Source organism: Vicia villosa, linkage group LG1 (assembly GCF_029867415.1).
Source record: "Vicia villosa cultivar HV-30 ecotype Madison, WI linkage group LG1, Vvil1.0, whole genome shotgun sequence".
In the NCBI taxonomy this organism is placed as follows: domain Eukaryota; kingdom Viridiplantae; phylum Streptophyta; class Magnoliopsida; order Fabales; family Fabaceae; genus Vicia; species Vicia villosa.
Genome location: NC_081180.1, coordinates 174,673,609 through 174,745,697, shown reverse-complemented (window position 1 = coordinate 174,745,697; position 72,089 = coordinate 174,673,609). Strand labels below are relative to the sequence as shown.

Below are 72,089 nucleotides of genomic sequence, written 5' to 3'. Positions count from 1 at the left end.
TCAAAACCAATACTTTTCCCTAACTCATTATAATTCGACTATAGAACGGCAGCAATATTACTCAGTCTCTGTGGATACGATATATTAGAAAATATTTACCCAAAATACTTTCAACACTTAAAAATTTCATTTTGCGATCCGTTCCAATTCACATTTGTCTCAACGCTTGTAACTGCTTGCATAATGACTTGACACATTTTATCCGGCACGTTAATTTCTTCTAATGTATGCCGAAAAAATCCCAGCTTAACTTGTCGTATGCTTTCGACAAGTCAACTTTGATGGCAAAGAATCCTGTTTTGCTTTTAGATCATTCCATCATGTGCATTTCCTCCCTTGTAATGATGATATTATCGTGTATGAGTCTTCCTGGTACAAAGCCTGTTTGATAAGGGGAAATGATTTTGTTCATGCAACACTTAAGTCTTCCCACAATTAGTTTACTCACAACCTTATATATTGTGTTACATAGGGATATTAGTCTGAATTGAGTGACTGCAACTGGTTTTTCTACTTGGGGATTAAGCAAATATTAGTTTTATTAACTTGCTCAATCGTTGCTGGATGCTCCCATAGTCTTTTGACAAAGGCACAAACCGTGTCTCCAACAGTCTCCCACGATCTCTGATAGAAGCCAGCCAGGAAGTCGTCAGGTCCCGGCACCTTCCAAGGCTTCATATCAAACAACGCAATACGGATTTCTGCATTACTTACGTCCGCATCTAACCTTCGCATATCTTCCTCACTCAGCTTAGGAAATGTATTTTTTTATACCAACTGTAACCATTCGTGCCTAACTTGAAAAGATCTTTATAGAACTGAGTTACCAGCCTTTTTAGACACTCTTCATTCTCAATCCAGCTGCCTGTGTCATCTTTTAACATAACAATGCGATTCTTTTGTCTACGGATAACGGTTTTGAGATGGTAATATTTAGTATTACGATCTCCATCACTAAGCCACTGGGCACGGGATCTCTGAAACCACATCATTTCTTCTTGCTTCAGAATTAGATTCAAGTCATCATGTAGCTTATTCTCAAGACGTATCAACCTTCTAACGTCGTGCTTGACATGATTACTAGCTTGGATACCTCTTAATCTGGCCAGCAGTCTCTTCTTTACTTTCAGCACATGATTGAGATTACACATTCTCCACTCCTTTGCATCTTTTTCGATTCTTTTGAGATTCACGACAATCTCATCATCTCTTTTCCAAAATCCCCGCACGCGATCCACGTAATTATTTTCCACCATCCACGCACTCTCGAAACGGATGGGTCTTGGAACATTATCATGTCTACAACTTGTTAAGGATACCATTATAGATTGATTTATGTTTCCATAGTCCTCTTTGTTAGTTGTATATAATCTTCAAGAAAATTAATTCACATTTATATTTTAAGAACAAAATATTTAATTTATTGCTTTTTGAAAATAATGAAAATTGATGGAAAATAATTTTAAAGATGATATATTTTATTTAATAATTAACCTCTATACTAATTATATTAATTGTTTAATTTGTATAATAATTAATGTTAAATATTCTAATTGTTTTTAACTGTAAATATTCTCAATGTTTAAAAAAATTAAATAGTTAATATGATTAAATATTAACGTTAGCGAATAGTATATAATGATATTAATTGTTTTTTATATAAAAACTAAATATATTCTATTTTAATTATCATATCATTATATTAGTAATTTTTAGATAAAAATCATAATTAAATATTTTTGAGAAATTAAAAATATAATTTTTGATTTCTCATTCTAATGTCTTTTATATTTGTAATTTAATATAAGTTTTATTTTAAGAAATGAAATATTTGAATTGTTTCATTTTAAAAATAATGATATTCGATTGAAAATATTTAGTTTTTCTATAAAAACAATTCATATAAATATTCCAAGGATTATAATAAATATATAACAATATTAATACTTTGCAGATTAATATATGATAATATTTTATTTTTATTCATTCATAATTATAATAATTGTTATCTTTAAAATACAAATAAATTATATCATAATATCCAAAATTTAAAAAATATAATAATAAAGAAAGAGAATATTTAATGTTAATTATTTTACAAATTAAACAGTTAATATAATTAATACAGAGGTTAATTATTAAATAAAATATATCTTCTTTAAAATTATTTTTCATCAATTTTCATTATTTCCAAAAAAAAATTAAATTAAATATTTTATTCCTTAAAATATAAATGTGAATTAATTATCTTCTGAATTAATATGGAAACATAAATCAATCTTGTGCATTAATTTCAATGAATTAAAATGTAATGGCTAAAATAAATTGTTCTCATTTCTCACACTAATCAAGTGTACTCACTTGAGTCTTCCCATATATATATATATATATATATATATATATATATATATATATATATATATATATATAGAGAGAGAGAGAGAGAGAGAGGGCATATCATATGAGAATGTCATATTTATATGAGAATGTAAGAATGAATCTGAACCATTGAATTTTAAAATAAATGGTAGGGATTATGGGTGAATCTTTTTTTTCTCTCTCCTACATCATTTATTTCAAAATGTAAGAGAGAGAAAAAAAGATTCACCCATAATCTCCACCATTTATTTTAAAATCCAATGGTTTAGATTCATTCTCACATTCTCATATAAATATGTCATTCTCATATGATACGCCATATATATATATATATATATATATATATATATATATTAATGTTGTTGTTTTTACCTTATCATAATTTAAATTATGTTTTAATTATAGGAGCTTAGCAACCAAACACCATACTCAAAAGAAAAAATTGATGACATCCGATCACGTTGGACCAGTGTCTTCTTATCTAATTATGAATTTCGACAACAACAATAATTTTTCTTGGTTGCTATAATCATATTTTGTATATGAACATAGATTTTGTCATTTTGATGTACAAATATGACCATGTCAAATAAGTGTATTTTGTCTTGATGATAACAATATAAATTTGCACATTTGATTTAAAATGATATGAGATATTCCAATGTTGTTACATGTTTTGTAGTTTATGTATAAAAAATGATACAGGTAGGTTAATAAATTTATAATGATATGATAGAGACCAGTAAAAATGATACAGGCCAGTGAAATTGATGTTAGACGCTGGCCTTAGGATCTAGTGGGGGGGTGAATAGATCGTTCACAGTTTTACGGATTTAAACGACTTTACAGCGGAAGTGATTCTGAATCGACTCGCGTCTATTCCGAACCACTATCGAAACGATTATATATGTGTTTAAAAAACCAGTCAAAGACTTGAGGTAAATGATAAGAGTATATGTTGCAGAATCAAAGCGTTTCTCTTATTGAAAATCAGATTAACTTTTTGTATGATGGACAATGTTTGCAATGCAGTAAGAGTGATAGAAACAAATATACAAACACTTGGTGATAATGATCAAATTGAAGGTAATTCAATGTGTGGTGGATTGTGATGTTTATGTAAGTTCTTAATTCACAATCTTAACACTCGAATCGTTGATCAATTTGCTATTATAACCAAATATGAACAGAATGTAAATGAAAAAGTAAAAGCGACAAGAACACGATATTTGTTTAGGCAGTTCGTCGATCGTCCTCGCTACGACTACGTCTGCCCCCAATTCCAAATTGAAATTGGGTAATCTTTCATTAATGTTGAAAGTAGTATATACAAAGAAGATAACAAAGCGATAAACGATAAACCAATAATGTCGATCCTTTGAATCTTCTTCCCCCTTAATCTTGAGCAAGATCAAGGTTATCCAAGAGCTTCACTTTGATTCCCTTCTGCAGTGTCTTGATTCCTTGAACTCCTCGTTCCTCAATCGTTACACTCAGCCGAATCCTCAATGAACGCCTCTTGATAAAAACCCCCAAGAACCACCCGTCGTGGAGGACAAAACCCGCAGATTTTATTCACCAACAAACCCCACAAACCTTCACCCACTAGGAATCTTCAATTCCGTTCCATGGACGTTATCGAACTCATCACTAACCCGCAACGCAAGAATGATTATGTGTAATTGTGTTGGAGATGATGAAGAACGAAGATGAGAAGCGTTTGTGTATCTTTCAGTCGTTGGTGTTGCATTGAATAATGAACCTTTGATAATATATAAGATAACTTAGCAGTTGGAGATGAGAGAAACAAAATTTTTGGCATTCTTGATCAGTTAGGTCGACCTCTTGTAGAGCTTAGGTCGACCTAGCAGTGCTTGCAGAATTTTGCTCCCAGTTAGGTCGACCTGTTTAAGGAGTAGGTCGACCAGAATCCTCTTCAAATGCATTCTGGGGACATTTTCTCAGATTAGGTCGACCTAGTTGTTGTGTAGGTCGACCTAGCAGACTGGTATGTAAAATTCATCAATTTAGGTCGACCTAGATGATGTGTGAGTCGACCTAGCAGAGGTATATGGATTTTTCTCCATTTTAGGTCGACCTAGGTTGACAGTAGGTCGACCTAACTGCTGCTTTTCTGCATTCTTCTTGTTTTGCTTGTGTTGAGTCAACCTATAAGCATAATAGGTCGACCTGTTCTGACATGAGTGATCAATGCTTGCTTTTCTTTGAGTTTTCTGCTTTCACCTTGTTGCTTGTGTGCTTATTGAGTTTGCCATTAATCAAAAACATCTTTGTGATTGTAATCTTGTATTCACAATTGATACAATACAACCAAGACCCGTCGGTTATTACATTAAATTGAGGTAAATGAATACCTTATTACCTCATATTTTAAATAAAATCGAAAGGTATATGACGTGCGCAACAAAATTTAGAAAATAAAAATATACAGTTCCTAGGGATCGAACTCATGACCTTTTAAATTATAACTTGGGTTTTTAAAACACCAAGGTGTTAAGTGCTAGCTTTTCATGGTGCCCTTCGTTTTCTCGCCTGGGTAGCCGAGCACTACTACAGAAAACCTATTTAACAACAGTTGGAAAATACATATAATCATGCGGGTTCAAGCATTGTTATGTAGAGTGTTGTCATAGATGCATTACTTACAATTATGGATCCTGGGACCGTTGTAGTATACTGGAAAGCGCGCTATCACAACGGTTAGTTAACTCAACCGTTGTGATAGACCTAAAGGTCCTAGGTTCAATTCTCAGCAGCAATATTTTGAAACATAAATTACAATTCGTCACACTTACATTAGATAATCGTTGTGGTAAGTACCCATAGTTTATTATATACTACGTAGATTGTTTGTTTTTCCATACACCTCATTAAAGAAATACAACCATTCAAATTGATGAAGAAGTATATAATCTGAAAATTAAATCTTTAACACATAAATTGTGATTCAATGGTATGATTCCTTCATTGCATCGATTCTAGTTTAATTTGAACAACATTAATTTATTGGTTGGGTCTATCTCATTGTCGTCGCTTATCATCATGATTGTTATGATAACTTATCATCATAACATTCACGATGATAAGTGACAACAATGAGGTTGACCCAGCCAATAATTAGATTTTATTCTAATTAAACTTTAAGAGAAGATATCGATGTATTGAAGGAATCAGGTCATTGCATCTCATTTCAAATGCTAAAGAACGTGAAATAAATGATGAGATGCAAGCAATCCAGAAAACGTTGATTTTTATAAGTTAGTTTTCAATTACAATTTAATTTTCAGATTATAAGTTTCTATGTCAATTTAAATGAATGTATTTTCAGTCAAATGTTAATGAAACAAACGATCTACATAGCATATAATAAACTATACTTCATCTACTGTCAATATAATAAACTATACTTCATCTACAAATACATGCAACAACATTAAAAAACATACATTTTAGTACACACCTTTTATAGAAAATTATCGTGAAAATGAAACAATTATGAAGTTCACCTAGTTTGTCAAGCTATGAAAAAAATACAAAGGTGGATGAAGTTTCCACAACAACTTCATACTTCATATTTTTTTCATAGCTACGCAAACTATATGTACGATAGCCCCTCATGCACTTTATTAAGGTGGTGAAGACGAATCTAAAAAAATCATGACAACAAAGATTTATCAATAACAACATACAACAACAACAAAGTTATGACGATGAAGAAGAGAAAAAATTTATGAAAATCATGTAAAATACATCTTGTTTGTGAAGCTATGAAGAATAAGTACAAGGTGGATGAAGTTTCCATCATAGCTTCATGCTTCTTGTACTTTTTTCCATAACTACACAAACAATATGTACCATAGCCAAAGTATGGTCTTTGTTAAGGTAGTGAAAACGAATCTGAAAAAATGATAACAATTAATCAACAAAAACAACATGCAACAAACGAGATAATGCGAAATTATCTAACAATAAGATGTAAGAATAATATCTTAACGTATGAAGCACAAGATTCACGGCTAATGGCGAAGAAGAAGAAAAAAATTGGGTGATAGGGTTTCACTGTGAAGGAAACGACATTACTGTCAATAAGTGATTGCACTGAAGTTTGAACCCATAAAAGCTTGATGGTTTTACCACGGTTGGCTGCTCAACCGTTGTTATATACAATTAATTTTAATCAAAAAACAAAATTAATATGATAGCGCCTTATTTTAGAGATGTCACGAGACGGCGCGATAATTCGAGTGTTTTCCATAATTTTAGACAACGTCGCAATAAAACGTCTTAAAAAGAACGACATAATCTACAATTCGATCCGATAATTTCTTCGGTGCCTAAATTTTTAAAAATGTGAAACAACACGTTTTTTAAAAGGCTCTTTAATCCAGTAATATGTGGAAAAACTTCTAATTGGACACTTCCAATACCAATCATATCACTGACATAGACAAAAAAAAAATGATATTAGCATTTAGATACATTATGTATATTCATCAATACCAGGGGTGTACAAAATAATCGGTAACCAAAAACTAAATTACTATCCAAATAAAACCACATTTAAAAATCCAACCCAAATTTATGTTTACAAACTGGTGGCCCATTAAGAAAAAACCGGTACCCATTATTACAAACCGGTTCAAGTATGAGTATACTCCAAAACCCATTGTTAAGTAGGAGCAACTTTAATCTACATAAACTAAGATAACCCCACTTGCATTACTTATTTCAATGTGAATTCTAATTAGTTAATTCAATGTGTAATGTTTATCTCTAATTGTGAAGTAGAAACAACTTTTAGTTTATTAAACTAAGACAACTATGTTAACAAATTATAATCTTTATTGTTTGACAACAACTTTAATGTTCTTGAAATAGAACCTGTATGTTCAATTCTATTTATGCTACCAAATTTCATAATTCATACATTACATGTATCAAATTTCATAATTCATACATTACATGTATTAATGATAGACTTGTGGTCTAGATATGTAGTTTTGGATGCAATTGGTAGTTGTTTTAATTTATTAAGACAAAAGTTGTTTCTACTTCACAACTAGAGATAAACATTACAGATTGAATTAACCAATTAGAATTCACATTGAAATAAGTTAGTATATGTAAATTAAAAGTTCACTTTTTTTTTTAATTTATTTGTGATATTTTGTATTTAAAAAAATGATTTTAAAATTGATTTTTTTTATAAAACTAATTTTTTTATAAAATTGATTTTAAAACTGGTTTTTTATAAAACTGGATTTTTTATAAAATTGGTTTTTTTTATAAAACTGGTTTTAAAACTGTTTTTTTTTAAGTAAAAAACCGGTTTTGAGAAAACCTAGTTTAAAACCGATTTTTTAAAAACTGATTTTTATTTTAAAAACCGGTTTAAAACTGGATTGAACCGTATGTAAATCGATTTTAAAAAACCAAACCGATTTTATAGAAACAGTTTTATGATCCAAACCAAACCATATATATAATTTGGTTTGGTTTATGATCCATGTACAATCCTAATCCATACATGTACAGTGTTACTAATGTAACACCACCTCATAAAAATATACATTTGTTTCTTTCTAGATTGGTGGATCATACACGTTGAATTCACATATGCCTGGTACTAACCAGTTCAATATCAAATATAAGTGTCCCTAGAGTAGACCCTTCACCATTTGCAAGTCGAGTTGGATTAAAAATTGTAGTAAACAGCCTCTGCCTGTCAAAGAACTTTATGTTGAAAATCAACAAAAATTAGTAATGTAATAATAACTGATTATTCAACAAACCTAATACTGTCTACATAATTCTTACATTAGGTGGAATAGGTTCCTGTGATGTGTTTTGGTACCCAAGTGATGGAGGTATGATGACTCTACGAATTCCACCTACTTTCATTGATCTCACTGCCACATCAATCCCACCAATTACCTGAACATACAAACCATTTCATTCTCACATACTGCAACACAAGGACTTCACTCATCCTAACTTTCTAAGAGTTTTGATGAAATCTGGTAGATTAGTGCTGATATAATCGCACCGAATAGTAAACTAGTAATAGTAAGTTTTCTTATGTGACATGATACTAGTAAGTTCTTCTGTTACATGATAAAAGCATAGGACAAAGACAAATGATCCAAAATCAAGCTTACCTTACCAGAACCAAGGACAAAGACAAAAGGACTAGGATCACCATTCTCATCTTTATGCTCATACGTTGAATCAAAACGCCATCCTTGTTTTGCTGCTAGTCTTCCATAGTAATGAATCTCAACCTTCAAGATGGTTTATATTATAAAACAAAATGTTTATACAAATTCATATCAACTAAGTGGTTGAGCTAATTTGAAGGAGAGAATCATACATACCTGGTCTCCATCTGAGGGAACTTCACCAGAACCAACAAGGAGTTCCAAAGCCTTAACACCGCCGGAATCCGGGAGTTCAGAGAAATCAGCTATTGGATGTTTTGAAGAAGGTAAGGGTAAGGGAGAGGAAGATGAAGGGGGAGGAGGAAGTGAGAAGATTAAAGCAGAGAAAGTGGTGGAGATGAGGGATAGAGATAAGGGTCTTCTTGTAATAATGCATGGATATTTTGTGTGAGGAAGAGTGGCACATACACGTGGTGTACTTCTAGAGACACAACTTTCTCTTATCATCATCTTCATTTTCTATCATGTCCCAAAAACATGGATCCTTATAGCTCTTTAGCCTCTTTCATAGGAAATTAGTTGGACAAAAATTTGATGCAATTATTTCAACATTAATACTACTAAAATTTAAAGTACTATAGTTTTATATCCAATTTTAATCGACAAAAGTTCACAACTTTTATTTATCTTTTTGTTGAAATTCAAATTACTAAAATCTCTCTTAACAAAAGAATTAGAAATATAATTACGTTTTTTTTTTTGTCACTAGTGAAACTTCTCGTTTTAATAGAAATGTTTTTCAGATTTTAGAATCTAAAATTTGTTTTTAGACTCTTAAATTCTAAAATCTAAACTATATTTCTTTACCCACCTCCCAATGGGGTCACCCCAGCGAAAAACCCATTTTACCCCGCTTCGAAAATGCATTTTCAAAAGTTTTTTTTTTTCAAAATTTTTCCAGACTTCGGAAGTGCATTTCCGAAAAAATCCCAAAAATTTGGATTTTGACTAATTCGGAGATGCATCTCCGAAACAACAAAAAAAAATCTTAAAAAATCTCAAAAATTAATTTTAGGATATTAATTAATTTACATATCATAAATTTGATATAATTTATGAGTAATAAATAATAATAATTATATATTTTGATATAATTTATGAGTTATGAATAATAGTTATTATATATTTCTATCCTAATTCAAATTTTAAAATTTAAAATAATTTTAAGTAAAAAAATTAAAATAATTTCACTTACAAAATAAGTTATAATTTTTTATTTATATATTTATAATAATTGTTAATCTTTATAAAAAAATAACATATTCTTATTTTAAAACAAAACTCACGTTTTTATTTTCTTTAAAAAAATCATATTCAATTAATTAAAGTAAATAATAAAATTGTTTTAATTTTAAATAGAATAAAAAATAATGCTCAAAATGTGCATAAATAATGAATAATAAGCACACAAATATGTAAACGTAAAAAATATATATAATATTTTTTAAAATGTTTAAAAATAATTACAAAATATTATCAATTTCATTATTCACTTTATATAATATTTTTGAATTAATCATTAATCCTTGTTTGTTTTTATATTTACTGTTTATATAGTTTTTATATTTTAATGCACTATTTAAAAATATAACAATTTTTATAGTGTATATAAAGTATATATAATATAAATTTATTTAAATAAAAATAACAAAATTTGATTGAAGGTCATAATTTTTTTTATTTCAATATAACGTTTATTATTTATTAATATTAAAAAAAATTTAAGTAAGAATCTTGATTTATATAAGTTAATAAAATTATTTTTAAGTTTCAAATTGTTTAGAAAATTTTGATTCACCTTAATTTTATTGATTTACCTTCATTTTATTGATTCACTTTCATTTTATACCTATTAATTTATTTTAATTTTTGAATAATTATTGAATTATTTCGGAAGTGTATATCCGAAACATTCCAAGACCAATTTGGTCTTGGAATATTTCGGATATGCATCTCCGAAAACACCTCCCTCTCCCAAAAGGGGTGTTTTCGGAAATGCATCTCCGAAAACTCAAAAAAGGGGGTGTTTTCGGAAATGCATCTCCGAAAACTCAAAAAAGGGGGTGTTTTCGGAAATGCATCTCCGAAAACACCTTTTTTTCGTGTTTTCGGAAGTGCATTTCCGAAAACACCTTTTTTTTTCAATAAAAGTACGTTTTCGGAAATGTATTTCCGAAATAAGGGGTATTTTGGTAATTTTGTCAGAGGTGGGTAAGAAGGTTAGGAGGTGGGTAAAGAAATTTTCTTTTAATATTTCTCCCTTTTCTTATACTAAAAGTCTTTAAAAACAAAATCTGTGTTTCAAATGAAAATCAAACTGTTGATGAACTATCATATACATCATATTTGTATGAATGCAAAGATATTAGGACTCTTAAACTTTCATCATTGTATTTTATAGTGTTCTTGTTCATTTCAAGTATGTTTGGATTGATTTTCGAAAGACCTAGAATCAATATTAGAAGTGTAGAATTGATTCTAGATAATTTTGAGATATTTGTTTTATCAAAAGAAGAATTGATTCTATTTGAAGCTAAAATTTGTAGCTTCTAACTCCAGAATTGATTATGGGTGATTTTTACACTAAAATTTATTGTTCAACTCATTCTTATATAAATGTAATCAAACATAAATCTATTCTACTATACTCAACTCTATTAAAATCAATTCTACCAAATTTAATTCTATTAGAATCAATTATGTTTACCGTCAATCCAAACACACTTTTAGTCTATGTTGATTTATTTCATATGGTTGAATCCGGACAGATATATGATGCAAATTACAAGTTGCAAATCCCATAATATAGTTTGAGATCCTATAAACTAAATTATTTGTTTTATGAAGAAGTTATGTTTAAAAATTGGTTAGAATTGTTTTAGATATGGACACTTCATTAATTTCTCGTTGATGTGCATATTGTCCATGTGAAAGTTGGCATTGTATTTGAAGTTATCAATTTGAAAGTTAACATTGTACCTCTAGATGTGTATTGCATTGATTTCCTCCTATAGTTCACTACTATTAGTGTTTACACATTGTATTGGACCGGCCTATCTAGGTCATTGGGCTTTTGCTTGTAATCTTCTATTGCTTATTATTCATACTATAGAATAGGATAGTATATAAGTGGACAAGCTCGATCATTTTAGTTTATGCAGTGTAACTGAATTGTAACAGAAATCTTGAATATTCATCTTCTTTGTGAAATGAGAAAGCAAAGCTTTTCATGCTCTATTATGGTATCAATCGCCACCGATCCAACCTACCTTCCGATGCTAACCTCATTCTTTGTGTAATCTCTCCAAAGCTTCATCGAGCGATTTTTTTCTGTTACAAGTGTCTGTTGCAAGCTTCTAAGATACGTCAACCATGGTTGCATCCCCTTAAAACTCCGATTCGCGATCACCACATACAATAACAGAGTTATCACCGTTCGCCAATGCTTCCAATCACACAATGTTTGGACCAAAACTCTCCATCAAACTTCAAGAAAAGAACTTCCTTCTTTGGAATAAGCAGGTTGAAGGCATCATCCTTGCACACAAGCTTCATCATTTTGAGGTTAATCCACAAATTCCTCCGATGTTCAAGAATGAAGAAGATGGGCGTGCTAACGTTCAATCGGAGGAGTACGAATCTTGGATTGTACAAGATCAAGCCCTATTCATATGGGTGTTATCAACAATTTCTGAGTCAGTTCTTCCTCGTATGCTATCTTGCAAGCACTCATATCAAATTTGGGACCAGATTCACAATTACTTCACTACAGTCATGAAAGCTAGGGTTCATCAACTTCGTGCTAAGCTAAAGGTCACGAAAAAGGCAAGTTGTTATATATCTGAGTTTGTGCTTCACATTCGTGCTATCTCCTGTGCTCTTCTTGCTGTAGGAGAACCTATTTCTGAGCGTGATCAAATTGATGCTATCTTGCAAGGGCTTCCGGAAGAATATAACTTTTTCATTATGATGGTGCATGGGAAACTTGAGCCACCCACACTATATGAGATTGAAGCCTTGCTTTACGTGCAAGAAGCGCAGCTTTACAAATATCGTCAAGAGCTCTCAATAGATAATGCCACTGCAAACATTGCACACACTAAAGAGAATTTCAGTCACAAAGCCACCAGAGGTGGTCCTCGGCATCATAGAGGCAGAGGAAATTTCAGGGGAAGAGGTTGTGGCAGAGTCAGACCAAACTATTCAACAGGAAACAAGCCAACTTGTCAGCTTTGTGGCAAGTATGGTCATACTGTTATGGATTGCTGGCACAGCTATGATGAGAATTTTGAGCCAGCAACATCAAAGAATCAACAATCTAATTCATCCAATGAGCATTCCAAAGGTGAGAAGAAGGATCGGGAATCTAACACCATACAAGCCTCAGCCTTTTTAGCTCATCAAGAAGATTTTAAAGTTCCCTTCAACTTAGAATCTCAAGCATGGTTTGTTGATTCAGGTGCATCTCACTATTTAACTCCTTATAGTTGTTATCTAAAAAATTCACATAAGTACAATGGTTCTAATCATGTCTTAGTTGGTAGGTCAAGGTCTTATAATTAGTTATGTGGACTTAGCTGAAATTCAATCCCCCAGGACATCTCACACAACTTTAGCCTTGAAACATTTACTCCATGTACCTAGCATCACTAGGAATCTCATGCATGTGTCCAAATTTTCTAAAGATAACAATGTCTTTTTTGAATTTCCTTCTAACAATTGTTTTGTCAAATCTCAGGTATCTAAGGAGGTTCTTTTAGAAGGATTCCTGGATACTAGTGGCCTATATTGTTTCTCTTCTCAGCTAGTGAATTCCCCTGCAGCCAACATTGTTAGCATTTCATCAAAAGATCAGGTCTCGAACTCTCTAAGCACATGTTTCAATAAGCTTTCTCTTTGGCATAATAGACTAGGTCATATCAATTTTGTAGCTCTCAATTGTATATTGAAACTTTGTAACATTTCTTTACCTAATAAAGATTGTATTGAGTTTTGTAGTTCTTGTAGTGTTGGAAAATCTCATAGGTTACATGCTCCACTGTCTAAAATTGTTTATTATAATGCATTTGAACTGATTCATGTTGACTTATGGGGTCCTTCACCCAATCCCTCCAGTCAAGGGTATTCCTACTATATAGCCATAGTTGATACCTACACAAAATATACCTGGTTGTATTTCTTGAAACAAAAGTCTGAAGCCTTAGACATTTTTAAGCAATTCCTAGCTTATGTGAAAACTCAGTTTAACACTCCAGTCAAAGTTGTCAAGTCTGGCTTTGGAGGTGAATTTAGACCATTCACAAAGTACCTAAGTGAACTTGGTATTGTCCATAGGTTAACATGTCCACACAGTTCACACCAAAATGGCACTGTGGAAAGAAAACATAGAAGTATAGTAGAAATGGGTTTAACTCTCCTTGCTCATGCTAAAATGCCTATGGAATATTAGGATGATCATAGTTTCACTCATGCTGTATACCTCCTAAATAGGGTACCAACATCTAATTTTCCAGATTTTACTTCTCCCTACATGCTCTTTTCAATAATATACCAGATTATAAGTGTCTTAGAACCTTTGGATGTGTTTTTTTCCTCATCTCAGGCCCTTTAATAAAAACAAACTTAAACTCAAAAGTTCTGAGTGTATATATATATAGGTATCTCTCCTCAGCATAAGGGTCATAAGTGTATCAGTAGTGAAGGAAAATATATATATTTCAAAAGATGTTGTGTTTGATGAAGCAAAGTTTTCCTTTCACTCTATCATAGGTAGTACTCTTCAAAGAAATGATACTTTTTCTATTAATCATGTGTATGCACCTAGGCTGCTACTTCATATAGGTAACTTTACAAATAACCTGCTCCCTAACACTACACAGATTGATCAGTCTAGTCTTGTGCACCCTATTGCTTCTTTTCATCAGGCTGATACTAGTTCAGATCAGGTCAATGTCACTCAGGTTGTCACTCCTGACAATACTCAACAGGTATTATATGAAAACAGTCAAAGAAACATCCCTATATATGTTGAGTCTGATCATGTTTTAGACCATCCTAGTGATAATATTACACTTGTACCTTCTGAGTTATCCTTGTCTCCCTCTATTCCTGATAATGTACCATAGACAACACTTGTTACCAACAATCACCCTATGGTTGCCAGAGGCAAAATAAGTAGTTTTAAAACCTAAAGTTTTTTTGGCTCATACTGAGCCTACCACAGTCAAGCAAGCATTAGCTCATCCCAAGTGGCTTGAAGCTATACAGAAAGAGTACAATGCTCTAATGGCTAAACAAACTTGGACTCTAACTTCTCTTCCTGCTCATAGAAAAGCCATAGGCTGGAAATGGGTGTTTAGGATCAAAGGGAATTCTGATAGCTCTCTTAACAAGTACAAATCCAGATTGGTTGCCAAGGCTTCAATCAGCAATATGGCTTTGATTATCATGAAACTTTTTCAATTGTCATCAAACCTGCAACCATCAAGGTTCTTTTTACTCTTGCTTTAACATATAAGTGGGACATAGCACAAATTGACATAAATAATGCTTTTTTGAATGTGTCTCTTGAGGAAGAAGTATATATGGCCCAACTGAAGCATAGAAAAACACATAGAAAGGGGGTTTGAATAAGTGTAACTTTAAAAACTCTTAAGATAAAAACAATGAACACAATATTTTTATCCTGGTTCGTTGTTAACGAAACTACTCCAGTCCACCCCCTTAGAGTGATTTACCTCAACTGAGGATTTAATCCACTAATCAACCTTGATTATAATGGTTAACCACTTAGAAACACTCTAAGTCTTCTAGAGTAAACTGATCACACCTTGATCACTCTAGGAAATCAACACTTAGAAACTTCTAAGTCTTCTAGAGTCTACTGATCTCGCTGATCACTCTAGGAACCTTTTACAAATCAATGTAAAATAAATGTTTACAAGAGTATGAATTTGCTTCTTAGAAAGCTATAATCACAACTATGATATTTCTCTTAAATTCTAAGTTTAACACTCACTAAATATTACAAAGAATGTGAGGTTGAAGATGAAGTTCGTAAGTATTGATTTCAACAGCGTTTTGGTATTCTTGCAAGAGTTGTATGTTACTTCTGATCAGAACTTCACTATATATATATAGGCGTTTGAGAAGATGACCGTTGAAATGCATTTAATGCGTTGCGTGACTGGACAACTTTGCATTTAATGTTTTCACTAATTTGTCAACTACCTCGAGCCATGCTTTTCTCTGCTTTTACTGACTTTGCCTTTTGTAGCTTCTAACGTTCCTTTTGTCAGTAAGAGACTAGACTCCGTAGCCTGTCATCTAGTACTAACTTCTGATCTCAGATTTTGTGAATACAACATTTGAATAATCAGAATCAGAGTTACAGCTTGGTGCAGAGCATCTTCTTGTCTTCTGACTTTGAAGTGCTTTAGCGTGATACCATAAGAACTTCAATGCTTATGCTTCTAATCTCAATTTCTTCTGATGCTTCATAGACCATGTTCTGATTCTGCTTGACCATCTTCTAATGTCTTGCGAGAGCATGTTCTGATGTTGCAATCCAGAATCTTCTGAGTCAGTGCTTCTTAGCGCTGAATTGTGCATACTCCTTATATATTTCCTAAAATGGAAAATGCATAGGATTAGAGTACCACATTGTCTTATACAAAATTCATATACATTGTTATCATCAAAACAAGAATATTGATCAGAACAAATCTTGTTCTAACAATCTCCCCCTTTTTGATGATGACAAAAACATATATAATTGATATGAATTTGCAATCAGAATATCAGATGACAAAAGACAATTTCACAGATATAGCATAAGCATATAATCAGAGTGTGTCAATATGTCTCCCCCTGAGATTAACAATCTCCCCCTGAAATAAATACTAGAAGAATTTATAAATAAAAGACTTCCCTGAGTATTTTTCATTTCAGCAGAGACTTTCACTTTGCCTAGAACTTCAGAATATTCAGAGCTTCTGCTTCTTGCTTCCATATGACAGCTTCAGAGCTTTGAATTTCTTCTTAGTTGTAATAGCATGCTTGATTGAATCAGAACATTCTTGAATGTATCAGAGCATCATCAGAGCATCTTTACATCCTAAAATGTTTCAGAACATACTAGACAAAAATATCAGAACATGAATGTATCAGAGCATAACGTGAATGTATCGGAGCATTCTTGATAACTATCATGTATCAGAGTATTCTTAAAGAATAGCATTTATCAGAGCATATAATATGAAGAAAGTGTATCAGAGTATATTCTCAACCGAGAACATCAGAGCATTCTACGAATGAATATCAGAACATTCTTCTTCTTGTTGCTTCTGATCTTGAAGCTTCACAGCACTAAGCTTGCTTCAATTTTCCAAGAGCATGCTTCTTTATAGAATTGCCTTTCCTCATTTATTTGCTTCTCATGTTGAGCTTTTTCAGAATATCTTCAATCCTGCAAAAAATCTTACAAACATAGAACTTGCAAATAATGTTAGGAATGTTGAGACTTAATCCCAGCAACTGACAATATAAATCAAATCAATTATCATGTTTCTCCCCCTTTTTGTCATAACATCAAAAAGCATTAAAAGGATTCAGATGATAAAACAGCATAAAGTGAAGAAGATAATATTTCATTGATTAACAAAATATATCAGAAGATACAAGATGAATAGAAGCAGATGCAAGAAACAGATGCAAGAAACAAGAAAACATCTAAGACCAAGACACACTACGACTAGCCTAGTTTAGAAACTATCTTGGCCAGAAGGTTTTGAATCTCAGCAGTGCTTTCTATCTGCGTCTTCATAAAAGATCTGAACTCATCGTGAGTTTCCTCATGCTTGTCCAGACGAGAAGCAAGATCAGCTTGATTCTGTTGAAGAGCCTTCATGGTGTTCATCAGAACAGAAGGTCCAGCAGAAGAAGCATCAAAGCTATTGCCCAGAACAGTAGAATTCTCAACAGCAGCATCGACCATGAGAACATCAGCTTGATTTTCCTTAAGAGGAGATTGCATAGCAGGATGATTCTCTATAGCTTGTTTCTCAGCATCAGCTTCTACTTCAGAAGCATCTTCAGCAAACACAGGAGAAGGGAATTCAAAATCTGAATTCTCTAAAGCCAGAAGAATTTCAGCTAAATTCTTTGGAGGTGTAGGAGCAGCAGGTTCTGATGGGTATTCAACTTCTGGATATACCATAGCTGGTGCCTTAGCAGAGGGATTCTCCCTTAACCAGTTGAATAAGAACTTAAAATCTCCAGTCAGAACATGATAGCTAGGCTTCCACACAACCATAGCCAAAGGATGAACTTCTTCAAGCTCATCAACGAATTTATTCTCCTCAAGAGACTTCCAGCTCCTGATGGGATGATAGTACTTACCATCATCTAAATCCAAAAAGTAGCCAGAAGATCCAGTACTTTCAGCCAAGCATCTCTTCTGGATGTTCAGAAAATCAGTCTGAATATCCTTCTTAAAGACTTTCCACAACTTGCGAAGAACACCATGATCCATCTTGGACTCATGAGCAGCTTTCAGAGTCTCCAATCCAGTTCTGACCTTACACATCAACAAGTCATAGAAAGCATTAATAGAGGGTTCAGGAGGATTGAAAGTGAAACAATAGTCAGGATAAAGAAGACTATAGGGTTTTGATTTTCTTGAGGACAAAGCAGGGGTGGTAGAAGATGAAGAATCTTTGGTGGAGGTGGTTGAGAGAATATTTTTAGAAGGAAGATGGAGAGAGATAGCATTTTGTGGTTGAGAGTTTAGAACAGGTGTAGAAGGAAGTGGTTGGTTTCTGTTTGTGGTTATGGAAGAAGATGGAGTGACAGAAGGAGGAGGCTTTTTCTGAGGGGGACGGTCAGAAGAACGGTAAATTTTATTAATGAGCTTCTCAAGTTGTTCATCAGTTCTTTTAGGTTTGAGATTCTCTTTGGGTTTCTTCTGCTTCTTTGCTTGCTTAGAATCAGGGCCTTCTTCTGTGGCCTTTCTCTTCAGTTTCTTTTCTTTCTTCTTCTGTTCCTTCTTTCTTAACTCATCCAGAGATGGAAGAGTTCTTCCTCGAATCCAAGCAGGATCAACAGAAGTTTGTGCTATAACACATGACTTCAGATAGCGTTTGACAGATTTGTCTTGCTCCTCTTTGAACATGTGAGAAAAACCCACAACAGGAGTTCTTCTAGTCAGAATATCTGGAAACATTGTTGAAGGAGTGGTCACTTCTTCAATCAGTTGCATCCTTTTTAGAGTCTGAGAATTCAGAATAACCCCTTGGATAGCAGTCAAGTTTTTAGATGGGCCAACTGTTCTCAGAACATCTATCAAGCCACTCTGAATCAGAATATCTAAAATCATCCTTCCAACAGGAATAGTATTCTTCTTAAGTTTGGGATTCTTCCGACGTTCTTCATCTCTTGATTCTTCAATAGTAGTCTTCAGATGTTAAAAAAGAATGCGTGATAGATTAACTCTCATGACTTTTCCAATGCAGAATAATATATACTTTTGATCCTGATTGACATAGGTAGTAGCGCTTGATGATTTTCTATGATAGAGAGATCCCATAATGATCTCAGCCCATACTCTGTAGGAAGGCTTTAAGGCAGTAGTGAAAGTAGAGGCGATACCAGAAGTAAACAACTCTCGATCAACTTTCTCCCAAACAGTTCTTCCATGAAGAGCACCAGAGATTTCATCCAAACCATCAAGACCATACAGTTTCCTTATCAGTTTCTCAGTCACAACAACTTCATGCCCTAGCACGAAGGAGATGATGGCAGTTGACGTAACCGTTGCATGTGTCCAGAAATCCTTAACCAATATAGGATAAACTGGTCGAATCAACCTTTCAAAGTAGTTTGACCATTCTTGTATCAGCATAGCAGTTTTGGTTTTGAAATCATGTGCCATAAGATTTTCAAAATCCACCATTGTTTCGCAGAGAACCTCCAGTTCATTATAAGGAATCGAACAAGACTTCAAAGGAAGATATGCAGGTTCCCTTTGTTGAACATGATGTTGCGATGATACCTTGCGTTAAACATTCGAAGATGAAGCCATGGATTCACACTGAGATTCAGGTTTAGAACTAGAGTTTATGCAAAACGAGAGAGATGAACAATGATAGACAACGAACAAAGAGAGAGAATGTAAAAAGATGAAATGTTATGGAGATGAGTTTATATAGGCACGAATTTGAAATGAAATGCAATATGTTTCTGAATGAACAGGATTACAGAAAATCAAATGCATTTAATGTTGAGTGACGTTAGGGCAAAACGTGATATTTGAAATGATTTGCACAGTTACCTAGGGCGGCGTCTCATCAACTGCACGCATGCTTGTCCCTTTAGAGTGAACACGTGTTCATCTTCTGGAAAAGCTGGTGACAGCTGTTTTGCTTTAAAAGAGATTCTGAATCAACTTATACATATGAAACGTTAGTAATAACAGAATCAAAATATCTAACTGACTAAAAATCAGAACTTCTTATAAAAGAAAATAAATGATCATTTCAAATCTAGTCCATATATCAGAACTTCTCATCTTCTCATTCTGGGCATAAATCCATACTGAGATTCTTCAGAATGAACTTAAACCTATCTTCAGCAAGGGGTTTTGTAAAGATATCAGCCCATGGATGGTCTGTATCAACAAAGTTTAAAGATAGAACACCCTTCTGAACATAGTCCCTAAAGAAATGATGTTTGATCTCAATATGTTTAGCTTTGGAATGTAAGAATGGATTCTTAGATAAACATATAGCAGAAGTATTATCACAGAAGATAGGAATGTTACTCTCATATATCTGATAATCTTCTAGCTGACTCTTCATCCAGAGCATCTGTGGACTACATCCAGCAGCAGCAACATATTCTGCTTCTGTTGTAGAGAGGGCAATGGTAGTTTGCTTCTTGCTGTACCAGGAGATCAGGTGACTTCCAAGAAATTGACAACTTCCAGAAGTACTTTTCCTTTCAACTATATCTCCAGCATAATTAGCATCACGGAATCCTACTAAGTTATATTCTTCAGATCTTCTGTAGACTAAACCAACATTAGTAGTACCTTTCAGATACCTCAGAATTCTCTTAACAGCTGTTAAGTGAGATTCTCTAGGATCTAATTGGAATCTTGCACACAGACAAACACTGAATAAAATATCAGGTCTAGAAGCAGTAAGATATAGAAGAGATCCAATCATACCTCTGTAGAGCTTCTGATCTACCTTCTTACTTACCTCATCCTTACCTAGGACACACGTTGGATGCATAGGAGTTTTTGCTTCTTTGCTTTCTGAAAGATTAAACTTCTTCAGAAGTTCTTTCACGTATTTGGTTTGATGAACATAGGTTCCATCAGAAGTTTGATTGATTTGAATCCCAAGAAAGTACTTGAGTTCTCCCATCATGCTCATTTCAAACTCAGCCTGCATAGACTTAGCAAACTCCTTTCCAAGTGTAGCATTAGAGGTTCCAAAGATAATATCATCAACATAAATTTGGCAAATTGAAATATCCTTTTTAAAGGTTTTACAAAAGAGAGTAGTATCCACTTGTCCTCTAGTGAAACCATTATCTAGAAGGAAAGAACTTAATCTTTCATACCAAGCTCTAGGAGCTTGCTTCAGGCCATATAATGATTTCTTTAATTTGAAAACATGTTCTGGAGACTTAGAGTCTTCAAAACCAGGAGGTTGGTGGACATATACTTCCTCATCTATATAACCATTTAAGAAGACACTCTTAACATCCATCTGATATAGAGTGACGTTATGTTAAGTGGCAAAAGAAATTAATAAGCGAATAGATTCTAACCTAGCCACTGGTGCAAAGGTTTCCGTATAGTCTATGCCTTCTTGCTGACTATAGCCCTGAGCAACCAGTCTGGCTTTGTTTCTTACAACTTCTCCTTTTTCGCTTAGCTTGTTTCTGAAGACCCACTTGGTTCCAATGATGTTGAATCCTTTTGGTCTAGGAACAAGATCCCATACGTCATTCCTTGTAAACTGATTGAGTTCTTTTTGCATGGAAATTATCCAGTCAGCATCCTCCAGAGCTTGATTAACAGAAGTTGGCTCGATAAGAGATACTAGACCAAATTGACATTCTGCATTGTTCTTAAGGAATGATCTGGTTCTGATAAGATCTTCTTTCTTCCCAAGGATAACATCTTCTAAGTGAGCAGAGGTGAGTCTAGAAGATCTTCGGATGGTTCGCTCTTCAGAAATTCTGAGATTTTCTAATGAAGCAGCAACTTGATCTTCTGACACTTTGCTTCTGGGTTCTTCAGCTTTTGAGTTAGAGACTTCAATATCTGCAAATTCTCAAACTGCTTTGGCTTTTCAAGACCAAGCTTATCATCAAATCTGATATTGATTGATTCTTCAACAATCAATGTTTCAGTATTGTATACTCTGTAGCCTTTTGAGCGTTCAGAATATACAAGAAGGAAACACTTCTGTGCCTTAGAATCAAACTTACTCAGATGATCTTTAGTGTTCAGAATATAACATATACATCCAAAAGGGTGAAAATAAGAAATGTTGGGTTTTCTGTTCTTCCATAATTCATAAGGAGTCTTATTAAGAATAGGTCTTATGGAGATTCTATTCTAAACATAACATGCAGTATTTATTGCTTCTGCCCAGAAATGTTTAGCCATATTGGTCTCGTTGATCATGGTTCTGGCCATTTCTTGTAGAGTCCTATTCTTTTGCTCTACAACTCCATTTTGTTGTGGAGTTCTAGGGCAAGAGAAATCATGGGAAATACCATTTTCTTTGAAATAAATCTCAAAGAATCTGTTCATAAATTTGCCACCATGATCACTTCTGGCCTTTATGATTTTACACTCTTTCTCAGATTGGATCTGAGTGCAGAAGTCAAAGAATATTGTATGAGACTCATCCTTGTGTTTCAAGAACGTTACCCATGTCCATCTGTTATAACCATCTATGATGACTAACCCATATTTCTTCCCTCTGACAGAAACTGTTTTGACTGGGCCAAACAGATCAATGTGCAGAAGTTCTAGCGGCCTAGAGGAGGAAACAACATTCTTAGACTTGAATGCAGGTTTGGAAAACTTCCCTTTCTGACATGCTTCGCAAAGAGCATCTGATTTATATTTCAGATTAGGGAGTCCTCTGACCAGATTTAGTTTGTTAATCTGAGAAATCTTTCTCAAACTAGCATGGCCTAATCTTCTGTGCCAGACCCATTGCTTTTCACTAACAGACATAAGACAAGTTACCTTCTGATTCTTAAGATCTTGAAGATCAATCTTGTAAATGTTGTTCTTTCTCTTGCCTGTAAATAGGATTGAGCCATCCTTCTGACTTACAGCTTTGCAAGACTTTTGATTGAAGATTATGTCATAACCATTGTCACTTAATTGACTTATGGACAATAAGTTATGAGCTAATCCATCTACAAGAAGTACATTAGTTATGGAAGGAGAGTTACCAATACTTATGGTTCCTGAGCCAATAATCTTGCCCTTCTGATCTCCTCCAAAATTGACTTCACCAGCGGACTTAAGCACCAGGTCTTGGAACATAGACCTTTTTCCCGTCATGTGCCGCGAGCACCCAGAGTCCAGGTACCATGACATGTTTTGCTTTGTCTTCTTTGCTACCAAGGATATCTGCAACAGAAATTATCTTCTCCTTAGGTACCCAAATTTTCTTGGGTCCTTTCTTGTTAGTTTTCCTCAAGTTCTGATTAAACGGGTTTAGCATGATAATTAACAGGAGGTACAGCATGATATTCCTTAGGTTGAGCAACATGATACTTTCTATTTTGTGTCACATGCTTCTTTGTGTGTGTAATGTGAAAGCTTTTAGCATGTGAAGTGAGCCTAATATCATGGGAGTGGCCATACTTGAACTGATCATACAATGGCTTGTATGTGATTTTCATATCATCTATGGGTTCAAGTTTGTATGGGGTTTCACCCTCATAACCTATGCCAACTCTCTTGTTTCCACTAACAGCATATATCATAGAGGCAAGTTGACTTCTTCCAATACCTCTAGATAAGAACTTCTTGAAACTCAAGTCATATTCTTTAAGAATATTGTTCAAGCTTGGAATAGACTTTTCTGAACCAGAAGATGACTCAGCATCTTTGGATAGTTTTAAAACTTTTTCTTTGAGTTCAGAATTTTCTAATTCAAGCTTCTTAGTTTTAGATACAAAGAGCTTTCTCAGCTTTTTGTATTTGATATTAAGCTTAGCCTTGATTTCAAGAATTTCAGCTAAACTGGAAGCTAGCTCATCTCTAGACAGTTCAGAAAATACCTCTTCAGAGTCAGAGTCTGATTCTGATGTAGATTCTGATCCATCATCCACAGTAGCCATCAGCGCTATGTTGGCTTGCTCGTCTTTAGAGTCTAATTCTGATTCTGATGAATCTGAATCATCCCAAGTTGCCATAAGACCTTTCTTCTTCTGGAACTTCTTCTTGGGTTTCTCCCTTTGAAGCTTTGGACACTCATTCTTGTAATGTTCTCAAAGCACTGATCAGCTCTTCCAAAGATACTTCATTCAGATTCTTTGCAATCTTGAATGCAGTCACCATTGGGCCCCATCTTCTGGGCAAGCTTCTGATGATCTTTTTGACGTGATCAGCCTTTGTATATCCCTTGTTAAGCACTCTTAATCCAGCAGTTAGAGTTTGAAATCTTGAGAACATTGTTTCAATGTTTTCATCATCCTCCATCTTGAAGGCTTCATACTTCTGGATTAATGCAAGAGCTTTTGTCTCTTTGACTTGGGCATTTCCTTCGTGAGTCATCTTTAATGATTCAAAGATGTCATGGGCAGTTTCCCTGTTGGATATCTTCTCATATTCAGAATGAGAAATAGCATTCAGCAGAAATAGTCCTTGACTTATGATGATTTTTAAATTGTTTCTTTTGATCATCACTCATTTCTTGTCTTGACATCTTTGCTCCACTAGCATTTGCTGGATGTTTGTAACCATCCACAAGCAAGTCCCATAAATCACCATCTAGACCAAGAAAGTAACTTTCCAATCTGTCTTTCCAGTATTCAAAGTTTTCACCATCAAATATTGGTGGTCTAGAATATCCATTTCCATTTCCATTGTTGTGTTGATCATTTGAAGTAGATGTAGAAGTGGATGTAACAATATCAACCATATTGACTTTGTGTTTTTCTCACCCTGAATCTTTTTCTAACACGGTTAAGTGCTTGCACCTAGAACCGGTGCTCTGATGCCAATTGAAGGATAGAAAAACACTTAGAAAGGGGGGGTTTGAATAAGTGTAACTTTAAAAACTCTTAAGATAAAAACAATGAACACAATATTTTTATCATGGTTCATTGTTAACGAAACTACTCCAGTCCACCCCCTTAGAGTGATTTACCTCAACTGAAGATTTAATCCACTAATCAACCTTGATTACAATAGTTATCCACTTAGAAATACTCTAAGTCTTCTAGAGTATACTGATCACACCTTGATCACTCTAGGATATCAACACTTAGAAACTTTTAAGTCTTCTAGAGTCTACTGATCTCACTGATCACTCTAGGAACCTTTTACAAATCAATGTAAATTAAATGTTTACATGAGTATGAATTTGCTTCTTAGAAAGCTATAATCACAACTGTGATATTTCTCTTAAGTTCTAAGCTTAACACTCACTAAATATTACAAAGAATGTGAGGTTGAAGATGAAGTTCGTAACTATTAATTTCAGTAGCGTTTTGGTATTCTTGCAAGAATTATATGTTACTTCTGATCAGAACTTCACTATATATATAGGCGTTTGAAAAGATGACCATTGAAATGCATTTAATGCGTTGTGTGACTGGACAGCTTTCCATTTAATGTTTTCACTGTTTTGTCAACTACCTCGAGCCATGCTTTTCTCTGCTTTTACTGACTTTGCCTTTTGTAGCTTCTAACGTTCCTTTTGTCAGTTAGAGATTAGACTTCGTAGCCTGTCATCTAGTACTAACTTCTGATCTCAGATTTTGTAAATACAACGTTTGAATAATCAGAATCAGAGTTACAGCTTGGTGCAGAGCATCTTCTTGTCTTCTGACTTTGAAGTGCTTTAGCATGATTCCATCAGAACTTCAGTGCTTCTGCTTCTGATCTCAAGTTCTTCTGATGCTTCATAGACCATATTCTGATTCTGCTTGACCATCTTCTGATGTCTTGCGAGAGCATGTTCTGATGTTGCAATCCAGAATCTTCTGAGTCAGTGCTTCTTAGCGCTGAATTGTGCATACTCCTTATATATTTCCTAAAATGGAAAATGCATAGGATTAGAGTACCACATTGTCTTATACAAAATTCATATACATTGTTATCATCAAAACAAGAATATTGATCAGAACAAATCTTGTTCTAACACCAACCACCAGGGTTTGTGAATGAAAATAAAACTCTGGTGTGTAAGCTAAATAGGGCACTCTATGGTCTGAAAAATGCCCCACGAGCCTGGTATGAGAAGTTTCATAAAACTCTTTTTCAGTTTGGATTTATGGCCAGCATGTGTGATCACTCCTTGTTCATCTACAGTCATCAAGGAATCACTCTATATGCATTAGTCTATGTGGATGATATACTTGTCACAGGTTCTTCATCTACCCTTATTCACAAGGTAATTTCAAAACTGCATCATGAATTTGCTCTTAGTCAACTTGGGAGGCCAGAATACTTTTTGAACCTTGAGGTCATATATCAAACCAATGGCTCAATTATTCTCACTCAAACAAAGTACATCAGAGATCTACTTAGTAGAGTTAACATGGAAGAAGCTAATGGTGTGACTGCACCTATATTCATTCATTGCAAGCTCAGCAGGTTTGGTACTGATATCATGGAGGATCCTCTCTTATACAGATATTTTGTAGGTGCCTTACAATACATCACTCTTACTAGGCCTAATATAGCCTATTGTATAAATAAGGCCTGCCAGTTTATTGCTAACCCTTTGGACAGTCATTGGAGTATGGTGAAACGCATTCTCAGGTATCTCATTGGTACTGCTTCTTTTGGCCTCAAATTGTCTCCTGCAAACTTGAATCAAGATCTCTCTATCAGAGCTTACAGTGACTCTGATTGGGCTAATGATCCTGATGACAGGAGGTCAACATCTGGCACTTGTATCTTTTTTGGTCCCAACCTTATTTCGTGGAGCTCCAAGAAACAATCCCTTGTGGATAGGTCGAGTGCAGAAGCAGAATACATAGCTTTGGCACACACCACAACTGAGTTACTCTGGTTGTAGTCTATGCTAGCTGAATTAAAGGTCAAGTGCTTCTCTCCCACTCTACTGTGTGACAACTTAAGTGTTATGATGTTAAGACACAATCATGTTCTTCATGCTCGTACAAAACACATTGAGCTTGATATACATTTTGTTAGGGAAAGGGTAGGTGCAAACAAACTCAAAAAAACAACATGTTCCAGCCTTTGCATAGCTAGATGATATCATGACTAAGCCATTGCCTAGTGCTGCTTTTAAAGATCTTCGAAGCAATCTCAAAGTCATGCCATTACCACCTCCTTGATCTTGAGGGGGAGTATTAGTGTTTACACATTGTATTGGGTCGGCCTATCTAGGTCAATGGGCTTTTTCTTGTAATCTTCTATTGCTTATTATTCATACTATAGAATAGGATAGTATATAAGTGGACAAGCTCAATCATTTTCAGTTTATGCAGTGTAACTGAATTGTAACAGAAATCTTGAATATTCATCTTCTTTGTGAAATGAGAAAGCAGAGCTTCTCATGCTCTATTAACTACCGAAACAAAATTTATTTCACGGGAAGATTGTTGATATGGGTTAAAGGTGAAACAAAGAAGATGGAATTTATTATTTTCATTTCAAGATCAAACTCAGGTGCGAAAAATAGAAATGTATTTCTTCAAGTGAAAGATGGAGTATGCATAAACAATATCTAAAGAAGGTAACTCATAAAGATGCAACATCCATGAAATGTGAGTCTAAGTTTCAACTTAGAGATTTTTTTAGCAATGGTATGTGGAGCGTCATCGTTGTGAATGGGTAGCACAATCATAAAATGACGGAGATTTCTGAAGGTCATAAATATGGAGAACATCTAGAGTCATTAGAGGTTAAAGTTGTTCGTGAGATGACATTATAATATGATCATTTCAAGTAAAATTGTGATGACGTTGAAGAAAAGGAATGGTTGGAGTGAAACTAATATCAAGCATTTTTATAAGACTATGTACAATGGGGGTGTTGAAATTTTTTTTCAATTGTTGAATTCATGCAATGGTATGTTTAATAGCTTGTTTAATATGATGTGGATTACTTTGTGTTGAAAGAATTCAACATGTTGAATGAATGAGAGTGGGGGCCACATACAATATTTTGCAAAATCCTATTGGTTGTTGTGACTATTTGAATTTTTAGTGTGTTGTGAATGGTGGTAAAGTAGGGTGTTGAATTTTATTAAACAAAACTATTGTAGTGAGTAAAAGTTGAATGTGTGTTGAATTATTAGGTGGAAGAGAGAAGATGATGTGGAGTATAAAAAGTGAAAAAGTAGGGTGTTGAATTTGGAAACCATTGTAAATAGTCTGAGGAATATTATTTTTACACTAAACAATACACTTACACCGTATATGTATACAGTTTTAATTTTTTAAAATGATTAATAATTATATTTTCTTTTTGTTTGATTCAAAGAACCACATGCAAATGTTGTATATTAGACGGTGTATATGTAAATTGTTTGGTTCTTGCTGTACAAATAGCAATGCTCTTTTATAATGCGTGACACAAATTCAAAAAGTCTATCAAATGTCCAAGATCATAAATACAGCATTTGGTGAAATGCTTGGTTGAAAATAAATATGTGTATATCTACAAATTTATTGGTGATTCAAAAATATGCAAAGATATATTTTCTGAAATCCATTAAATTATTTCTTACTTTCCTTACTTTTTTGGTGATGATCCCCACGTATAAAACCAATAAATACCATCTATTGTTGCTTGAGTTTATTTTCTCCACTTCTACGAAGATGGCATACTCAGTTGTATTTTCTTATATGACGCGTGAGAATGAAGTAGGTGTCATTTTGGATTTATAAGGATGTCGTGATTTTTTTTTTGAAATCTTCACGAAATTCTCCTAAGATAATTGTGACTAGTCAGAACAATACTTTGATGAATCTTCTTAACAAAATGTTTTCCAAATCTACTGATCAACTGTGTTGGTATCACGTTCTAAAAAATATTAGAGTAAGATGAAAGTTAAAATCTAAGGATGACAAAAAGAATAAACTAACTAAAGTATGGAAAATTATAATGGATACATTGGAAACTATATTGGGCCTGACTCGGAGAAAGCATTTATTTAATCTCTTCACTTGTTGAAAATTGTATGAGAAAAATTTCTCAAATTAATAAAATATGTAGAGGGTAGGATATTGGGACAGGTGAAGGAGAAAGAGGTATGAGTCAGGACTGACTATGTCATGCATATTAGAAATAAAACAACCAATAGGGTCGGTTCTACTTATAATAGATAAAAAAACGTATTTGGAAATAGTATGAGTGGGTATCTTGTAACAGTATGATACATGGAAAATATACTAATATACAAACTTCATTTTAAAAAAGCATCATTTGAAGAGAACACAGATTCAATAGAATTATGTTATGGTTACAATCATATGTAAATATTTTTAGAAATCATTTCACGAGTACTTAACTTCTCTCATAGGCTTTTGTCTTCCATTTAATCACTTCGAGATCAGTGTTAAGAACCACTTGATAATCACCACTTTGCAATTGCATCTGATGAGTTGGGAGTTTTTCTGGATTTTTAACATTGGTGTGAATATAATGGGTTAGTTGGCTGTGAGGATGTTCTTCCATCTATTTAAGATTTAAACACTATTACGGAATACATATATTATCACAGTTGGGAGAAAGATTCTACTATGGACGGTGGTCCGTAGTGTGGTTGTATGTGCCTTCTTTACAACCACGGGCTACTAACCGTGATAAAGACAATAGCGTGTAACATAACACTATAGCTGTTTAAAACAACCGTAACAAAAGGTTGAGGTTATGGGTTTGATATCCAACGCCTATATTTTTTGTAGATTTCAATATATTTCACCAGGATTCTATAATTCAACCGTAGTGAAAGACTTAGCACACAATATTTCACCATGATCCTTGTTTCCAACTTTGGTGATATGTTTAGTTGAGTTTATTATAACTTGTAGATTTCAATATATTTCACCATGATTCTATTAAACAACCGTAGTGAAAGAATTAGCACACAATATTTTACCATGGTCCTTGTTTCTAACTTTGGTGATATGTTTACTTGAGTTTATTATAACTTCTAGATTTCAATATATTTCACCAAGATTCGATAATCCAACCATAGTGAAAGAAATAGCACACAATATTTCACCATGGTCCTTGTTTCCAACTTTGGTGATATGTTTACTTGAGTTTATTATAATTTATGTGGAATGCTTATTTCACCAATTGTTCACTAAACATATAACATTTTAATCTGATTTAGAAAATTATAATATGAGATATTAAGTTATATTAGAAAAACAAGTTACACTAATCAATGTTGTATAAGCTTTATACAATTCATTATCCAATTTTTTAACGATTAGATCTTGTTTTAATATTTTTAGATATTTAACTATCTCTTCTTTCACCTCTAGTTCATTTTGTAAAATATTATTTACTTTACAAATAAAATTAAACGTGATGGAAGATGTAGTTGAAGAACTAGAATGATTGAACAAAGTTTTAATCGTTAAAGAGCGAAATGTAGATAATAAACTACAGAAAGCTTGTATAACATTAAGAAATATTTTTTATAGCATGAAAATGGCTTCAGATTAAATCACTGTAAACTCTTGCACTTTTATAGATTGACTTCAAAAATCTATTATTTGAATTGATCAATATCGAATTAAAGTTATGACTAAGTTAAGAGTGTGGTGCTTTTTTTACTTATTCTCTTGGTAGTCTTTGTTTCAGTCTTGATGATCTAGATGCCTTGAGCTCTATTTTAATTTTTCATTGGAGTGTTCTTCTTAGAAGACGGTTGTTAACCTTGTAGATTTTTCTTTTTCGTTTTATGTTTGTTTGTTTTCTTTGTTGTATCTTTTGGTACATCTTGTGTCAATTGTTCATTTATATTTTGAAATCTTTGACCTATATTATTATTAATATGTACTATTTATCTTTAAAAAAAACTAATAAGCGATCTTATCCTTTTATTAATGTTCATAGTTTTGGCTACAAATCCTTCACAATGTTCAAATCACTATACATAGATAGACTGCCTGATTTCTAATGAATTAATCTGGACACTATAAATCAAAATATTTTGGTATATTGATGATCATGAAAATCACTCATTTCATAGAAGCTACTTTTATTCACACTGAAAAACTTTAAACAATATTCAAATTAAAATGAAAGGTTTAAGGAATATTAAAAATTACCTGTATAAGTAAATAAAGTTAAATTAAAACTAGTATCAAATAGCTGTCAACAATTCAAAAATGGAATATGAGTGCTCTCTCTGAGCATCTACTACATGTATCTCTCGTCCTTTTCCCTCCTACTTAATTATTACTCATCTATTATTAACCAAATATTTTTAACTATTTATTTAAATTTAATTTATTAACCAATTATCTTATAACTAAATCAGAGCAAAACCGAATGAATTTTGACCCACTTCATGACTTTGCAATTAGTTGAGATTAATGGAACAGTCCATGTTATTCAAAATGCTATGTTTTTCTAAATAAAGATAAACTACAAGTGAGGCCAAATTATTTCAAAACATTTAATGAAGGCACTCAGTACTATATCATATAGACATAGGATTTTTCCGTTGACTATGTGAAGAAAAATCAGAAAGTGGGGTACACCTAGTAATCAAACACACCCATCTTTTTAATGTTGACTATGCTCTCACTTTAATTCCTTTTGTTTTCTTGCTCCATTAGGGACCACCATGAAAATGACTATCCCTTTCTCTCGTTTCTTCATAGTGGTTTCTTTACTGTTCATTGAAAATGATGAGATGCTCTCATCACATGAAGAATATAGAAAACTCTAGCTATACATTGAAATAGAGATTGTAAACAGGTAGGTCCCAGTGAAGGTGCTTCTGAGTTGTGGACTTTTGGAGTCTCCACGTGACACAAACTCAAGTTCCTCTTTTAAGCAGCTTTATGCAAAGCTTCATTTATTTATTCTCTTGTTAGTCGCCATCCTTCTAAAGTATCTCCAATGAAGCATCAAATTCTCTTGTTTTTCTTTGTTCTCATTCTTTCTTCTTTCTTTGCTTCTGCTCGTTTTCTTGTACCCCCAAATGGTTCAAAACATGGTAACTATGTTGTTGTATAATACTACTTTTTATGTATTGTTTGCTCACTTCATTTCCATTTGTTAACTAATTTTTGAGGTTGGAATAACTTGATATGTATATAGGTGAAAAGGAATTGAAGGTCATTGGTATAACATCAAGCGAAATGACAGAAGATATGGAAGAAGTAAGTATCTACATGCTACTTTTGTCTGAACTTGCTTACTTTCTGTCTTGTAATTTGGTTGAAATTTGTGTAGTTGATGGGATTAGAGGAGTGTTTTGAAAAGGATGAAGAATGCTCTAGCAGAAGGATGATTGCAGAGGCTCACTTGGATTATATCTACACCCAACACCACAAGCCTTGAATCAGTTCAAATGCGGTGTTTTAATTGCGCATGAGTACTAATTAAAACAATAATAAAGTATTAAATCTGAAATATAAATGAAAAGTGTATCCGAGTTCTGTGTACATTTGAGGTTCAAGATGTGAAGGTTGATGAAAATGTATGTTTCTCAATTATATCAGGTATCTACATATAGATGTTGAATTAGTCACACTTTTCAAGATGTAAACACATTTATGCCTTTACATAGTACCCTACTAAAATGTGTTTTAAAGTTCGCACATAGCACAAACTGCTTAATGGAGAATAGTGCTTCTAGGTTCTACCTCTGCTTAATTGCTTCAATAAAACTGCTTAATGGGGAACATAGTCTATGTTCTACGCAGAAATTCTATTAGTTCTATTTTTTTTAAATGATTACTACTCCCACTACTTCTGGTCACAAATATACATAAAAATTGCTTTAAAATGGTATATTAGCATTATGTATTTGTACTTTATAGGTCAAACTGGTCAAAATACAAGTGTTCAGAGATTTCCATCAGATAGGTTATAATAAAATGACAGTATAAAGATATGAACTGTTGCTTAAGTGTGTATATCATACAATGACAAACTGAAGATGAAAACTGATGCAGAAGTGTACATAAATATAACAAATGTGTACAGTAAGTCAACAGATATGCACCACAAGGATGAACTAACCAGAAATGTTGGTACAGTAAGTCAACACATTTATATTACTGTTATATATAACATCACTACTACAAGACAACTCTTGTGATTCAAAGAACTAGGAGGAAGGTGTCAGTAGCAAAAATAAATGGTAGCAAATTTAAAGACAACTAAAATGCCTTGCAGAAATTTCTTGCAGATATTATGGGAGTACCATTCCTTATGTATGTAATCCTTCAACCAAATAAAACACAAACCTAGTAAAAGGGGAAAGGAAGAGCATCCTTTGCCTAGTAGATCTTTACTATAAGTTTATCAGCTTTCAGCACTAAACATCGGCTCAGAATCCAATCAGGAAACATATTTATTTTGTTCTTTTACATTTATCGACAACAAAACAGAAAATCTTGGTAGTATGAAAAGGAAAATTTTAACAGATCATATTACAAAGAAACTGAATTTCAGGAAATTACAAATGTAATGCCCATGTAGGAAGGGGAACCATCAATACAGTAGAAATTTGAAATTATAATGATACAGACTGCCACCCAACATTTGCGACAATGGCTTAAGTGCCTTGCTTCATATTACAGCCAGATGCTGTATAAAAACCACAAATCTGCTTTATCATACAAAATTAAGTTACAATACAACCACATCAATGAGCAAAGAGTTGAGCTGTAAAAACTATTGCATGTATATATATATACTTTGAACACTGAGGAATTAAAGTGTCCTCCTGATTACAAGTAATAAAAATAGGAACAAGGAAAAGGAAAACAAGAACAAAAAACTGGAGCACAAAATTTGTTTGCCAGCTCTAGAAACCAATTAGAGAAATAAATTCAGCATGAAGAGATATCAAGATTCGCTAAAAGTGAAGTAAACCTGGGTTTACTCAGTTTGTTAATTCTTGTTAACATCAAAGCTCCAGTGTTCTAAGCTTGTTTCAATCTTGTTCCTGAAAAATATAACAGAGCCAGATCATTCCCAGCAATAAAAGCCATTTACTTTTATATCAGCATATTTAGGAGGATATTGAGGTGGAGGAAAATGAAGCCAGGTACTGAAATGGGAAAAAAAAGATATACATTTTTTTACTTGAGAAACAAAGGACCTACTACCTAGGAGGGTCCATCATTTGCATTGTCCTAGTGATAACACAGTAAGTTTGATTTATAATGATCATCTCCGACCCAACAAATATTTGAACACGCCCACTCTTACAAACAGATGAATTTGAACTCTATTATGTCCACTAACATCAAATAATAAGCCTTACCATCTTGAGGACACTCGATAACGAGTTATCTGATAAGCATCTTGTGTGAATGATAGGACCCCTTCCAGAACTCGTATCTTTGATTCCCGTCTCAGTATCGCTATCTGAATTAGTCACGTAAACAGCCCCTTTGAACATCCACTCACTATTTTCCTGACAGTAAACATCTTCAAATAACTCGCCACATAGCACACATAAGCACTGGTTTTCATCTGCCAGAACCATTGCATCCTCTTGACTTTCGTCTGTTTCCTTGTCTTGTGAATCTACAGAGTCAGTAAACTCATTTTCAGATGAACATTCAGCTTGGCCAGCAACCCAGTCAGTTGACTTCAGATACCATCTTGATGCTTTAGTTAAACCACTGTGTTCTCTTTCTCTTGTGGCGTGCCACTCCAAGTGTCTATTAAACTGCTCTTGGAGTTTGAGCTTAAGGCCACAAATGCTGCAATGATGTGGAAAATCATCAAATAATCCACTAATTACAGATGGATGCAATTTTCTGATTACATTAGGCTTAAACTCAAAGCCAATGACATTTCTAATATCTGTGCTGGTTGATTCAGATAAGGACGTAGATGTTTTTGCAGTATCATCTAACTCATCTTTAGTAGAAGGGACAGGGACAACTGCAGAACCAGACAATGAAGCAACAGGCATAGAGCTACTGGTACTAAAGCTGTCGCAGTAATCTTCCGATCGAGACACCACCTCAGCTGGTGTCTCAGTTTCTGTGGATATCAAACCCTTTGCAACTAATGAGCTTAAAAGGTTTGAAAGTGGATTTGAGGTTTTATTTGTAGCATCCAATGTCTGGGCTGAGGCACTGCTAACATTCGAGGAAGCTGGTGGTAGAGTAGATGTCCTTATTGATTGTCCAGCCTTTCTTTGAGGTCTTTTTGGCAAAGCAGATGAAGATGGAGAAGCATTGGCAGACACTGAAGAAATTAATGTGGCAGGGGAAGAACCGCCTGACTGAGAAGGCCGAGACCCTAATAGAGATGGAAGATTACTAGTAATTGGCATGTTGGAGAATAGTCTACTCTTCACACTTGCAATTTCTGTATGACTTGTGGCTGGCTGCTCTGAGGTTTCTCGGGCTAAAGAAACATTGGACAAGGGTAGCTTCTTAGTCTTAACATTTACTTCAGTGGGAGAAGCGCTCAGTTGTTGCTGATACCTTGGCTGAAAACTCGCTGAAGGTAATGGACCCTGCAAGTCTTTTACCTGTGATGATCTTCGCAAGTCTCCAACCTGAATATTAGGAGAAAGGGTGGGTGAAGAATCTTTAATATATTTGCTTTGCAGGCCTCCCAAAAACTGAGATGTTTTACGACTGTGAGGATGGTCTTGCTTATCGAAATTTTCTATTAGATGAGAGTGGTCGATACTTGGTGGCGAAGGAGAGCGTTGTCGCAAAGGTGACTGCCCTGAAATGGATTCAGATCCCACAGAATGAAACTGTTGTCCTCCAATTCTTGCATTGGGCAGGAAAGCACGATTCCCCATCCTGGCAGCAGAAGAATTTGCATTGCCTAGTAAGGAACCAGAGATTGACATACATCCATCCGAGGGACCCAATTCCTGATCCAATTCATCAATTGATTGATGCTCCTGCAATTTCCATGATAACGACGGATGATGCCGAAATTGTTTCTTTTGAGTGGCTTGAGATCTATTGGTCATTTCTCTATCAACATTTGTCCCAAAAACATTTCTGATTTGGTGGTGGTTCTCTTCAGCGTCCTGCACAAAGGAAACAAAATCAACAATCTACATACTAATAATAACAATGCAGAATGAGGAGATGAAATTTAGTTCATTAAATTAACCGGTGTACAGGTAATTTAGGGATGTGTTTGAAATTGTAGATAAGGGGTTTAACTTTCAGTAATTAGGGAAATTGCAGTTAAGTTGTAGGGGTCCCATGATGTGTTATCTCATTTGAGGTATAGAACTTCATTTCTTTTTTATCAAAATATAAAATTGGGTTAGTTGTGTAAGTTATGTTCTCCTAGTAACCTACACTAGGCATATTATTTTATCTCAGGATATTCAATCATATATAGAAGAGATCATCAAAATTCTGGTTTTTAACATCTCCAAATTACCAAATTCTCATCATCAGCAGTCCAAGCATCATTGCCCAAGTTGTTACGGACACCATGACTAGTCAATCCAATGTTCATGTCATCCCACATGTACTCCTCTTCCTCGGAATTTTTCCAGCTATTTGACATTGCATTTCTCTTTATGCCAGTTATGTTTCGTGTTGGCTGATGTTGTGCATCCGAAATAGTAGTAGCTTCAGTATTTGAAAAACTATGCTTCAGGCCAACACCATTTCTTTGCCCAGATATGGTCCCTGAAACACCAGCAGCTTTGTTGTACAAATTGCGGTGTCCTAACTCAGTTATGCTGCCATCAGTTCTGCCAATACCCATGCCCATATTCCTTGAGAGATTGGAACCATGTTCACCGCCTCCATAGGATGCACTGATGCTCTTTTCTGGAACAGGGTCATTGAATGGGTCTCTATGAGTGTGCTGATTACTCTGCAATGTATATCATTAAAATTAAAATAAACAACTGACAGTGAAAAGCATAAAAGAAAAACAAAGACTACTACTAGCCATAAGTAGATGTTAACAGCAACATAGTCATCATTTGAAATTGCAATTACTCCAGTCATATCATCAACAACTCCTTTAGAGCAAATTTAATGCAGGTGAAGTAAAGTATTGGTTTGTTATATAGTATTTATAGTTTACTACCATTGGACCAAATCTATGTCGCAGTAACTATAGCATGCCGTGCTTTCCATAGCCAACTGAAACTAACACTGTTTGCAACAATATTTAGCATTTAAAAATTATTTAACAGTCATTTTGATACTTGCAACACATTAATTGACAAACATTATTTATAAGCAACCACCATTGGAATAAAAATAAGTTAGATCAACTAAAGATTCTTTAAATCTTACGTGGCACTTTGGCCCCACAAAAAGTAACATAATTGACTCAAATTAGTTTCTTATACTTCACCCCATTAAAGATGCTCTTAGTCTTCATTTCAGAAAGTGCATATCAAAAGGCATGATTGGATAGCTAAAGTATGACAGGAAAATATATTGCTATAACACTATTGCTATAATTTCATAGGAAAAGTTCTCATGCTTGTGCCTCCAGACTAGAGTTGCTTAGCTAGTTTGGATAACAAGTTGGAATAGTCTTAGATCCAACAACATAAAATGATTCAGATAAACAAGCAGGACCTTTCATGATTAATCAGGAGAATATGGGAGTAGAGTTCACTGGAAAGGTCCAATTGAAAAATAAGTGATTGCAATAATATTGGGTTGTCCTAATAACGAAGAGATTGAAATACGATATGATGATACATATCCCAGTTTCATCAGGCAAGAAAATGACTTGGACTTCCAATCCATCACAGACATAAACCTTGTAATCATGTAATATTTTGATCTTTTACCATGAAATCAAAATTTTAAAACTTGGAACTATAAATTTAAGGCGCAATCATTTCACTTACCCTGCTGGACTCCTGAACACGCTGTCTCTCAAAATACTTGGGATTCACATGTATACTGTGAGATGGATGATGTGTCTGTGAATCACTCCTGAGTGCAGCAGATGCTGAAGACGAACCATTGACTGCTGGAGTGAAGCCTAGTTCTTTGTCTATAGCCTGAAGGGTCTGAGGAGGAAAGACTCCTTTCCAAGTTCCAAAAAGGTGTTTCATACTTTGACGGACAGGAGGTTCAACCTGTTTGTATGCCTTGCAGAACACCTAAAATGTAATGGAGTAAATTAGAAGGTACCTACTTAAAATAGGTCTGTAAAATGATATACCATGTCTCCAGAAAAACATGCATGTTTAATGATATGAATAATTCATTGTTTACCATTGTGACTGTAAAGACATGTTAAAAGACATGAAGGTCAATAATGTGCAAAGAGAAGAAACTGATATCTAACCTCGGGTAGTTTGGCAGCAAAGAATTTTATGTAATCCCGCCCAATATTCTTAACAATACTGTCTAAGAGATAAAGAGATGGCAGCTTTTGTTCACTAGGAACCTGGAAAGTCATTAACACAATTAATTGAAAATTTACCTTTTATAACTAAAATATTAATGATCAAGCTAGAAATTAATGCACATAAGGAAAGAACCAAAAACCAACAATATATAGCTCACAACTAAGGTATTAGCAGCAAATGACATCAAAATCCAGCAATAGTTTATCAACAGCATTACATAGAAGTTATAAAATGTAAAATGTATATGCACAATGAATTGTTAAACAGTTCCTTATTCTAGCTGCCGGTATCACGTCTAACACTCCACATTTTGTTGATAGCTCGGATAATATCTTACAACATATGTAAAAGCCTTAACAATGTACAAAGATGAATAAAGCAATCTTCAAAAAACGTGACAAACATGAAATGTGTTGGGCACGGTCTTGATTCCTCCGAATGAATACTGTCCAATCTTCAAAATCATGCGAAACACTGACTGATTCCATATGCTCCTTGATCCAAATTGATTGTAGATGGAAGTATTGACGTTATCTTTATTAGCATGCCATGTGTAACTCTAGCAAACGAAGCGAATCCACTAGTACAAGAGTGAAATGGTACAAGGAACAATGTCTCTGTACAACTTTTTCATACAACTTCTCTTACTGAATTCTAAAGTAGCCCCCCGCCAAAAAAAAAGCTGATGAAATGAATCACTCCATACACAAGTCAACCCTATGAAGTAGGATGCATTAACTTATGAACTATAAAACAGAACTACCTTTCCTAAGTGCCAAAGTACTCTACAATTACATTGTGTATTACAACTGAAAAGATGACAAAGAATATAAATGAAACATTAACTTGCACTGGCTATCATGGAGTAACCATTCTATATTGATACATTATAAATAATGTGTTTCCAAAGATTCATAATCCCACGTGCACTCTCTAAATGATTCTTGCTGTGTTTCACTTGCAACAAATGGATTACAAGCCGCAATTACAGAATGAAAACTCCTTTATTTCCTTTATTAATTAACTTAGATTGTAAGGCAACATATTTCCCTTTTGGTTCAATTTTCTTTCTAGGTGGGTGAAAGAGCATAGCTCAAAATCAACACACAGATAAATAAAGCCACGAGTAGGGGACCAATGAAATGAAGCTACACACTATATAACATAAGATAGCTTAGCTTAACTTAACATAATATAACATAAGAAACAATAACATCGATTAAATCAGGAAAACCACAACACCGGTAATAAAGGGTTTTATCATTTTTATTCCATCTTCTAACGGTACAAAAATCCAATTCAATCAGCAATTACCTCCATAACACAACCCCTTAAAAAAAGAATAAGAAAACTAACCAATTGAACATATAAACAGCTACACAGTGTAAAAACTAACTTCACCTCTAGAATGTTAGCACATATAGTAGCAGCAATAGCCTTCTCAGCAGCTCGATTTTCGTCCGCAATTCTAGTCAGGTTGTTAATTATCAGTTTCGAATTGAAAGTCAGCTCCGCAAGCCCACTCTTATACTGCGCCACAAGCTCCTGAAACGGCAGCGGCTGAGGCTGGTAACCATCTTCATTATTTTCCACATCTGTATCATTCTGTCTGAACCGTGAAGCAGAAGTAACTTGCTGTTGTCTCTGTGGAAACATCGGAGCACTCGATTCCGCATGTCGCGGATCTTTTATCAATCTGGGTCGCTTCAAAATCGGTTCTTTGGATCTATCAATCGGTCTTCGCAAATTCTCCATAGCAGATGAAGTAAAATACAAACCCTAATCCAAATCCTAAACCTAATTTACATATAATTGATATAGATATTGATGAAACTAGATTACAAGGTGGGGAATGAATACATCGATCAATAATGATATTGAATTATGAAAAAAATACAAAATTGAAAGAAAAAAATAAACAAAGTATGGTTGTAAATGGTATAATACAAATTATACAATAACCCTAATCAAAAATCGGAAGAGAGTGATAACTGATAAGGGAGGAGGAATTGAGGTTGATTAGCGTTGAATTGAATGTTGATTGTGCGAAGAAGAATGAAAGGGTTGAAATTGGATTTGGGAATTTGAGGAAGAAAAAGAGAGAATGTTTGGGATTTATTCAGACCGAAGTATAGATTTCCTGCAGTGGGGGTTTTCTACGTTCATGCTGCTGTATAATAGTAGCCGTTAGATTTGAGAACATGTGTTCAGGATTTAATCTTGTTGTTTTGGGTTTTTTAAATTAAAATCTATGTATTAGAGTGTACGATTTTATATAACAGTGATTAATAATTTACTCACTGCATTAGTAGTATGGATAAAGCTAGTACTAGTATTTAGTACAAGGTGTCTCTCGGAAGGAAATCTATTAGAGTTAAAAGGTAGTGCACTGACAGTGTAAAATAACTTTACACTGTCATCCAATAGAAAATCATAAATGTGCCATGATATTAAGGTTTTTTACAATAAAAAAATAGTTTAATTGGATACATGGGTGGTGATTGGTTGACGGTGTAAAAATATTTTACACTGTCAGTGCAACACCCCTTTTCTCAATCTATTATAGTACTTGTATACAATGATTTTAAAATCATTTCAATGCCATGCTTTTAGATTTTCAAAGATTATTTTGGTCAAAAATAATTAAGATTTTAAAAGAATTTGTGAAAAAAAATTGCAAATAATCAACTTTAAAAAAAAAATTACCCAAAAAATTAGGTTTTGGGAAAAATTACCTAGGTAACCAGGTTTGAAAGGTGTCTTACACATAGGAGCCACCTTCCATGGCGCCAATGTATAAAAGATTGTTCATATGCGCCACCTGGGGTGGCGCCTTAGTGCATGGGGAAACTTTTAAGCCACCTCAGGTGGCGCCAATGTTGCCCAGTATTTTTTTTGTTTTTTTTTAATATTTTTAAAAAAAACTACTAAATAAATAATTAGAATTGCGGGAATATATATTAATGATATAAGATGATGCATTGCAACTGGAAATACGGAGAAGAACATTACAAATACGGGAAATACGGGAAAAACATTACAAATACGGGAAAAACATTACAAATACGGGCAGTGGCGGAGCCAGAAAGATTATAAAGCCTGGGCAAAAATTTAGAGACTACAAATTCTCATGGTATATAATATATAAATAGTTATCAATCAAAATTTAAACACCGCAAATTCACATTCTATATATTTTTGTGTGAACCCAACAGTCTCCTCTTACCGGTTTATAATCCAAACCACATGCAAATGCAAGAAAGAGGAAACTAAATACATTTGTCTCATGAATGTAATCAATACATTTATCAGCATTGAAAGAGGTTAAACAAACCTCTTCTTCTTTCCATTCACAGTAATAACCAATCATATAATTTACATAGGAGCACAAAATCACTTAATCAATTAACCCATAGGAAGAGATTAATAAGTGACATAAAAATCATAGCATATGTAAAAACAAAATATAGTTCCTTCAGTAACTTTTCTCATTTTTTAAACTCTATTTCTATAACTAGTTACCAAAGGATATATGACCAACAGAATTGATCTCATAATCACCCTATATTTGTCAGCCAGTAAATCAGATAGCACATATGTCAATTTTCTATCAAATTGTTTAAAACCCAGTATAACCATGAGGACTATATTAGTGATAGATATAAATTGGACCCTACCTGCTAGAAGAACCCCATTGACCAAAATTCAGCATAAATTGAGAAGACTATAAGATGCACTTCAGATCTGGAACATAAATATAAACGCTGCACAAGCCACATCAGAGGCACATCACATTCATCATTTGGTAGACAACATATAACAATGAAGACCTGCATAATCAAGGTATACAGTTTAGATATTTTTGATTATTGATCTAAACATTCAAAAACAATTTTGGGCAGAAAACACTAGGATAAAAATCAAGAGTATATAAGTAAGAAAATTTAAATGCTTTGGAGTGGAGAAATGATTCATACATACCCTGATCAATCAGAGAAATACATCATATCCTATTTCAAGGATATTTTCAGCACAACTAACAATTGCTCACCTAATAAACTGATACAATATTATGTCTGAACTTTAGCTACACTAGAAGAAAATTAAGCACTTTATCAAGTCCCTAACTATCACTGATAAATGTTACCCGTTTCTAGTTGGTGTGAGCTGAAACACAAATAAATCCAACCTTGTAACTTGTAAGTTGTAACTCACTTTGTTTATTAAAAGAGCTTGCTTCAAAATCTCGACATTATCACATGGCGGATATGACTCCAGAATAAAAGAGTTTGTTTTAATACTTCTTTCTTTCCTTCACAATTTCAAAGAGTGAAATAATCAATAACAACAATTCAACATTATAATTCGTAAGAAACAGAAGCGAAAAAGGAAAAGAAACTTGGTTGAGGCAATTTACCGAACACTTGGTGTGCAAGTTGCAAAACGGTGGTAACGATAACAATTCGATACCAATGCCATGACCAATGTATAAACAAAAATAATCAATTACAAACATAGTATAATCAAGCAATTCATCAAACACTTGGGGGGATGAATACAATCAACAGAAATAAGAAATAAGCAATATGCAATGCTTACTGTGGGTATAAATTTTGAAGAAGAAGATATGACGCTAATTAAACAAACTCCTTCGAACTCAATGGATCCCGTGAAGAGTGAAAAAGAGTTGTCGTTGTTCATTGTGTTGAGGGAGAGAAGAGTTTCATGGAAGTGATTCGAGGCGGTCGAGCCCGGGCGGCTGCCCTACCTGGCCGGGCGGTGGCTCCGCCACTGAATACGGGAAATACCGGAATATATTTTTAAAAAACATTAAAATTATTCTAATCGCGACCCTTATGACCGTCAGTTCCGCAAGAAGGCGTTGTTCGGATCCGTTGGGAAGGTGGTCGACGACCCCCCTAGTCCTTGGTTGTTCTCGTTGTGTTTGGGTAGGTGGGCCTCGGATTAGCCCCTCCATGCGCTCGTTGGACATGTAGTCTTCAATCCTACTGTCAAATAGTCAGGTCCCCATGCCCTCAAAGATTGGTCGTGGTGGTGGGGTCGCCTCGTATGGTTGATAAAATCCAGCGCTTCAGTTGCCTTGGAAAAAGGGCATTGTTTGTTGGGGTGTGGTGTAGCCATATTGTTGTTGTTATGATTGTTGGGAGCTATGGTAAAGTGACGATTGCGAGATCATTGGCTCGTTTGGGTCGTATTCGTCATTTGGGCCCATGTCGGGGCTGGGTTGCCTAGTGGAGGGGCCCGCGTCGTGGTGCTGTTGGGTGAAGCCTCATGAGTGATGTTGGCTGGGTTGCCTAGTGGAGGGGCCCGCGTCGTGGTGCTGTTGGGTGAAGCCCCAAGACTGTTGTTGGCTGGGTTAATTTTGGTAGGGCGTTTAATACTTTTCACGGTAAGGGTGCTCGGAGGTCTGATGGTGTTGGTACTGTGTTTGGTGAAAGCTATGTTGGCTTGGTTGACGTTGTTGGCGTTGTTGGGGTGGTTGTTGGTTGTATTGTTGTTGGCGGAGGTCGTGTAAGTAGTAAGGGTCGGACACATACATTTCAGGGGTTGTGACTGATCTACACCAATTCACGTAATCTTCAGTTGGATACATCGGGAGTTGGGCAACGGGGAATTGGAGCAGATGGCGGCGACGCTGCTTCCACATGTCACAAAATTCAGGTGTGAATAATCGATAATCTTGGTGATCCCGTTGGTGATTCACTCTTTTCAGATGCCAACAACCCAAATCAGTGGGGGGATTCAGGGTCGATTGATGCATGCCAAATTGGAGTCTCACACGGTCAGCATGGTGCATCTCGACAATGTTGAACCTTGTGATAGGTGTCACCGCAGTCCAAACTTCTTGGTCACGGGCGTTGGGCTCATGTTCGAGCCCTAAGTATGGTCCCCAATTAAACTGCATAGGAAAAAAGAATAATAATATTATTATTAAAAAAGAAGATGGATTGCACTCGAATGATGCATGGAATAGATGACATTGTTTTAACCGTTGTGATCGGAGAAAGGGAACGTTGGTGGGAGAATGTGGAATACGAAGTGGATTACACTCGAATGATGCATGGAATAGATGACATTGTTTTAACTGTTGTAAATTCTTAGATGTTTTAGTTTTCTTATTTTCTATTAGTGACTTTCAATGTACCTTTTAATTAATGAATGAATGTTTTCTATCAATATTCTTTTTTCCGTGACAACAACCCGACTAAATTCATGGAGTGAATGTTCCAAAATTTCATTTTAATCGGCGGTTTCACTGCAGAGAAAAACACATGACCATCTTTCTTAAAAATCGGCAAGTCAGCCATGGCAGAAAAATGGAAGAAAATGTGAGAAACGGCTGAGAAAATGTATGGAAAAATACCCTAACACATAGGAGTCACCCCATATGGCTCCTATGTACAAAATTTGTACATATGCGCCACTCACACAAAACCCTAATTTGCTCTAACACTATGGCGCCACCTGGGGTGGCGCATATGAACAAAAGTTAACACATTGGCGACATGGGAGGTGGCTCCTATGTGTAGGGCACCTCCCAAACCTGGTTACCTAGGTAATTTCTCCCAAAACCTGGTTTTTTGGGTAATTTTTTTTTAAGTTGGTTATTTCAATTTTTTCTAGAATTTGTAGTACTCTCTTCGTTTTACATTGAGTGTCGTTTTAGCAAATAAAATTTGTTTCAAAATAAATGTCATTCTCACATTTTAATATAATAATGATTGCTATTTTTTCAACTATATCCTTCGATTATTACTTTGTACATTATTTATAATATATTTATAAGGTTAATTTAATAAAAGTACATGTCTTATCACAATATTATTATATTTTTTAATTTGTGCAAAAAATTTTAACGATATTTTAAAACGGAGAGAGAGTATTATGTTAATTTTTCAGTTTTTTTTAATTGTATTAAATGGTATAATACAGAGAATTTATAATATAAACTTTTATAATTTAATTCAATGGATTTTTTATTAAAAAAAAGTAATAGATAAATTTTAAATCAAAACTGTATTAAATCTTTTAATAATAAAAATTGATTTTTGACTTAAAAATAATAAAATAATTTCAACTAAAATTGAATAAAAACTAATGTTAGAGACTGTATTTCTTTTCATATATATATATATATATATATATATATATATATATATATATATATATATATATATATATATATATATATATATATATATATTACTATTTTACTATTTTTTAGGTATTAAAAATATTTGTGAAAATGTGTTAAATAATAATTTAATGAAAGGAAAACACTTCATAAAAAAATAATGTCTATTTATAAAATAATAACAATATTCAAACATAAGAAGAAAAGAATTCCATTGTTTTCTCCAACTTTATAATAACTAATTATTCCTCAATAATTTGCATGGTTGAAAATTCTCTGTGGAGTTTGTGATTGAAAACATAAAATTTCGCAAGATGAACAAGTTCTTGAGAGCAGCTCTAAAAAAGTCAAAGGTAGTGATCAAATTTTCAAACAAGAATCGAACATGCATTTGGTCTATGAGGATCCGCTTGCAATGGAGAGGTTCAATGATGGGAAATTCTAGTGGAGACGAGCAGAATAATGGTACTAAGACTGTATTTTGACTGATGACAAAATAGAGAATCTCTTAAGAGATAATAAGGAAAAGTTTTTGCTAGTAGAAGAAAGGAAGATGGGTCAATATAATTGTCCAATTTTCATACTATTAAGCAAAAAAAAAAGGAAATGATTAAAAAAACCATGGAAAACGAGAGTTATTGTTAAACTTCTTAGTACGAAAATTGGATATAAAGCCTTGGAAACTCGTTTGAAACAAATGTGGCTGAGGAATGGCATTATCAATATTATAGATCTGAGTAACGACTATTTTCTTGTGTCTTTTTCCGATAAAGATGATAAATATCATGCTTTAATGGATGACCATTTATTAATATATGATCATTATCTCATTGTTAGATAATGAAACCCTAATTTTCATCTGGATAGTGATCAAATTGAGAAGATGGCGGTTTGGATGAGATTTCAGGTTTACTAAGTGAATGTTATGATGCAAAAGCTCTTACAATCATTGTAACATAATTGGTAGAATAGAGAAGGTGGACAAGAACACTCTTCTTCACGAACGTGGAAAGTATGTGAGATCGTGCATGGATGTTGAATTATCAAAAGCGCTATGTGTTATGTTCACAATTAGAGATAAAGTCTATCATGTGGAATACAAAAGGTTACACTTGTTATGTCTCAACTTTGGGAAGTTTGGTCATATATGGAAGGTTGTGGAGAGAAAGCAACTCAAGTAGCTAAAGAGGAAGTTAGCGTCCAATAGGGATAAAAGAATGTGGAGCCCAATGGTATTCAAGGTGGTAATATCATGATTTTCACTGTGTTTTAATTTCTATAATAAACAGTAAGAACATACTCGGATCCATATTGGTGTTTCTTAATTCTAATTGTTCTCTTCTCTCTTCCTTCTTCCTTTAATTTGTATCTTTGATGATGAGATATTTTCTAAGTGTTTATGAGATATGAGAAGGAATGAGAAAAGTTTGACTTTGTATTCTTAAAGATGCATATTTTATAGACAACTCATTTTAACAAACATATCACATCCCAATAGTTATGTCCCTATATGAAGAGAGAGAGAGAGAGAGAGAGAGAGAGAGAGAGAGAGAGAGAGAGAGAGAGAGAGAGAGAGAGAGAGAGAGAGAGAGAGAGAGAGGGAGAGAGAGAGAGAGAGAGAGAGAGGAGGGATTTATATTTTGAATTTCAAAATAAAATCCCTCTGGCTTAATTACCAATTAAACCCAAACAATTGTCACATTTAGGTGTCGTTTTTTAAAGCCAAATTTTGTTACATGAGTCACACCTAATTATTTTATGAATTAATCCAACAGTCTCCCACTTGACTCATGTGACAACTTTATGTTTCAATCTTATATCATAATTGTGCATCATTCATTGAAAGCACCAAATTATTATCTTTAGTGAATTGAAATGATCGGATCATGGCGGTCACAAATTATTCATCAACATGATTTCTTTTATGTATCACGAATCAATTCAATTCAAATAACTTCAGGGGATACAATAATGTGTCTTTCATGTCTTTTCAAAAACACCCTAGTCATCACATATTAACAATAACATATAACATAATATGGATAACAAATTCAGCAGAAACATAACCTTAATTGAATTCACAAGTGTCATACAATACGAATATTAAACTAAACATGTGTATGTACCAATCATATTATAATGTAAACAAGGACTTTTACATAATGTCCATCCTTTCCACATGGCCAACAAATGTTTTTGGCGGTAAACCTTTAGTTAACAGATCCGCTGTCATTAAATTTGTACCAATATATTCAAATGACACCTTTTGTTTCTGCACTTCTTCTTTCATTGATAAGTATTCAATTCCATGTGACTTTGCAACAAAAACTAAATTCCTAGCACATACAGGTACATAAAGATAACTTTTCAGATCTATATGATATCCAGTATCCAAGACCAATCTATATGTCCCAATTCCCTCTATTTGTGCCTTCATTATGTTTCCCATATAAATAAACTTTTCACTTCCTTTTATGGTTTGGATCGAAAGGAATCCCTACATAATATGTGACACATGAGTAGTCGCACCCGAATCAAGTCATCAAGTATTATTTGGTACTTCAATAAGATTTGATTCGAAATTTATGGCAACATAAAATATACCTTTCTTTTCTAACCACATATTCCTTTTAGGACAATCCTTCTTGAAGTGTTTGTTCTCCTTACAGAAATAGTACTTCTTTTCCTTTTGGACCCCGCCCTCATTAACCATTAAAGTAGTTTGGCCCTTCTTGTCCTTCTCGTCGGGTTTGACCTTACTGCAACTAGCTCCATCATGAGTTGTGAGATGAATAAAATGATCTTTCATCTTCTTTAGCCTCCCTTCTTCTTGAACACACATGGCCTTAATTTCTTGAAAGTTCCATTTTTCTTTGATGGTGTTGTAATTCACCTGGAACTGTCCAAACTAAAGAGGAAGTGAGTTAATTATAAATTGTACAAGAAAATATTTATTCACATTCATACCTAAGGACTTCAATTTTGTTGTCAGATTTCCCATTTGAGTCACGTGATCATGAATGGGTTGAAACCATTCAAACTTTTTAGTCGTCCACTAATTCATCAAATTTCCCACAACAGATTTATCAATAATTTCATAATTTGAATATGTAAGACCCGTAATTTTATAAATAATTAAATATCTTAAGATTATAGTATATTCACACCTCTATAATATATTATGATCAATCATATAAAGAGTATATAGATAAGTTAATCTAAGTTATACTAGAAATATTTTGAGATTTTATTTCATTAGTAGTCATTGTTAGAAATTTCTAAAAATCTCAAATTCAGTCTCTTTAATGTTCGGTAAAATTAGCCGCCTTAATTTTTTAAAAACAATTTTTTTATTAAACTTTACCGACAGAATCACAAAATTATTTTCAATAGAATAGTAAAAAGATAATAATAATAAAAATAATAAACTTTTATTTTCTTTCTCAACAGATATTTTTATATATATATATATATATATATATATATATATATATATATATATATATATATATATATATATTGCAGTATAGAATAATCGGAAAAAAGGGTTCAGTATCTGCAAAAATTATTTCAGACATTTTTAGCGGTGTCACGTAACACCGGAAGTTGCACTTATAATGTAAAACAAAATAATTAAAAACATTGTCGGGAAAGATATCTACTGCTAGGGATGAATATTGATGATGAGAGTAATTAAATTATGAAGTGATGGTTAATGATGATTTTATGTCGGCGAGTAATATTGTATCATATCATAATAACAACGTGTAGAATTTTTTTACTGATATGACTATTGCCAAAATGGTACATAATAAGGCTATGAGGTATCTGTATGTTTTCAAATTGTACAACAATCTCCAACTACACAATTCCATCTAAGGTAAGAAAAAAAACTCTTTTACTTCTCTTTCTTTGGTTATAACTACAAGTCCACAAGGAAAATAAATATCATGTCATGCAATTTATTATTTTATGAAATAATTGTTTTAAAGGAAATATGTTTTGAGGCGTAATCAAACTAATGGTTGTTTAATTGTTAAAAGTGGTAGAATTGATTCACATGGTTTCTTAGTTTGTTTAAAAAAAAAATAGACATTGGCCATAGAAGCATACAAATATTATTCTCATCCATCATAAATTCTAATAGTTTAATTTTAGTCTAAAGACATAGTAACCATATTTTACTATCCTAGAGTTATAAAAATATTGTGAGACATATTTACTATTATTTTTTTTTATTAACTGAACTAATTCTTCCTGAAAAAGAAAGACTTACTACTTGTCTACTAGCTTGTTGAAACTACTTTTATTAAAATTGATTGAAAGTAGTAAGTTCATATAACTTTAGAGTGTGAGTTGTGTTCCATGGATCTATCAAATGATTTTATCTATACATTATAGCCCACATAATTATATATTACCATAAAAAAATGTAGTAGTGTAAGCTAACACGTTATGTAATTAATCAAATTTAACATTTATATTAATTATTAATTTAAGATAATTGGACAAGAATTCTATTATTATTTTCATCTATATTTTTTTTACTGAAGTGAATAAACAGGATACCTTACATTTAAGAAAATCTAGTAATATTTTTTTGTTGTCTTGTAAAAAATAATAATAATAATAATAATAATAATAATAATAATAATAATAATAATAATAATAACTCATTAAATAATAATAGTAATCGAAATGATACTTAAGTTTAGAATTTAGAACTTTGTTCTAAATTCTAATTTATTTTGTTTTGGATGAAGGTGCAAGTACAACCAACAGATTCTAACGGAATTTCATTTCCCACGAAAGTTGTATTTGTAAGGGCATCTCTCTATTTTTATATACTTCTCTCAAAAATAAAAATAAAATATATATTTTTGTATATACCTGCTCTGTATCTTCTTACGTGTTTATTTTGAAAGTGGCTAATTCTGAAGGTGAGTAAATGTTATATAAATGTGTTTCGTGAAAATTTTGATGCATGAGATAAGTGATTAATTATGGTGATGTACCCGTATGTTGAAATGGGGAATTATATGCTCCTACATTTCATGGTTATGTGGCTACCAAAGAGGAGTCACGAGGTGCCCACCAGAGAGGTGGCACGGGGTGTGAGTGGATCATTGAGTCTGATTGATGGGTAAGATACCTATCACCTTAGTGGCGCTAAATCCTGAAGCGATACCACGACCCTTTGCGGAGGGATTGATATTCCGGAATCATGTGCATCGACATATAGACATTGCATTAGGAATGCATCTTAATTTTGCTATATGTATTATTATTTGTAAACGTGTATATACATGCGTTAGAATGAGATCTCTAGCCATGTATAATGTATGCTCTGTTTGTGCTTATTTCTCCGCTCTTGTATATTTGTTATTTTTGGATTGATGACCCTTTCAGTGGATTGTGTGGGCTATACGCCAATAATTATGACGACTCCGAGGCACTGGGAGATGACACCGTCTAAGACGACAGAATTCAGCTTTCCTGATTCATGGACGGACGTGTCTTGGGGGTTTAACCCGGCCCTGGGACAACTGTCATACACCGGGAGCGTAATGGAGACCATGACTATTGTGGGACAGGATCCGGAGACTACTTATTATCGTCGAACTCTAACCTTTCCGATTCCACCCTCGTTGATCATCTCCAGCTTTCTCTCTGGGGAGATTGATAGTTATGGGCTATCGATCTACCCCTCAGCCCCGATCGAACCCTCACACGCCCCAATTGGGGGAGGGTGGCCATCTTTTCGTGAGATACCTATGCCTTCCCCAAACCTAGATATGTCACTAGGACCATCATCAATTTTCACTCACAATTTTTTCCCTGTAGGCGAGCTTCCCCATATTGATCCAGTGCAAGTGTCGTCACTTGAGCCAGTCCTTGGCGAGGCAGAGGATTACGACAGTGAGGAAGACCCATCAGAGCATGATTATGAGGATGGATCTGATCACACTCTATCGAGCGCTTGTGGTGGGATATGTGGAGCCGGATCAGGAGAGTATTGTGGGTGTCGATAGGTTTCGGTCAGCCTAGGTAGGGTGTAGCTTTTGTGGATGGTAGGATTACGTTAGTTTCTGATAGCAGGTTTCTAGTACTTACGCATGGTTCAAATTTTCTCCTTGGGGCAGCTCTCCTGCGTGAGTGTCTGCCGAGGAGTTTCATTTCGTTGTTATTTCGGATTGTATCATAACCACTATCTACACTTTATATCGTATGACGAGTAGTCGTCTATATGCACTATATGTTTTAGGCTCTAAAAATCTCGTTCATCTAAGTTAATTTATATACCATAGTTTGAGTTCTTAAATTTTTTTTAAAATACGAAATTCGCCTTAGTGTTTTGGTAAAGAAAAAAAAGGACGTTATTCTGTTTAATGAAAACTATTAATTGATATACTTTCCCTTTTAAAAATACACTCTCGTTGTTAAATTCGGGGTGTTACAGAATACTCTTTCATAATTTTCCTTACGTTTTCAGTGATGGGTATATATGGCTAAACATTTTTATTCATTCTCATCTAGTTCAAAGACAACATGTTTGACCTTTCCCAAGCCTCAAAAAGAGACCTTTCATCTTTGGTATTTTCCTCCGTAATGGTCGTAGGCTTTTCATTCATTACCAACGCCATGTCCAAGTCCATAACATCGAGTTGAAACTGAATCTTTTTAGACCAATCAGCATAGTTCAATTCAGTCCATTGAACTTTGTTATTGCCTTGCCCAAAGCAAACATATTAGTAGCAACTACAAACATTTAAAACACGCTCATACGTTAATGATTTGAATAAACTTTATGAATTCAAACTAATTATCTTTAAACATGTATCTAAATTCACCTTTGGGTGATGCATAAATACATTTCAATAAAATAAACTGATGTTAAATGAACATACTTTAATGAAGAATCAACCATACTCAAAATAATATGCATGTCTATCTTTGGATATACAAGCAACAAGTATGTTAATAAATACTTTAATTTCATTAATTATAAGTAATGATCCATCTTTGGATGATCTATATATGTCTTTTACATTAGATATAACAACACTTTCGAGTATGTTAATAAATACTCTCACACAACTTTAATGTATATTAATATATTAGATATAATTATAACAACACTTTCGAGTTTCGACACTATTCTAATGAAATTATATATTTATATTTATTAATTATTATTGGAAAATCATAATATCGACAATCAAAGCTTTGATACCAAATGTTAGCAAAATTTTATATTTTGGATCTTGATATATATCATGATTCTCACGGTGTTCTAATTTCTATAATAAACAATAAGAACATACCCAGATCAATATTAGTGTTTCTTGGTTCCAATTGTTCTCTTCTCTCTTCCATCTTCCTTTAATTTGTATCTTTGATGATGAGATACTTTCTACGTGTTAATGAGATATGAGAAGTAATAAAAAACTCTGACTTAGCAATTATAAAGATGCCTATTTTATAGGCAACTCATTTCAACATACATATCACATCCCAACAGTTATGTCCCTATATGAAGAGTGAGAAGAGGGATTTACATTTTGAATTTCAAAATAAAACCCCTTTAACTTAATTATCAATTAAACTCAAACAATCATCAAATTTAGGTATCTTTATTTAAAGCCAAATTTTGTTACATGAGTCACACCTAATTATTTTATAAATTAATCCAACATATCTCATTGTTAGAGAATGAAACCCTAATTTTCATCTGGATAGTGATCAAATTGAGAAGATGACGGTTTGGATGAGATTTTCAGGTTTACTAAGTGAATGTTATGATGCAAAAGCTCTTACAATCATTGTAACAGGACTGGTAGAACAGTGAAGGTGGACAAGAACACTCTTCTTCAAGAACGTGGAAAGTATGTGAGATCGTGTATGGATGTTTATTCCTCAAAAGCACTATTTGTTATGTTCACGATTAAAGATAAAGTCCATCAAGTGGAATACTAAAGGTTACATTTGTTATGTTTCAACTTTGGGAAGTTTGGTCATATATGGAAGGTTGTGGAGAGAAAACAACTCAAGTAGCTAAAGAGGAAGTTAGCGTCCAGTAGGGGTAAAAGAATGTGGAGTCCAATGGTATTCAAGGTGGTAATAAGGTACAAGAGGGTCATTGATCGGTTGTTAGTAAACAACAATGTACAAAGAAAAATAAGGAGAATCATTTTATGGTGGTACATGTGCTAGAGGACGACGACTTATATAGAGGGGGTGAATAAATCACCAAAAATAAATTTCAGTTCTTAAAAGGTTTTGAAACGTTAAAAACTAAGGCGAGCGAAATTATTGTGTTTAGATCTAAAGTCGTCTAAACCGAATCGGTTATTGGAACCTCAAATATGCCCACAACCTTTAATAGAGGATAACAATGATACAAAGATTAACCAATTAAATTCTCAATCAACTGTTCTGATGAAATTAATAGAAAAACTCAAAGTGTCAAATTATTAAACATTTGGCGTGCTGTCGATTTTTCAGATTTTCCTTTTAAGTTTGTTGATATCAAAATCCTCTTACAATATATTTGATTGTAAGGCAATCAACAAACCAATAATTCTTTTAACAATTAATGGAAAATCGTTACGAATCAATCACTCAATTAATGTTGATAATGTAAATTTAAATGCAAGAGAAAAAGAGATAGAGATAGAGAGGGAGAGGGAGAGGGAGAGAGAGAGAGAGAGAGAGAGAGAGAGAGAGAGAGAGAGAGAGAGCACAAGGAGTTGTTTAGGCAATTCACTGATTGTCCTTACTACGACTATGTATGCCCCCAATTCCAATTTGGAATTGAGACATCATTCTTACTATGCAAAAACTTTTTTTCAAGAAATGTGAAGCAATCCAACTATACAAACCTTATATTTAATGTTGATTCTTGCATTTCTCTTCCCTTGATCTGAGTTTGATCAAGTCACCCAACAAACACCAATTGATTTACCGTCTTGCGCTACTCCTTTGCAAGAAATCACTGTTCATCAAAGCTTTCACTCGGTCGAATCCAAATTGTGAGTTGTTGTCACCCGAGATTATTAATTGATTCATCGTCTCATGCTAATCCTTTGCAAGAACCTCTTGTTCTTCAAATCCTTTCACTCAATTGAATCCAATGGTGTAACTCTTATCGAAAACCCCCAAATCAACACCTTAATCTTGGAATAAAAACCCTCGCTATTTTTCTGACGAAACCCCATTTGATTCTGAACCCTACTTTAAGTTACAGTCAACCTAAATTGAATGTTATCAACCGAGTCAAGATGACACCAAAACAATGAATGATTATGTATACTTTACTTGTGAGTATGCATAAATGCAAGGTTGAAGATGCTGAGCAGTTTTAGTATGTGTTTATAGTTTCATCGAGTTGAAAATGATGCATTAATGAGGTATTTATAGATGTGCAAGTTAGAGGAAAAATGGAAACCTACAAATTTGAAAAAGAATGCAAATTTTCAGAAAAAATAGCAACATACGTCGACACATGTAAGTCATGTGTCGACCTATGTAAATACAGGTGTCGACACCAGGTCATGTGTCAACCTATGAGTAACAGAAGCTACCGACTTTAAAATTGTAGTACATGTGTCGACGTGAAAATCGTATATGTTGACATATAGACCTACAAGCTTTAAAACTGCAACACATGTGTCGCACTAAAAATCGTATGTGCCGACATATAGACAACATGTGTTGACAATGAGTCAACACATAGAAATATAAGTTATAGGCTTTATTATTGCAGCACATGTGTCGATCTATGCAATATATGTGTCTAGAGCTGCCTAAATGGGCTACTCAAACCTAAACGGGTGGGCCTTGGGTGTAACACTCCAAAATCTAGAATTATTTATTTTAATAATTATTTGAGAATTATGATGAATATTATGTGATGTGTTATGAGGTGTTGTGGAGCTAGTAGTATAACATAGATGATAGCTAGAATTACTTAGATTTAATAATTTTAGTTTATGTTATTAAGAATTAGTGAGGGTATGATGGGAAGATAATTAGGTGTAGATGTGCTAAGGGCAAGATGGTAAAAATAAGGAGGATTAGTGAAGGTATGACGGGGCATAATGAGAAAAAAATTAGGGAAGAGTGAGAACACTTTTACATCAATCGTGAAATAGATAGTGTAATACAGTGAACTGACTTTATTTGAAATGTCGCGGTAAGCAAGAGTCGCCACCGACTTTTATTTTATCCAAATTAACAGAAAGGCTAAAAGAACAGGAAAAACCTTTTAAATAAAAACTGAGTTCGGGGGGTAATTTATACAAAGGCAAGGTGTAAGGCACCCTTTGCATCCATGGTTTTCCATGGTGTGGACCTCCGTTTTTTATACCGGGCCATACCTCTGTGCTGTAGAGATACGTGAACTGACTCTTTTTTATCGCTTAATGCTTTCGCATTTTGAAAATTCACAGAGTCGCCACCGACCTTTTATTTTATCCAATTAAGGAAAGGTTTATAAAAGAAACAGAAAAAAGACCTTTAAGAAATTCTGGGTAAGGGGGTAGGTTATACAAAGGGAAGGTGTTAGCACCCTTGTATCCATGGTTATCCATGGGCTCTTAAGTTTGCTTAGCTCAATTGTTTTTTCGATCACTTTTCAATTGCTTTAGAATGCTCATATGTGGTTTCAAATACTTTTGTAAATTGAATTTTGTAATGATCCGTGTGTGGATGTATACAAAATGCTTGTTTATCTTTCGAAAGATGTTTTTGAAAAGAACGTTAATTTTGTAATAACCCGTGTTTGGATGTATACAAAGTATTGTCTTTTTGGAAAGTTTTGTTTTGAAAAACAACAGTGTATGAGAATTTTGTTTGTTTTGATTTGAGCAAGCAAACTAGGAGGTCTACCCTGAGTTGTAAGGTCTTTATCCTATTTCCTTTAAAAATCTATCCTTTCACCGGATACAAACGCAAGGTTCGATTTTGTACTCAAAATAGTAGAATTTTGACTTTGATTTTGAAAAGAATGAGAAGGGATTACCTTAAGAGGTGCAAGTGTGATTGTGTTTGTATTCAGATATTTTATCTTTGAAGTTAGTGATCTAACGGTTCAATTTTATCTTTGACATACACGCAGTTTATATTTGCTGGAAATTAAAATGCGGAAATGTAAAGTGCGGAAAGTAAATCTACGCTATTACATCGATTGTGCAGGAAATGTAAACTAGCCTATTTACATGAATTTGACATCCTATACATTTATCTAGGAATTTAAATTGCAAGAAAAATAAAAGGGCATGTTTTTTGGATTTTTTTATGATTCATTTTAATTATAATTAATGCATGATTAATTAAATTAAAATGAAGAAAAAAAAAATGAAAATAGATTTAAACCTAGAAATTAAGTTTAAAATATGTACAAAATATTTGTTAATTAATTATGAAACAAAACTAATTTTTTTGGAATTTTTGAAATTGATTTAAGTTAATTAAAACATAATTATGCAAATAATTATACAAATAATTAAAACTTAAAGATAAAATTATTCAAAATATGTACAAAATTAGTTTATAATATATAAACAATATTTAACATGAAGAACAATTTTTTTATGATTTTTTGATTGGTTAGAATAATTAAAAAGCAAATATATAAATATATACTAATTAATTATGCAAAATATTGAAATTTTGAAGAAAAATAAAATATTTTTATTTCAGAAAATAATATATTATTTTAGAAGTCTAAAAATATTTTTTGTGTATTTTTTGGATTTTTAAAACTATTTTTAATTAATTTTGTAAAGAAAATCAAAATAAAATAGAAAATAAAAGGATACATGATCCTGTGTGGTATGCATATGAGTCCATGGTATGGATTGCTTGATCTGGTGCGTTGGATGAGCCATTAAATGAGATCAGATGGCCCAGATGGTGAGGGAACATCACTTATGACACGCCTGCAAACACTGAAACCAAGGGTTATATTTAAAAAAACGCGCGCGTCAGAACCAATAGGGGGGGTGACACGTCTTCGTCTTCAACCTCCAGACAAGACTTTTAATAGCGCTTTTATGAGAAAAGCGCTGTAATTGGTTCTTCCTAAACCTGCAAAATAGCGAATAGGGTCAAACGTAACAATAAATTTGGCGCGACCTATCCATTTGATTCGTCTGATCCATACGAACTCAACGGTACCACTTAGAACCTCTAATTTTGCCTATTTCAGAAAGCCCTAATTTTGAGATTATGAACCCTAGAATGGTAACTTCGTGTGTAAGCGTCTAAAACTCAATTAAAGTTCCAGAAATGATCTACACACCACACCAAGTTCAAATATATGTCTACATCGTGCTAGATATGCGTGTGTTATGAGCTATGAGTCAGTTTTAGTTTGAACAAATCGTGACCTGTAGTGCTTGATTCAATGAGTTTCAAAGCTTGCAAATGATCTGGATAGGTTCAGTGAAGTTTAAGGAACGTGTTTGAGTGTTTATTTTGTACTGAAACAAGCTTAAACTTAGAATTCGAATTTCAAAATTCTTTGAATATTTTAAGATGTTACAAGTGTGTTACAAGCAAGAGTTTGATTCTGAATTCGTGTCCCTTTATTGCTGAAGTATGATAGCTCTTTTATAGGCCAAGAGCTGCTTGGAAGTGAAGCTAAGAAGCATTCATTAGCTTTGTGGAATCTTGACTTTTTCCATATGTGTAGCTTGGCATTTAAGCCACTATGGCTTGATTTTCTTCTCTCCCTCTGCTGTACTTTGCTTTGAGACAGAGTTGAATGAGTCATATTGATGAGTCATGCTTGGAATACAAGCTACCATTTATCCATCCATTTTCCTTTTAATTTTAATCTTAAAATAAGATAAAATCATGCCAAAAATGGATAAAAAAGATGTGGGCCTTGTCTTGGTCGTGGGAGGCCCATAATAACATGGCAAAGATGTTTGAATGCTGAAAACTTGGCCCCATTTGGAAAAAATACATTTTTGAGCAATGTTGATTTCATGCATTTTCCCAAAATTTAGCCAACTTCAACAAGGTGTAGATCCCTCAATTTTTGTCATATGAAGGAGTTCTTGCACTTTTTGGAAACCTCAAAGAGTCCTCTAACCAATGCCTTTGGTCTCATGTCAAAATGATTTTTGATGCTCCTTGTGTGTCCTTTTGAAAAAAGTGTCTTTTTGTTGACTTTGAAAATGACCTGTAATGTCTTTGATCAAATTTTTCAAATGGTGAATCCAATGACCATGGGATCAATGGAATTTGAAAGATAATTGAATTTCCTTCAAAATGAGCTTTGGTTTGAATTTTTTGGATGAAGGATGAGAGAGTTATGATCAGTCAAAGTTGAGTTGACTTTTCAGGCAAAAACCCTAATTTTGAATCTTAGGGTTTTGTTGATTTTTGATCTTTCCTTGATGAATTATGATCATCCAATGATCAAATGATGAATCCTTTGACAAAATATGGATTTTGACAAAAAAATTCATTTTTGACTGTCTGTTGACTTTTTGGTCAAACGGGTCGTCTGTTGACTGTTTGAGCTGCTGACGGTGCGTCTGAGTGAATTGAAGTTTGAAAATTTGTATGATGGTACTTTGAGATATATGGATGTGTATGAAATCCATTTGAGCTCTCAAAAACTTGTTGTTCCTGTAAAAATAAGAAAAACCCTGATTAGGGACTGTTTATGTAGGAGACAGTTAAGCGTACCTGATTTTTGTGCAGTGCTGAGTTTCCTGATTCTGCGCCTGCAAAAAGATTTTAACTCTGTACCAATTGTGTCAGTACTATTTATCTGTAAATAAATAAATAGCATGTGTGAAGTAATAAACAGTATTTAGCGTTTGCGTAAGAATAAATTCAACTGCAAGCCAAATTACTGTATAAGAAAAATTCTAAAAACTAAGTGTTTCATATATCAGGATTTTTGTTGAAATAAAAATCCATGATTATATGAGACTTTTAATTTTCAGATTGGAGTTTTCTTGAAAAATAATGTGGGCAAATTTTGGGGTATAACAGTTGCCCCTATTCAATCTTCTTAAACCTGAAGAGATTGTCTGAAATCTGAAGGTAGAAGATGATTGAATATTTAGATGCCCTGAAAATTTGCACTTACCTTGATCAGAAGAGATGTTGGAAGTTACATTTGAATGTCGTCTGTGAAATGTTGTTGGCAGATTGAAACATTACCTGAGATGGGCTTTCAGATGCCACCTGGTAAATGTGTTGATGGTTTGTTCATCAGAATGAATTCATTGATTATATCTTGATGAAGGATTTGAAAGTCTTTGTGTTGACTGTTTCGGAACCGTCCAAGGTTACCGCTTTAAGTCTTGGAGGATAATCGTTATGGAACTTGCCCAAAGTTTTTCCGCTTTAGATTTTGAAAGTTGATCTTTGTGAACCGTCTGAGGTATCAGCTTTAGATCTTTGATAGCAGATCATTCTGGAATCGTCTGAGGTATCGCTTTAGATCTTTGATGCTAGATCGTTCTGGAACCGTCTGAGGTATCGCTTTAGATCTTTGATGCTAGATCGTTCTGGAACCGTCTGAGGTATCGCTTTAGATCTGCAATGTTAGATCGTTCTGGAACCGTCTGAGGTATCGCTTTAGATCTGCAATGTCTGTTTTTGAGTTGGTAAGTGATCATAATGAATCTTCGGCTTGATTATATCTGAGAGAACTATTCATGGAATTCAGGTGAACACTGCATGTGATTGAGAACATCTTTGTTGAAGATATCCGTCTACCTGAAAAATCAAGTTAGTGATATGCAATGTTTATGATGCATGTAAATGTGAGATATTCCCAGAGAAATATGCATGTGATGTTGTGTATGAATATGCGTATGAATATGCGCATGATGCATGATGTATGAATATGATGTATGAATGTGAATATGTGATGTATGAATGTGAGATGTCGAGCTTCTATTTGGGAAAATAAATTTCCGCCAGTCATCTAGACATGACTATATTGTGATCGTTTGATGATCTTTTGTCTTGTTTGAGTACCCTCGGCTGGGGAAATTCTTTGAGAACCACGGTACTCTGTTGAATGACCTTTGACTATCACTTGGGAATGAAAGGTAGCTGAAAGTTCGGATGCCCTTTCAAATGGGAATGAGGAAGATGCATAATCCTCCGATGCACTATCTGACCAAGTCCGGGTGCGGGGATCACACCTTCTGAAGATAGTAATCTGGAACAACCCTGCTGGGGTATAAGACTTCTTTTGAAGAGAAAATCTTTTTGAGGAATTTGCTGAGAAATGCGCTTCTCTTGGGGATTTTCTTCTGATGGAATGATGTCCAGATAATTGGGACATTTCCTGAATGCTATTCCTGTTTTTCCTGGTAAACATCAATCATATTCAAATGCACATGTTCATTCAAAATTATCATTGGGACGTTTACGTATTTAAACAGAAAAAGTGAAAATAGTGATTTTTGAGCCTAGGCTGCATTGATTTTTAAAAAAGAGCCATGATAGGCTGGTTAGCACAGGGAGACAATAATCCTAGAAGTAGGAAACTGTCAGAAAGTTTTGGAAAATATTTATAAAGATAAATAGCTATGTGAAAATGATCCAGTCAAGTTTCAATTCTGCTATTGCCAATCTGTCTTCGAGTATCTCATCCCTCACTTGTTGGAAGAAAGTGATTGGACTGATCGGTGTCTTTGAGGTGTTGAATCTTGATGGTGAGTAGGCAGCTGAACGGAACACAGTTGTATGCTTCATTCCCTAACTTTTGCCTAGGCCGCCCTTTCAGGTTTTCAGCCTACCGGGATAATATTTGTTTAGTCTCTAATTTTTTCCTGGACCGCCCTTTCGGGTTTTCAATCCACCGAGACGCTCATTTTTTTGCCTAAGTTGCCCTTTCAGGTTTTCAACTTAGCGAGCTGTTTTTTTCTTTTTAAGAGAAGTATTTTTTGACTATGTCAGCATTCACAGGGTGTGGGAAATCCTCGCCATCCATGGTGGTAAGCAACATGGCGCCGCCGGAGAATATTTTCTTGATTATGAATGGTCCCTCGTAGGTGGGAGTCCATTTGCCTCTGGGGTCACCTTGTGGTAAGATGATGCGTTTGACAACCAAGCCACCAGTTTGGTATGCTTGACTTTTGACTTTTTTGTTGAAGGCTTTGATCATACGCTTTTGGTATAGCTGACCATGACAAATAGCTGCGAGCCTTTTCTCATCAATCAAGTTTATCTGGTCCAACCGTGTTTGAATCCAATCGTCTTCGTCTAGATTGGCTTCTTTCATAATCCTTAGGGAAGGAATCTGAATTTCAATTGGAAGAACTGCCTCCATACCATAGACTAAGGAGAATGGAGTTGCCCCTGTTGAAGTACGCGCAGATGTGCGATAACCATGAAGAGCAAAAGGTAACATCTCATGCCAGTCTTTGTAGGTTACTGTCATTTTATGTATGATTTTCTTGATGTTCTTGTTGGCAGCTTCCACCGCACCGTTCATCTTTGGTCGATATGGAGAAGAATTATGATGTTTGATCTTGAACTGTGTGCAAAGTTCAGTAATCATTCTGTTGTTTAGATTTGTGCCATTGTCCGTGATAATCCGTTCAGGGATGCCGAACCGACAAATGAGATTGTATTTGATGAACCGGGCCACCACATTCTTGGTAACAGAAGCAAATGAAGCTGCTTCTACCCACTTTGTGAAGTAGTCAATAGCGACCAGGATAAAGCGATGTCCGTTGGAGGCAGTAGGTTTGATTTCTCCAATCATATCAATACCCCACATTGCAAAAGGCCAAGGAGCCGTCAGGACGCTTAATGGAACTGGAGGTACATGTACTTTGTCAGCATATATCTGGCATTTGTGACATGTTCGATTGCAGCTTTAAGACCCAGAATACAGGCTTCGTATTCGGCTATATTGTTAGTGCAATTGAAGCATAATCTGGCAGTGAATGGTGTATAACCTCCTGCGGGGGAAATGATCACAGCTCCGATGCCATTGCCAAGTGCATTAGAAGCTCCGTCAAAAACCATAGTCCACCGGGATCCTGGCTCGGGTCCTTCTTCTGGTCCTAGTTGTTTGTAGTCATTGACTAGCATAATGTCTTCGTCTGGGAAGTCAAAGTTCAATGCTTGATAATCATCCACTGCTTGATGAGCCAGATGATCAGCTACCACACTTCCTTTGATTGCTTTTTGTGAAGTGTATTGAATGTCATATTCTGTTAAGATCATTTGCCATCTTGCTATTCTTCCAGAGAGAGCAGGTTTTTCGAACACGTATTTGATGGGATCCATCTTGGAGATTAGGAAAGTGGTGTGATTTAGCGTGTACTGTCTTAGCCGGCGAGCTGCCCAAGCTAAGGCACAACAAGTTTTTTCGAGTAGTGAGTATCTTGTTTCACAATCGGTAAACTTTTTGCTAAGATAGTAGATTGCGTGCTCCTTTCGGCCGGATTCGTCATGTTGTCCTAGTACACACCCCATTAAGTCTTCTAACACAGTTAGGTACATTATCAGAGGTCTGCCTTCCACGGGTGGCAACAAGATTTGAGGTTTTTTGAGATATTCTTTGATTTTGTCAAAGGCTAACTGGCATTTGTCATTCCACCTTTCCACTTGATCTTTCTTCAACAGTTTGAAGATCGGCACACAAGTAGTAGTCATGTGGGCAATAAATCGGGCGATGTAATTTAGACGTCCCAAGAATCCTCTGACTTGTTTCTCGGTACGAGGTATAGGCATTTCTTGAATGGCTTTAACCTTGGCGGGATCAACCTCGATACCTTTGCTGCTGACGATGAAACCTAAGAGTTTGCCGGATCTTACTCCAAAGGTACACTTATTTGGGTTCAGTCGCAACTTGTATTTCTTGAGTCTGTCAAACAACTTGTGTAAATGACCCAGATGTTCTTCCTCGGTGTTGGATTTTGCAATCATGTCATCGACATACACCTCTATTTCTTGATGAATCATTTCATGAAATAGCGCTACCATTGCACGTTGATAGGTTGCTCCTGCGTTTTTCAGACCAAAGGGCATTACTTTGTAACAAAAGGTTCCCCAGGGTGTTGTGAAGGTTGTTTTTTCCATGTCTTCGGGTGCCATCTTGATTTGATTGTACCCTGAGAATCCGTCCATAAAAGAGAATACCTTGCATTGTGCGGTATTGTCAACCAGTACATCGATGTGTGGTAGAGGGAAATCATCTTTGGGGCTTGCCCGGTTCAGATCTCTGTAGTCCACGCACATTCTGACTTTCCCGTCTTTTTTAGGTACAGGCACGATGTTAGCTATCCAAGGAGGATAACTTACAACTTTTAGGAATCCGGCATTGAACTGTTTTTCAACCTCGTCTTTGATCTTTTTTGACATATCAGGCCTACTCCTTCGTAGTTTCTGTTTGACTGGAATGCTACCTTCTTTGATTGGCAGGCGATGAACTACAATGTCCGTGTCAAGGCCTGGCATATCCTCATAGGACCATGCGAATATCTCGATGTAGTCTCGCAGCATTTGAATCAGTTTTTGCTTGATGCTGTGTTCTAAATCAGCCCCTATTTTGACTTCTTTCTTTTCTTCGTTGCTGCCCAAGTTGATGACCTCAATTGGCTCCTCGTGAGGCTGTATGGCCTTGTCTTCTTGTTCTAGCAGCCTTGCAATTTCTCTTGGCACTTCACAATCTTCCTCACTTTCGTCCTCAGTTTGGTAGATCGGATTTTCAAAGTCATGACGGGCAATAGCAGAATCGTTGTTGACTGGATCCAGAGTGTATGTGAATCTGCATGTTAGTTATGTGAGTATGTGTGAAGAAAAAACATAGCTATTTGAAAGAGAAGAAAGAAAGAAAAAGGATCATAAAATTTAAATATGCAAGCGTCCCATGATTTTATTGAATGCGCGTGATCATGATATGATAAGCCCTTATAGAAGGACCGGTGTGCTAAGGCACACGGCTTTCAAGCTCATGGTTCGATTGTTCAGGAACCATTTTTATCTTTGCACAATATACACAAAGAAAACAGGAAATGGCATTTACTCCTGGTCAAAGGAGATCACATCCTCAGCTTTCCAGTTGTTCAATCCACTGTTGTGAGCAGGGGGTACCCAGCTGTTCCAGTTGCAGTTGTCTTCTTCATTTTCCACAGCATTGATTTCATTAGTGGGAAAATGAGCCGGTGATCCTTCGGGATAAGGGATATACTCTGCTGGATACGAGAGCCCAGGCTGAGATATCTCTGTTGGCTGAGCGAGATGCTCGATAAGGCCGTCCCATGAAGTCGGAATGATGCTTTGAATAGAGACTTGTGCCTCCTGATGAGGAGTGTATGCTGACAGAAAGCAACCCTCGTTATTTGGTATTTCCCTGACTTCTTCGAAAGCGAAATTGTCATCGTACTGTTCATCCCATCCAGTTGGGACAATGTCCTCCATAGCAATTTGTGAGCTTGGAGGAGTGGAATATTTCACCATATAGTCATATTTGCCGCTGGGTTCTCCTAGCGTGTCCCATACTTCTTTGGGTGGATTTTGATATTGCTCAGTGACGGGACTTGTGAAACTTTCGTCATTTCCAATTTGATCACCCCATCCAGTCGGGGTAATGTCTTCCAAAGCAATATAAGAATTCTGAGGTGCGGCATACTGATAGTTATACCCGCCATTTGGTTCTCCCACAGCATCCCACATTCCCATGGAAATGGGTGGAATTTCATCTGGATATGGCTGGATGATATGGTTCAAGAACACTCCTTCATCTTCAATAGCGTTTACTTCTTGGCTGACGAAGTGTGACATTAATCCTCCAGAACGAGGACCTTGATCATTCTTTTGATTTTCGCTATCATAGCCCAGGCCTAACTTGTCAGACTTGTAGGGTATATCGGGAAGCTGTCCCCATACTGTGCAATCACCCTGTTTAATCATGGCTTTGGCATCTTTGAGAGAAGCCATAGTTGTAGTTGGAGTAGCAGGAATATGCTTGGTGGTAGAGACATCTGGGGAGACCACCTCAAATGATTGGCATGGAGTTTCGATGAATTCGTCCTCCAACTCGACATATTTGGAATTGCTTAGGTGACTAACCACATATTCCTCTTCGCCATAGACTGTGACAATCTTTCCTTTTACTGGATATTTTAACTTCTGATGCAGGGTAGAAGTTACAGCGTTTGCCCCGTGTATCCAAGGGCGTCCAAGCAAACAGGAGTATGCTGGGTGAATTTCCATTACGTAAAAGATAGAATCAAAGATCTGAGAACCCACTCTGATTGGGAGATTCACTTTTCCGTATACCGTTCTGGTTGACCCGTCAAAGGCTCTTACCACAACATCACTTGGTTGTAACACAATTCCTTCGAAGTCAAGCTTTTCTAGTACTGTTTTTGGTAACACGTTCAAAGAAGAACCGTTATCTACTAGCACATGAGATAGAGTGGTGCCATTACATTCAATGGAGATATGTAAGGCTTTGTTGTGATTTTTTCCAGCAGAGGTTAGATCCACATCGGAGAAACCGAGACCATTGCTCACGGTTAGATTGGCAACACAATTCTCAAATTGGTCGACTGAGATCTCTTGAGGCACATGTGCAGCTTTGAGGAACTTCATCAGAGCTTTGGCATGAGCTTCTGAATATTTTAGCAGAGATAGCATTGAGATTTTTGAAGCGGTGTGCCCCAGTTGCTCAACAATATTGTAATCATTTTTGCAGATAATTTTCAATATTTCCTCCATTTCTTGCTTTGATGGATCCTCAGCGGTGATCTCCACCGGGGTTTGAACTTGTTCAACTTGTGGCTCTTTGCCTCGAGCGTTGACATTTTGATTAGGAACTGGGACTCGGACTGGACTAGCAGCAACATTTGGAGAAATTTCTGGTGAAAAGATTCTTCCACTTCTCGTGATCTTGCTGGTACCCACAATATTACCCACAGTTGGAGTAGTTAACTTTGCGGCCTCTTCAGTCGAGGTACTCTGCTTAACTCCATGAACGTAAACATTAGCGTCGTATCCCCATGGGACAGCTTTGTCTGAGGAGTATGGAAATGGAGTTGGACTAGCAATGACTACTGATGCCACTTTGAGTGTAGCAGAGATTTTGAATGGAGCCTTGGCAGAGATTTTGAATGGTAAGCTGGAGATCACTGAGGCATCCTTTATTCTCATCCTGTTTGCAAAGACTTCGCACAGCACGTCCATAGAAGGGAGCCTCTCAAACATAATGATACGGCGATCGATCCATTTTTGAATTCCCATCCTCAGATTTTCACAACCATTGGGCAGGCAGGAGCAATAAAAGCAGTCGGGGTCACACCCTGGAAATTAACCAACCCGGATTAGCTTTCCTTTGACTTCGCAGAGTGGAGTTGATAATTCGTTCACATCATAGATGTAAACAGTGTCCAGGATAGCGTTGACAGTTTTGTCATGCTTTGGCATAGGTGCGGTGATGACATTTGGAGTTTCTGGAGGATCGAACTCAATTTCCCCAGCATCTATCATATCTTGTATTTTATTTTTCAGGGCCCCGCAGTGATCTGCGTCATGTCCTGGACAGTTTGAGTGATAGGCACATGTCGCATCAGGGCGATAATTCGGAGAGGAAGTGTTGACATTCTTTGGAGGACCTTTTAATGTGATCAGATCTACTTTTAGCAAGTGCCGCAATGCCTGAGAGATTGGCATGTTGATTCTGGTGAAATTTCTTCTTGGTGCATCTGGTCGATGCGTATATTTTGGCTGTTGATCTTTTTGAGGTGCAGATGCGGAGATCAGAACTGCCCCTACAGATTGATGCTGCTCACTTTTGCGACTTTTCTGAATTTGTGTTGCATTGACCTCATTCCTCCCGCTGATGGGCCTTTTTGTAGTACCAGAGGAGGAACTTATTTGAATTTTCCATTTTGAATGCCACTTTCGACACGTTCTCCGGTCAGTATCAGGTCAGTGAAATCTGATGATGAGCTTCCCAGCAAATGGCTATAGAAAGGGCCAGTTAAAGTGCCCATGAACATGTCGACTAGTTCGCGATCGGATAAGGGTGGTTGAACCCTTCCAGCCATATCTCTCCACTTTTGTGCATATCCTTTGAAACTTTCTTTTGGTCCCATAGACATGCCCCTTAGTTGAGTACGGGTTGGTGCAAGATCAGCATTGTATTGGTACTGTTTGTAAAAAGCAGCAGCTAATTCTTCCCAAGTATGAACCTTGGTATTTTCCAGCTGGTAGTACCACTCGAGTTGTGTACCCGACAGACTTTCTTGGAAGAAGTGAATCCACAATTTGTTATCTGTTGTATGAGGTTGTATCTTCCTCACATAGGATCTCAGATGTAGTTTCGGGCAAGAAACTCCATCATATTTTGCAAAGACAGGAACTTTGAATTTTGGAGGGATAACAACATCCGAGATGAGCCCCAGATCATTGAAATCTAAGCCAGGTATTTTTTGTATCTCCATAGCTTTCATACGGTCTTCCAGCTGTTGGTATTTTTCATTATCCGGTTCGTCCCCAGAATGATCATCTTCTTCGTTTGAAGAGAGAGAGGGTTTAGCAGAACCCTGGTTGCTTTGATTGTCTTCTTGTTCATCATCACCGACTGTTTCAGGGATCGGTGGCTTTTTGAACTTTTTGACTGGGATTTTGATCTTCCTTTTCAGGTGACTCAAGCCCACAGATCCTTTGGGCTTCTTTTTCTTCTTGATTATCAGGGCTTTCAGTTCTTGTTGCCCCTTTGCCAGTTCCAGAATTGCCATTTGAACTTGGGCATTCTGTGCTTCGAGATTCTTGATGCTTGTCTCGGATTCCATCTCTTCTGACTGAAATAAACAGCGAGAAGATGAGAAATCCGGCATGTGAACCTGTTATGCAATGTGTATGACTGGATGCCATGTGTATGCAATGTATGAAATGTATATGCAATGTATGAAATGTATATGCAATGCATGAAGTGAAATGTGTGTGCAATGTTTCAAGGATCTTAGAGTTTAGATTTGTTAAAGAAGAAACAAACGTTAGTTAATCAATTTTTTTTTGCTTCTTTTTCTTTGCCTCATTTGGGCTTACAAGACAGAAATAAAGTAAATGATCCTTCAGGTCTCCCGCGGACGCTTTCTCTTTGCCCCCAGGAATGTGTTGATCTGCTGTTCTTCTTGAAGCTGTCCGGTGAGCTCCAATATCCTTCTCTCATAGTCTTGACAGTATGCTTTGAAGGTGTCTCTTTCCTCTTTGAGTTGAACCCAAGATTTTTGCAACTCTTCTAGGTCAGTTGGCATATCCGGGTGTAGAATAACTTGAGGTTCATATCCTTCGACCTCTGGTTCAATAGTCACAGGTAGAACAGCGGGATATGGCATAAGGAGTTTCTGAGCATGAGTGCGGACCCATATGAGGTAAGGTTCCATAGGAATAGAATTCCATTGCCCCAGAGTTTTGCTTTTTATTCTATAGACACTGTTCCATGCATGTATGAACCTTCGTCGGTGTCTATGAGAATCATTCTCGTAATCAAACATAATGCCATGGATAATCATGTCATGAGGACCGTTGCTCCTTGCATATCCGAATTGGCGTAGAGCTAAAGAGGGATTGTAAGTGATGCCTCCTTTGATGCCAAGGAGTGGCACATTAGGGTACTCTCCACAATGATCAATGATAGTAATGTCTCTTTGAAAGAAGTTGTTCCACCGGATATCTGAATGAGACAAAGACATAATCCTGCGAGACCATTGCATTCTTTGTTCACTTCTCAACACTTATCAGGGAAGATGAAATGTAAACCACCTAGCCAGTAGTGGTATACAGCACATGAGAGTTCCTCGTTTCTTCATGGTACGAGTGTGTAGAGAATGTAGAATGTCTCCCAGTAATGTTGGTACCGGGTTACGGATTAGAAAAAGGTTGATGATGTGTACACTTATGAACTGGTCGGGATTTGGGAATAAAACCAACCCATAGATCAAAAGGGCCATAACCTCCTCAAAAGCTGGATAACTTTTGTTTTCTAGCAGTAGTCGAGCCTTTTCCAATAAGAACTTGGTAAGCAAACCCTTAACTCCACTCTTTGTTTCCCAATTGGACTCGATTTCTGATTTTCGCAGATGTAAAGCAGCAGCAATGACTTCAGGTTTTGGAATCCTTTCTAAACCAGTGAAAGGTAATTGATTTCGAATAGGCAATCCCATTAGTTCAGAGAATTCTTCCAAAGTGGGTACCAACTGGTAATCAGGAAAGGTAAAGCAATGATGTTCGGGGTCAAAGAACTGGAACAGGACCCGTATCATGTCTTCTTCAAATTTTGAGGTAACCAAATGGAGTAGGTGACCATGCCTTTCGGTGAATTGAACATTCCTGGGGAATTCTGACACTAAGTCTTTTAGTTCAGATGGTACCGTTGAGATGTTGATTCGGATGTAATCTTTGGTGGCGGGAGCCATTACCTGCAAAAACAAAGGTAAACTCTTCGATCCTTGAAGTGTTTGGTGCAAAAATGATATGCTTATGATGCAAACATGTGGCACACAAAGACAAATCAAACAATAGCCTTAGGTTTAAAGGCTTGCATGGAGCTGATAGGTGATACCCTCCCCACTGAAGTTGAGTTGGTTAAAACCTGTCCTAGAATAGTATTCGGGTTCTATGATCCTTGGAAGTAACATCTCAATGCGGCGCTCGAGCGGCCGATCAAAATATTCCTCGAGGATAACTAACTTCGATCAATTTCAAAGCTAGCCACTTAATAGGCCACAAGTCAAGTTCAACTAAAAAGGTTCTAAGACAAATTAGTGTTTAATGACATTTCGGAAGCCTAATATACTCCTTGATCGTTTTCAAGGGACATCAGTATAAACCAAAGTATCGCACTAACAATGACTACCAGATCAACCGTATCGGTACATGCCGTACAGTTTCCTTGAAAACATCGAAGTGATCTATTCTCTTAAGGTAACCCCTTTTGAAAACATTTTGTTTTTTGAAAGTATCTCCCCAGCAGAGTCGCCAGTTCTGTGGACCTCCGATTTTTAATCCCGGGCCATACCTCTGTTCTGTAGAGATACGTGAACTGACTCTTTTTATCGCTTAATGCTTTCGCATTTTTGAAAATTCACAGAGTCGCCACCGACCTTTTAATTTATCCAATTAAGGAAAGGTTTATAAAAGAAACAGAAAAAAGACCTTTAAGAAAATTCTGGGTAAGGGGGTAGGTTATACAAAGGGAAGGTGTTAGCACCCTTTGTATCCATGGTTATCCATGGGCTCTTAAGTTTGCTTAGCTCACTTGTTTTTCGATCACTTTTCAATTGCTCTGAAATTGCTCATATGTGGTTTCAAATACTTTTGTAATTTTGAATTTTGTAATGATCCGTGTATGGATGTATACAAAATGTTTGTTTATCTTTCGAAAGATGTTTTGAAAAGAACGCTAACTTTGTAATAATCCATGTTTGGATGTATACAAAGTATTGTCTTTTTGGAAAGTTTTGTTTTTGAAAAACAACAGTGTATGAGAATTTTGTTTGTTTTGATTTGAGCAAGCAAACTAGGAGGTCTACCCTGAGTTGTAAGGTCTTTATCCTATTTCCTTTTAAAATCTATCCTTTCACCGGATATAAACGCAAGGTTCGATTTTGTACTCAAAATAGTAGAATTTTGACTTTGATTTTGAAAAGAATGAGAAGGGATTTACCTTAAGAGGTGCAAATGTGATTGTGATTGGATTCAGATATTTTATCTTTGAAGTTAGTGATCTAACGGTTCAATTTTATCTTTGACATACACGCAGTTTATATTTGCTGAAAATTAAAATGCGGAAATGTAAAGTGCGGAAAGTAAATGTACGCTATTACATCGATTGTGCAGGAAATGTAAACTAGCCTATTTACATGAACTTGACATCCTATACATTTATCTAGGAATTTAAATTGCAAGAAAAATAAAAGGCATGCTTTTGGATTTTTTATGATTGATTTTAATTATAATTAATGCATGATTAATTAAATCAAAATGAAGAAAAAAAATGAAAATAGATTTAAACCTAGAAATTAAGTTTAAAATATGTACAAAATATTTGTCAATTAATTTTAAAACAAAACTAATTTTTTTGGAATTTTTGGAATTTGATTTGAAATTGATTTAAGCTAATTAAAACATAATTATACAAATAATTATACAAATAATTAAAACTTAAAAAGAAAATTATTCAAAATATGTACAAAATTAGCTTATAGTATATAAACAATATTTAACATAAAGAACAATTTTTTTTTATGATTTTGGATTGGTTAGAATAATTAAAAAGCAAATATATAAATATATACTAATTAATTATACAAAATATTGAAATTTTGAAGAAAAATAAAATATTTTTATTTCAGAAAATAATATATTATTTTAGAAGTCTAAAAATATTTTTTGTGTATTTTTTGGATTTTTAAAAACTATTTTTAAATAATTTTACAAAGAAATTAAAATAAAAATAAAAGTTAAAAGGATACGATCAGGTGTGGTGGATAAGTGTGGTCGATGGTGTGGTTCACTTGTTTGGTGCGTTGG

At 34.8% G+C, this 72,089-nt stretch overlaps 5 protein-coding genes across 8 annotated transcripts; 2 read left to right on the top strand and 3 right to left on the bottom strand.

Moving 5' to 3' along the window:
• Positions 1-7,822: 7,822 nt before the first annotated feature.
• LOC131620603 (peptidyl-prolyl cis-trans isomerase FKBP17-1, chloroplastic-like) lies at positions 7,823-9,141 on the bottom strand. The gene is made up of 4 exons (XM_058891736.1): positions 8,775-9,141; positions 8,559-8,681; positions 8,218-8,334; positions 7,823-8,133 (listed from the first exon to the last, which is right to left on the bottom strand). Exons 1-4 carry the CDS (start codon positions 9,072-9,074, stop codon positions 8,011-8,013), a joined length of 663 nt encoding a protein of 220 aa, XP_058747719.1. The 5' UTR covers positions 9,075-9,141; the 3' UTR covers positions 7,823-8,010.
• Positions 9,142-26,170: 17,029 nt separating this feature from the next.
• On the top strand, positions 26,171-26,911 carry LOC131659811 (uncharacterized mitochondrial protein AtMg00810-like). The gene has a single exon (XM_058928944.1). It carries the CDS (start codon positions 26,171-26,173, stop codon positions 26,909-26,911), a length of 741 nt encoding a protein of 246 aa, XP_058784927.1.
• Positions 26,912-31,778: 4,867 nt separating this feature from the next.
• On the top strand, positions 31,779-32,762 carry LOC131644676 (putative phytosulfokines 6). Its single transcript, XM_058915233.1, has 3 exons — positions 31,779-32,047; positions 32,152-32,213; positions 32,287-32,762. The coding sequence occupies exons 1-3, from the start codon at positions 31,951-31,953 to the stop codon at positions 32,392-32,394; spliced, it is 267 nt and encodes an 88-aa protein (XP_058771216.1). The 5' UTR covers positions 31,779-31,950; the 3' UTR covers positions 32,395-32,762.
• Positions 32,763-33,489: 727 nt separating this feature from the next.
• LOC131644675 (polyadenylation and cleavage factor homolog 4-like) lies at positions 33,490-40,497 on the bottom strand. Of its 2 annotated transcripts, XR_009296596.1 has the most exons (7): positions 39,797-40,497; positions 38,332-38,433; positions 37,886-38,143; positions 36,442-36,885; positions 34,331-36,076; positions 33,937-34,009; positions 33,490-33,667 (listed from the first exon to the last, which is right to left on the bottom strand). XR_009296596.1 is itself a non-coding variant. In XM_058915232.1 (6 exons), exons 1-6 carry the CDS (start codon positions 40,148-40,150, stop codon positions 33,998-34,000), a joined length of 2,916 nt encoding a protein of 971 aa, XP_058771215.1. In that variant the 5' UTR covers positions 40,151-40,497; the 3' UTR covers positions 33,490-33,997. The 2 variants fall into 2 exon arrangements, 1 of the variants encoding a protein (XP_058771215.1); XM_058915232.1 differs by having other exon boundaries at positions 33,490-34,009.
• A 1,031-nt stretch (positions 40,498-41,528) lies between these two features.
• Positions 41,529-43,183, bottom strand: LOC131620590 (uncharacterized). 3 transcript variants are annotated; one of them, XR_009289197.1, is made up of 3 exons: positions 42,813-43,183; positions 42,377-42,707; positions 41,529-42,225 (listed from the first exon to the last, which is right to left on the bottom strand). XR_009289197.1 is itself a non-coding variant. In XM_058891720.1 (3 exons), the coding sequence occupies exons 1-3, from the start codon at positions 42,872-42,874 to the stop codon at positions 42,076-42,078; spliced, it is 309 nt and encodes a 102-aa protein (XP_058747703.1). In that variant the 5' UTR covers positions 42,875-43,183; the 3' UTR covers positions 41,529-42,075. The 3 variants fall into 3 exon arrangements, 1 of the variants encoding a protein (XP_058747703.1); XM_058891720.1 differs by having other exon boundaries at positions 42,611-42,707; XR_009289198.1 differs by having other exon boundaries at positions 41,529-42,707; positions 42,995-43,183.
• Between the last annotated feature and the right edge of the window lie 28,906 nt (positions 43,184-72,089).

Bases quoted from the DNA above. Each gene is read 5' to 3' on its own strand.
- LOC131620603 (XM_058891736.1), bottom strand. From the start codon at position 9,074: ATGAAGATGATGATAAGAGAAAGTTGTGTCTCTAGAAGTACACCACGT. The intron at 8,682-8,774 runs GTATGTATGATT...ACCATCTTGAAG, and splicing joins TTCCCTCAGATGGAGACCAG to GTTGAGATTCATTACTATGG. The intron at 8,134-8,217 runs GTAAGAATTATG...TTCAACATAAAG, and splicing joins AGGAACCTATTCCACCTAAT to TTCTTTGACAGGCAGAGGCT.
- LOC131659811 (XM_058928944.1), top strand. From the start codon at position 26,171: ATGTGTGATCACTCCTTGTTCATCTACAGTCATCAAGGAATCACTCTA.
- LOC131644676 (XM_058915233.1), top strand. From the start codon at position 31,951: ATGAAGCATCAAATTCTCTTGTTTTTCTTTGTTCTCATTCTTTCTTCT. The intron at 32,048-32,151 runs GTAACTATGTTG...ATATGTATATAG, and splicing joins CCCAAATGGTTCAAAACATG to GTGAAAAGGAATTGAAGGTC. The intron at 32,214-32,286 runs GTAAGTATCTAC...AAATTTGTGTAG, and splicing joins TGACAGAAGATATGGAAGAA to TTGATGGGATTAGAGGAGTG.
- LOC131644675 (XM_058915232.1), bottom strand. From the start codon at position 40,150: ATGGAGAATTTGCGAAGACCGATTGATAGATCCAAAGAACCGATTTTG. The intron at 36,886-37,885 runs GTAAGTGAAATG...TATACATTGCAG, and splicing joins GTGTTCAGGAGTCCAGCAGG to AGTAATCAGCACACTCATAG. The intron at 36,077-36,441 runs GTAATTTGGAGA...TCCTTTGTGCAG, and splicing joins CTGCTGATGATGAGAATTTG to GACGCTGAAGAGAACCACCA.
- LOC131620590 (XM_058891720.1), bottom strand. From the start codon at position 42,874: ATGGCATTGGTATCGAATTGTTATCGTTACCACCGTTTTGCAACTTGC. The intron at 42,708-42,812 runs GTAAATTGCCTC...GAAATTGTGAAG, and splicing joins ACTTGCACACCAAGTGTTCG to GAAAGAAAGAAGTATTAAAA. The intron at 42,226-42,610 runs GTGAGTTACAAC...TTGATTATGCAG, and splicing joins AAGCTCTTTTAATAAACAAA to GTCTTCATTGTTATATGTTG.